Source organism: Podarcis bocagei (assembly GCF_964188305.1).
Source record: "Podarcis bocagei genome assembly, chromosome: 17".
NCBI lineage: Eukaryota > Metazoa > Chordata > Lepidosauria > Squamata > Lacertidae > Podarcis > Podarcis bocagei.
The window spans coordinates 10,173,002-10,228,014 of NC_138143.1; the positions used below are offsets into that span (position 1 = coordinate 10,173,002).

General features: G+C 47.0%; 2 protein-coding genes across 4 annotated transcripts; one reads left to right on the forward strand and one right to left on the reverse strand.

The window, feature by feature from the left end:
• Positions 1–10,720: 10,720 nt before the first annotated feature.
• Positions 10,721–32,593, reverse strand: LOC308576906 (TLC domain-containing protein 4-like). Of its 2 annotated transcripts, none has more exons than XM_081176994.1 (7): positions 32,412–32,593; positions 23,748–23,918; positions 22,834–22,923; positions 20,146–20,204; positions 17,757–17,851; positions 14,819–14,892; positions 10,721–13,198 (listed from the first exon to the last, which is right to left on the reverse strand). In XM_081176994.1, exons 2-7 carry the CDS (start codon positions 23,900–23,902, stop codon positions 12,907–12,909), a joined length of 765 nt encoding a protein of 254 aa, XP_081033120.1. In that variant the 5' UTR covers positions 23,903–23,918; positions 32,412–32,593; the 3' UTR covers positions 10,721–12,906. The 2 variants fall into 2 exon arrangements, with proteins under 2 accessions (XP_081033120.1, XP_081033121.1); XM_081176995.1 differs by lacking the exon at positions 32,412–32,593 and adding an exon at positions 25,556–25,631.
• Positions 32,594–38,019: 5,426 nt separating this feature from the next.
• On the forward strand, positions 38,020–53,743 carry ECSIT (ECSIT signaling integrator). Of its 2 annotated transcripts, none has more exons than XM_081176715.1 (8): positions 38,020–38,088; positions 39,855–40,065; positions 42,093–42,510; positions 45,237–45,460; positions 46,649–46,706; positions 48,477–48,625; positions 49,673–49,775; positions 52,819–53,743. In XM_081176715.1, exons 2-8 carry the CDS (start codon positions 39,946–39,948, stop codon positions 53,040–53,042), a joined length of 1,296 nt encoding a protein of 431 aa, XP_081032841.1. In that variant the 5' UTR covers positions 38,020–38,088; positions 39,855–39,945; the 3' UTR covers positions 53,043–53,743. The 2 variants fall into 2 exon arrangements, with proteins under 2 accessions (XP_081032841.1, XP_081032842.1); XM_081176716.1 differs by having other exon boundaries at positions 38,050–38,079.
• The last annotated feature ends 1,270 nt before the right edge of the window (positions 53,744–55,013 follow it).

Below are 55,013 nucleotides of genomic sequence, written 5' to 3' on the forward strand. Positions count from 1 at the left end.
TTCACTCCTTACAGAACGAAGATAGAGATGATGGATAAATCTGACTGCACACTGTCATCTGGAGGGTAAGGCTTTATCCAAAATGTCCAGTGAATGGAACTAGTGAACCACAAACTTGCATGCCTGTTGGAGAACACATTTTGTGTTCCACTTGCATGCCAAATGGCCTCCTTTATTACATTCGCCATGCAATGCTGTGTAGTACATGTTTATTCAAAAGGAAGTTCCAGTGTGTTCTGCAAAGGATTGCAATCTATGCACAGGGAATTTGCTCCTCATTTATTCAAAGTCTTTGCCTAGATATTCTATAGTGAAAAGTTGGAGAAACAAAAGTGCAACGTGTCTGTCTGAATTTAAGGGCAGCTTCTGGTTCTCTGGGGATTTTAAAGTAAAAAAAAAAAGCTAATATAAGAGGGCCAAATGAAACAAAATGATAAGTACTAAGTAAACTCTTACTATACTAACTCGTCACAGTTAAGTCTGGAAATTGGCATGTTTTGATAAACTCACCAATAAACTTAGAATGGCACAAGGTAGAAAATGAAAGGACTCCTTTATGATAGAATGGCACTGTTTTATTATATATACTGTGAATAATTATTATAAAGGACTTCATACTTCATATAAGCATTTTTGGCTGATTTGACTATTTTTATGTTATCTTTTGCAGACCTCTAGGACCTGGATATGTGAAGTGAACTTGAATCGACTTCAGGTTTGGATGCACACTTTATCTCTCAGAGAGGGTGGCAGGGTAATTTTGTTGGTTTGTTTCCATTTTCAAATTCTATATTCATATGGTTCTGTACTATAGTAACCAAATAAAATATAATTAAAAACAGACAAGCAAGGTAAACAATAATGTTTTTGGGGAAAGTCAGGAGTGATCCAAGTCACATGGTCATTTTAAAGGAGGAAAATTCACCACAAGGTAATAATTTTCAGGCTGTGGGAGCTCACCCCATAGTGAGGCGTTCATAAGATCACTTTACCATGTGAAAAGTGAGGAGAAAAAGTCACAGCAGGGTGACATTTGTGTAATTCTCACACAATGAAATTGATAAGAGCACACAGCTTCCTGTTTAAGACCCAAGATTCTGTCCTAGTCATCTCCAGTTAAAGTTGAGATAGCCAGGATGAAAGAACTGCTACCTGGCCAAGAAGGCATTAATCCATCAGACTAAGAGCTTGATGACGTACAAGACATGCCCTTACGACTTAACTGTGGCCGGATTGTGCCCAACAATCCTTCAAACAAGCCCTTTGCTGAGCTTAATTTCAGGTGGCCTATGTGGCTTGTTTCACAGGTGGTACAAAAAGTTCAAAATGTGCCAATAGCTCAGGATCAGAGCACATATTTTATATATCTGTGGCAACGTCTAGTTCAGAAAGGCTAACAACATCAGCAACAAAAATCTTTGCCAGAGATTTTGGCGAGGCACTGTCAGTAGACTGTAGTGTGGTAAATGTGCCATTGGTCCGTCCTGATGTCTAGGCAAGTTTGCATTGTTCCACAATGCGGCATCCACATAGTTAACGCCAGTAGCCTTCAAAGCTCATTGTGTCACTTGGCAAATGCAGCCTCACCAATTCCTGAGGGAGCTTCTGAGAGTTTAATTTTTCCTGATGATGTGAGGCTAGGATGCGTGGAGGCTGAATCAGAGCTCCCTCCTTTCTCCCCCGCCGAGTGCTGTATCTTAACTAAGAATGAGCATTTCCATTTATAGAACCCTAGTGGCTGGGTTGACGTCACCGCCCCATGAGCTTGGTAAACACAGTGTGTGTGTGTGTGTGTGTGTGTGTGTGTGTGTGTGTGTGTGTCTTGCTTCCTAGACCAGAGAACAAAACTGCTACTGGGTTGCTACTGCAGCATCCCACTTGGCAGGGCTGTGGCTGATGTTTAGTGCTCCAAAAGATGTGGCATCCATGGCTCATGGGTAGAGATGGATGAGGAGTGAGGTCACTGCTTAGAGATCTCCCATGCAAGGGAAGGGAACCCACAGGGCTGCCCTAGAAGCAAGATGTCCCAGCTGGTTCACAGCGCTGCCTGGGTGACTGTTCCATTCCTTAGCACTGTGTGCAAGAGCAGAGCGTGGATGAAAAAGTTAGACAGGTTGCAGAGCTGACCTGAGTAATCCAGGGATGTAGTTGAGAAGCGCCAAATGTGCCATCCAGATTGTAAGGTATGCAAAACACACTACCCACCCTGTGTCCAAGCGTTGTTATTATTATTTTTAACCTCAGGCTTTTCCTGCTCTTTAAAGCTGAATTGGAGCAAACGTCAACTTGCAAGTCCATTGCCACGTTGCTTTTCAAGGGAAGATCCATGATTGGGCAGCACTAAGAATTGCTTGGCTCAGCACCCTGACTGTATTTTTACAACCAGAGATAAACCAGTAAGAAAGGTTAGGTCTCTGATTGGTTCCAGGACAGCATTTCCTTAAGGACAATGAGACTGTGTGAAGCACTCTGAACACTCAAGTACCATATAAATCAGGGGTGCCAATTTGAATAAAATATGGGGGGCATGTAAACCCCACCCCGCATAATCAAACATGGGACACAGCATACATGCACCACCTGAATGGCAATGCCCATCAAGTTTGGGGCGGCGGTCCCCTCAAATATTTTATTGGGGGACCAAAGGGAAGTTGACCCCAAGGAGTTGGCTCCTATGATATAAATGCAGTCGCTGCTATTACTTACGCAGAACTTTTAGTTGAATGACTCCATTGCTCAAAAGCTTTGCCAGCTACTCAGACATAAAGCGTCGTTAGCGAAAGCTACCCCTTTTCTTCCTTTGTATATTATCCACTCTAGGAATCAACTTGGCCAGATACGGTGTCTTGTCTAGCTGTTCATTTTGGTTTAAGAGGTATTCCTTTTGTTCCTAGTTGCTTCGTCCATATCCCCTGCTGCCACCCAGTTCCTAATCCATTTGTAGACACCTCTCTTAATCGAGAGGGACACAGGTGGCGCTGTGGGTTAAACCACAGAGCCTAGGACTTGCTGATCAGAAGGTCGGCAGTTCATATCCCCGCGACGGGGTAAGCTCCTGTTGTTCGGTCCCTGCTCCTGCCAACCTAGCAGTTCGAAAGCACATCAAAGTGCAAGTAGATAAATACTGTAGGCACCGCTCCGGCAGGAAGGTAAACAGTGTTTCCGTGCACTGCTCTGGTTCGCCAGAAGCGGCTTAGTCATGTTGGCCACATGACCCAGAAGCTGTACGCCGGCTCCCTTGGCCAATAAAGTGAGAAAAAAAAAATTTAAGAGCTATCTTAAGGACTACTATAAACTTAATGAATGTTAAAATGTTGTGGTTGCTAGAAGTAACAGGGTACAGGGATATAAGGCTAGATAATAAAGGAGGACTAAGATGACAGAGATTAGAAAGTAACAATTGGAAGTTGCTAGTTCAAATATGGACACTGGGATGCAGAGAGGGGAGGTATGGGGAAGTCCAAGAAAAGAGGTTTATGAAAATATCTTTGAAAGTATTTTGTATGTTTGTTTTGTTTTGTGTTTGTTTGTTTTTCTTAAAAATGCTGTAAAACCAATAAAAATTTATTAAAAAAAAAAAATAAATAAAGTGAGATGAGTGCCACAACCCCAGAGTCGGCCACGACTGGAGCTAATGGTCAGGGGACCCTTTACCTTTACCTCTCAATGGAAGCAGCTGCATACATTTTTAAAGTCTGCAGTCTTCCAGCTGAGCAGGAGGCCAGGCTGGGCCTGTTGTTCTTGGGTCCTGGACACAATTTGTTCTGGGGTCATCTCAGCTTCCCAGTTATTTTTATGTGAATGGTGTCTATCCATGGCTCACTGCATCAGGTGTAGTACTTGAGAAACACAGAGGGGAAAACGTGAAAGGAGGCACAGTGGGAAGAAGGCTTCAGGGTTGAGATATCCATATGTGGTGCAGACTTCTCTGCCAACAACATGCCTAGGGTTGCCATATTTCAAAAAGTGAAAATCCAAACACAAAAGTTGTTGAGGTTTGGGGTGCCATACTTCCTGATTTTCCCAGACATTTAAGTGTTTTCTACCCGGGCACTGTTTCCAATAGCCAAATCCTGGCTATGTCCGGGAAATTTCAGATATATTGCAGCCCTAACACCCACTGTCAGGGGTTCAGAGACAGAGGCACAGGTGAGGGAGGAGACGGAGAGCGACGAGGAAGAATCACAGGACAGTGAGGAAGAGGATGACAATGACTTGAGATCTTCCATGAGTCTCTCAAGTGAATCGGAGGATTCTCAGGAGGGGGCGCCCCTAGTCAGGACAAGGGGGGTCACAGGGGGGAGCTGCCAGGAGCAGGGAAGCAGCAGGGAAACCCCGAGCGGGAGTGGGAGATCGGGACCGGCTTCCCAGCAGGAACGAAGGGAAGAGAGGGGAGTTCCCAGTGTGACACACGGAGCGGAGCAGGAGAGAGACAGGGGAAGGAGATCGGGGGAGGACGTCCTGCCGGAAGAGGCGGAGAGTGGTACAGGGAGTAGTGTAAGTGTCAAAAGGAAGGTCAGGGGTAGCGAACGCGCGCCAAGTTCAAATGTGGAGGCGCGCGGAAATGGAGAAAGCCCGGAGGAGGAGCCTAGCCCCAAAGCACGAAGGAGGGGGGAACAGGCATCTGAGGGATCCGCTTCAGGAGAGAGCAGGAGGGAAGGAACCCAGGGGGGCAGAAAGACCCTGCGGAAAAGGAAAGACAGGAAGAGGTGGTCTAGCACAAGCCTCTTAAGTTGGTGTAGAGGCGGGACCGATTCAGAGGGGACTTCAAATGTCTGACGTTAGAGACTCGGGGCTGCGCGCCTCGGTTGTGGAACCAATAATGAACTGCAATAAACATCCTTGTATATAAGAAGAGCTTGGCGTTGGTCTTTTGTGAGCTGAGACCTGAGGCAGCCCCTGACAGTAAGTCCCCTCCCAAACTACGCAAATTTTTTTTTTGCAAAGCTCACGAAGTTTGGCAGCCATGAGTATGGAGCAGCAGATAGCTGAGCTACGCAACGCAGTCTCCCGGCTTACCACTGAGGTAGTGGTCTCCCAGAAGAAGGGGGAAGAGGCGGAAAAGCGGTGCCAAGATCTGCAAGCCAGGTGGGATCATGCATGCCAAGTGGGGTTCCCGGGGACCAAAGCTGCTGGAGTAGCACTGGGCAGAAGAGGGGGCAACTTGGTAGCCCACTTCGATGGGAACTTGCAGCAATACCCCAGTTTTAAAGCAGACGTAGAATATGCGTTGCATTTGCTTCGCGACGACTTTAAAGATGAGGAGGAGAAAGTGGGTTTCATTGTGTCCCACTTGCATGGGGAAGCGAGGGCTTGGCTGCGCAATCTGTGGCGCGAAGATTGCCCTGCTCGAAGGGACTCTGATGAATTTCTCAAATGCATGGACGCTTGCTTTCAGTCTAGCGTGGATGTGGATGTGGCACGCCAGCAGATCCATGGTTTAAGGCAAGGCTTCAGTACGTCAGTACCATGCTCGCTTTTTCGCCTTGCTGAATGTGCTGCGATGGGAGAAAGATTCTCTGGCTGTCAGAGACTTATTTTGGGAGGGGCTCTCTGGCCCGGTGAAGGACGAACTGGCTAGGGGGGGACAGACCTAAAACCCTGGCAGACGTGGTGCAACGTGCGCTTGCCATTGGAGTGCGCCAGGAGGAACGCCCTTGGCGCAATGAGGGGGGTAGCCGGCTTCACGCACCGTCTAGAGTGCCTCCTTTGTTTCCCAGAGATCCAGGACGTCCGCGTCTCTCCCCTCAGCTGCAGCCAGGGGAGGAGCCTATGGAACTGGGGAGTGCAAAGGCTCAGTCAGTGGCCGGAGCCCCAGCGTCCAGAACAGTCAAAAAGAAGCCTCCTAGAGGGAACAGGAAGTGTTACATCTGTGACAGTGCAACGCACATGGTGAAAGAGTGTCCCCAGAGGCTCCGGCAGCACACTGCAGCCTTGGCAACAGTAACTGCAGCAGCACAGCATGAAGAGCAGTTTCAGGGAAACGACAATGCCTGGCTGGAATCAGCAATGTTGGGGCACAGCCAGGCGAATCAGTAGAGCAGTCCCCAGCGCTTTTGCAGCCTACAGACCCCCTGCCACCCAAACCTGTAGTGCAGCTCACTGCAACCCTCCAGCTACCTAATGGACGCACCCTGGAGGTCCCCATCACAATTGACAGTGGGAGCAACGCAGACTTCGTGGGGGTGCAGTTCGTCAAGCAGCATCGCATAGAGCTTCTGCCAGCCACGCTGCCATTGAACGTCGTCACAGTGGATGGCAGGAAGCTGCTGGGGGGGCAAGTGGTACAACAGACGCCGCCCATGGTGATGCAGATTGGCAATCACCGAGAAGTCATCAGTTTCAACGTCACCCGCCTGTCAGACACGCCTATAGTGTTAGGCATGAGTTGGCTGGATAGGCACAGCCCGACCATGGCGTGGTACCAGCGGCAGCTCACCTTCGGCTCGTCCTATTGCGCGCAGCATTGCATCCAGACCGGTCAGGAGGAGGAGGGCCAAGAGGAGGGGCAGCAGCTACGTCTCAGCATGGCGCAAGCAGTACCCCTCAAGTACAAGGGGTTTTTGGAGGTCTTCTGTGAAAAGGAGGCTGACCAGTTGCCACCTCACCGGCCCTACGATTGCGCTATTGACCTCTTGCCAGGGACAACGCTGCCGCCTGTGAAGCTGTATTCCATGTCCGAGGAGGAGCTGCAGGAGCTCAGGGAATTCATAGATCACAATCTGCAGCGGGGATTCATCCGAGAATCGAAGGCTGTAGGGGGAAGTCCTGTGTTTTTTGTGAAGAAGAAAGACACGCCCCAAAAGAGGCTTATCGTAGACTTCAGATTCATAAACTCAAAGACAAAACCCACGGCCTTTCCCATGCCCAAGATTGACGACCTGCTCGCGACGGTGCGGAAAGGGAAGATCTTCACCAAGTTGGATCTCCGCGGAGCTTACAATCTCATACGCGTGCGAGAGGGTGATGAGTGGAAGACGGCCATGTTCACGCCGTTGGGCACCTACGAATACAGAGTTATGCCGTTTGGTCTCCAAAATGGCTCCCACTTTTTCCAAGCTTTTATGCATCATGTGCTAGCGGGACTCCTCTACAAGAAGTGCGTATGTTTCCTCGACGACATTCTGATCTTCTCAGAATCGCCGGAGGTTCACGAGAGCGACGTGAAGGAGGACCTGCAGAGGCTACGGGAGCACAGGCTCTACGCCAAGCTGGAGAAGTGCCAATTCGACGTGACGGAGGTGGATTTTCTGGGCTATAGGCTGTCCGACAGGGGACTAGCCATGGACAGCGCCAAGGTCCACGCGGTGTTGGACTGGAAGAGCCCGCGAAATCGGAAAGAGGTCCAGAGGTTCGTCGGCTTCGCCAACTTTTACCGCAAGTTCATCAGGGGTTTCGCCAAGGAGACGGCAGCTATCACGGACACTCTCAGCTCCAAGACGAAGAAGTTCACCTGGACGGACCAAGCGGAGCAGTCCTTCAGGAGACTTAAGAGTCTCTTCGCGTCCGAAGAACAGCTGCTACACGTGAATCCTGGCAGGCCCATGAGGGTGGAGACTGACGCATCTGACAGAGCGGTGGGGGCCGTCCTCTTACAGGAAGACCCGCAGGGAAACTGGAGGCCCTGTGCTTTCTACTCCCGGAAGCTCAGCAAGTCAGAGCAGAACTACACCATTTGGGACAGGGAGTTGCTGGCCATCCACGCAGCTTTCAAGGCGTGGAGGCACTTTCTCATCGGAGCCAAGCACACCGTGCAGGTCCGCACGGACCACAAGAACCTAGAGTACTGGCGCACGGCAAAGCTACAGAGCCAGAGGCACATACGCTGGGCGGACTTCTTTGCGGATTTCGATTTCAGGATAGAGTACATCCCAGGCGACAACAATGTCATAGCAGATGCGCTCTCCAGGAAACCGCAGTATCTCGAGGCAGCGGCACCGGTGGCAGCCAAGCACATTTTTGCACCGCAGGCGTGGGCGTGCGCTTCAGCCGCCGTGGACCTGGAGGCGGTGCGTCGCGCGTTGCGGGCGGATCTGTTCGCACAGTCCAAGATGGAAGAGGTGCGGAGGGGCACAGCGAAGGACGACGAGTTCCAGATACACGACGGCCTGCTGACCCGTAAAGGTGCTCTCTACGTGCCGGGAGACGATCTCCGCGCGAAGGTTCTGCAGCAGTTGCACGACGCACCCCGCGCTGGCCACTTCGGCAAGGAAAAGACGACGGAATTAGTGGCCAGAGACTTTTGGTGGCCCCAGATGCGAGGGGAGGTCGCGGAGTACGTCGCCAGGTGTGACACGTGCCAAAGGTCCAAGCCAGTGCACCAGAAGCCAGCGGGACTGCTGGAACCGCTGGAAACGCCACTGCAACCGTGGGAGAGGGTGGCGCTGGACTTTGTCACTGATCTGCCCAGTTCGCGGGGCAAGACGGCGGTGCTTGTGGTTGTAGACCTGTTCACCAAGATGGCGCATTTCATTCCTTGCGCGAAGGTGGCGACAGCGGAGCAGACAGCCAAACTGTTCATCGACAACGTGTTCAGGGTGCATGGGTTGCCACGGTCCATTCTGTCCGACAGGGGGCGCCAGTTTGTGTCCAGCTTCTGGCAGAAGCTCCTTGGGATCCTTCACGTCAAAATCAACCTGTCGTCGGCGAGGCATCCGCAGACCAACAGCCAAGCAGAGAGGGTCAACGTGATCATGCAGCAGTACCTGAGATGTTACGCCAATCAGCGACCCGCGGCTTGGGTGGATTACCTGCCGATGGCTGAGTTTGCCTACAACAACACGAAGCACGCGTCGACGGGGGTGACGCCGTTCTTCGCTAACAATGGAAGGCATCCCAGAACCTTCCCGGGGCTTGTAACGACGGGGGAGGGGGCACCACAGGAAGCCGACCATTTCGCAGCAGAATTGCAAGAGGTCCACGACAAGCTACGGAGACATTTAGAGCTAGCTAAACAAGCCTATAAGGTGCAGGCGGACAAACACAGGAGGGAGGGGGAAGACATCCAGGTGGAAGACTGGGTATGGTTAGCGGCCCAAGCGGTGCCGGCCAAGTCGTTAGCTAAAAAGAAGCTAGGACACAGGCAACTAGGGCCGTACCAAGTTGAGGCCAGGATCAATCCCGTAGCGTTTCGATTGGCCCTCCCAGAGGGTTCCAGAATGCACCCGGTCTTTCATAGGTCGGTGCTCACCCCCTACAAGGCCCCACACAGATTTCAGGAGTCAGGGACGGCACCAGAACCAAGCAGGGAGTCGCCCAAGAGGGGGAGGTCACCTAAGGACGAACCAGTCAACGAGGTCACAGAGATTCTGGACTCGAGATGGGGGGAAGAGGGAGTAGAATATTTTCTCGCCAGGGAGGGCGCCCCGGCCAGCACCAACAGTTGGGTGCCGGACTACGCTTTGGACGAACCCCTCCTCAAGGACGAGTTCCATGCCCTTTTCCCACACAGGCCCATGCCAGCACAGTTTTTTGACGATTGGCTTTTCACGCCCACACTTTCCGCCAGCACCTTCCGAGGGTTCTCCTCCGCAGAGGAGACGACGCCAGAGTCGAGCCCTCCAAGGGGATCGTGTTCGGGGGTGGACACCGACCCTTCTTACTGGTGGGACGACCAACCAGAAGAGGACTGGCGCATGAGGTGGCGGGTGGGTCCTTGGCAAGCAGACCCCTCCCAGGCAACAGGGGGAGGGGAGGACGTGAACATGTTGGGAGAGGACAATGGGTTCGAGTACACAAACAATGAACTGGAAGCAGAGGAGATCGACGTCGACAACCTGTGTCCGGCAGCAACCTCCGCAACGACGGAGCCCCCGGAACCTGCGCCCGAGCAGCGGGAGGGGGAAGGGGGGGCTTCGAGGGGGGGGATGGATGTCAGGGGTTCAGAGACAGAGGCACAGGTGAGGGAGGAGACGGAGAGCGACGAGGAAGAATCACAGGACAGTGAGGAAGAGGATGACAATGACTTGAGATCTTCCATGAGTCTCTCAAGTGAATCGGAGGATTCTCAGGAGGGGGCGCCCCTAGTCAGGACAAGGGGGGTCACAGGGGGGAGCTGCCAGGAGCAGGGAAGCAGCAGGGAAACCCCGAGCGGGAGTGGGAGATCGGGACCGGCTTCCCAGCAGGAACGAAGGGAAGAGAGGGGAGTTCCCAGTGTGACACACGGAGCGGAGCAGGAGAGAGACAGGGGAAGGAGATCGGGGGAGGACGTCCTGCCGGAAGAGGCGGAGAGTAGTACAGGGAGTAGTGTAAGTGTCAAAAGGAAGGTCAGGGGTAGCGAACGCGCGCCAAGTTCAAATGTGGAGGCGCGCGGAAATGGAGAAAGCCCGGAGGAGGAGCCTAGCCCCAAAGCACGAAGGAGGGGGGAACAGGCATCTGAGGGATCCGCTTCAGGAGAGAGCAGGAGGGAAGGAACCCAGGGGGGCAGAAAGACCCTGCGGAAAAGGAAAGACAGGAAGAGGTGGTCTAGCACAAGCCTCTTAAGTTGGTGTAGAGGCGGGACCGATTCAGAGGGGACTTCAAATGTCTGACGTTAGAGACTCGGGGCTGCGCGCCTCGGTTGTGGAACCAATAATGAACTGCAATAAACATCCTTGTATATAAGAAGAGCTTGGCGTTGGTCTTTTGTGAGCTGAGACCTGAGGCAGCCCCTGACACCCACCAAATGCAACACACAAACGCACATACACACAGAGACAAGAACGAGTAGAGGAAACCAAAATTTAATAAATTAATCTTATTTATTATATTAATGCTCACTGATTCCAGTTAATAAATGGAGGTTAGAAAATTAAAAAATGCTGCATAGTTGAGGATTAAACCATCTGAACAGCAGAGAAAATCAACAACAGAATTTCCACTGCTTGAATTTGTGGCATAAATTTGTTCATAGTGAAATGATGTATGCCAGCAGCTGTACCACAAACTGGAGGGTACTTTTCCAGGGCGATGCTGAGTGCTTGGAGAAGCATTTTAAGGCACAGATTTGGGAACAATGCTTTCACAAGCTTCTTAAAAATTAGCTTGCTCTCCTAGCAGCCAGGTAGAGGAATGGTAGAGGTTGACCCAGAGCATATAAATTCTTATCGAAGTCTACCCCAAGACGTTAAGCACCTGGTGTTGGTATATTTGGTCCAGCGCAACCTTAGAAGCAGAGTTCCCAAGAAAAGTCGCCTGTGGAAACCCACAGAAATTAATGGGGGCTCCATTTCAGCTGGTTTAGCACAGGTAAACTTCCTGGGTTCCCCCCTCAGCCTTAGAGATGGAATAACTCTGTTGTGATTAGTGCTGTGGGTGGGGGGGGGCAGGGGAAGATTCAGCATAAGAGAACAAGTAAGGAAGTGATAGCATCAGTGCAATGAACCTTGCAAACAAAATGCTAAACCCCTGACAACTTGTTGTAAGCACTGTATCATCAGAATGTGTGTGCAGAGGGGCGAGAGAGAAGCAACTGTTGGTCCCTAAGGTGAATCAAAGATGCAAACCACACGGAAATCCACCTGGGTCATTCTCACAGTTGCATCTTAATTTCACTATGAGTAACCACAGAGGAATGAATGGGACACATCTATTCCCCACATTCAGCAGCAATGTGACACTCACAACACCAGATCTCCACAGCTGGGGCCTTGCTGTCAGTTTGCCATGCACACAATGCGTGTGTGTGTTTTTTGGGGGGTGGGCATGAGCCTGATCCAGCAAGCTCTTCTTATGTTCACATGTGACACATGACATTATCAGTGACTTTGAGGAAGCCATACTCCACACTGCTGCACTCAATATTACGACTGACGTACAACAGAATATTGCAGTATTGTGCTGGAATGATGCAATTTTCCCCTGAAGAGGGATGCTGCCTCGAGGAAATGCCTGGGTTCAGAATGGCAGCCAACACCTGTTGGAGTAGTTCTTGTGAAAGGTAACTGGGTCGGCCCCGCCTGCCCCCAACAACCTCACAGTTTGCTTTGAACTAGTTCTGCTCAGGCCTTTTTGTGTCAACCTCTTTACTTTCGAGCTCTCAGAACAAAAGAGAGCACAGCCAAGAGTAGTGTCATGGTTATGCCCAAGTGAAGAGAGTTATGAAACCTTGTTCTGCTGAGGACGGCGTTCTGAGGACCCTGGTATGAAGGAATGTCAAGTTCCACCCCAACCTGTTAGAGTGGAAACACCTTTTTCCAAACACTGTCTTCCAGTATTTACTACTGCCGTCCAATCATGGACAATCCTCCATTTTCAGTGCCTCGTTTGACACAGTTTCCTCCTCTATGCATTCAGCCTATTTCATTCTCCCAACATACTTCTATAAAAGAACAAAGAGCCATTGGGCAAAGTGGCAGAACGGTTTCCTTTCGTCCCTTCTCTCTTTCTCTAAAATATCCCTCCAACAGAAAACCAGCCCCCTCTATCCTGGAGGCAAAGGTGCATATTTTTCCTTCCAACTGATAGACATGTAGCTGAAACAAGGCAATGAGCTGTTTAGACACACTGTCACAGTCTAAGCCTGAAGTCACAAAGACCAGACAACTGTTGATCCAGCTATATCTCTCTTTGCTCAACACCCACCCATGTGAGCCAAAGGATATTCCTGTGCTATACACACAGAAAGAGTTTAAACTATACATTTCAAACCATGTTAGATGCCCAGAGAGTCCATCCCCAAAACTGAGATGGATGTTGTTCTCCAGTTGCTCATTCTGTTCAGGGTGGCCAAGATGATGGAAGAAAAAACAAACAAATGCTCCAGTTGTGTGGATCCAGGGTTGTCTGCCTGGGCCAAGGGGATGGTCAGAAGCAGTTCCTATGGCTACTGGCTTCTAAGGGTATTAGAAGGGGGAGTATCCATCGTGGTCCAGAAGTACTTAAGAGTCTCTGTGTTCCTGACCAAGTACTGCCCCGTTCTCAACATCCTCATGCTGCCTTGCGAGACACGGACCGGCAGACGGCTCGGTAGAAGCCCCGGGTGATGCGATACATCCAGACCATATTGAGTACTTCCAAGGCTAGGCTGGGCCCGATCCAGGCCAGCTGTACACCCAGGCCCAGGCGCTCATACTCAGGAGTCCCATACCAGGAGTAGACTTGCATGTAATAGCTGGGGATGACGGCAATCCGAACCACAAAGAAGACCACCATCATGGCCAGGCCATTGGCCAAGACGACCCAGGAAGAGCGTGGCCAGCCAACTGCATCCAGGAACCACCTGAGATAAGGCAAAAGTATTGTGTCAAATGTATATATATATAAAAACCACCCAGGGGGGCTGCCCTGGAAGATGCCACCCCTTCCTTCCACCTCTTTGAAGAAAGCAAAACCACAAGTCATCCACAGGATAATTCCAGACCTCTAGTGAGGTATGGGGAACCAAGAATTCAGCAGCATTAAATCAGCCATGGTTCTCCCAGATAGAATGATGTAGCCATTTTCTCAGCAGTTTCTTGAGAAGTACCGTATTTATCATCCCATAGGACGCTCCGTCCCATAGGACGCACCTAGTTTTTTGGGGGGGAAATAAAGGGGGGGAATTTCCTTTATTTCCCCCCCAAAACCAGGTTGGGGAAACCGAACCAGGTTGAGGAACAGCGGGATGGCGGCGCTGCGCCTCCCTGCTGTCCCCCAAGCTTGTGGGGCTGGCCGATGTCTGCCCGGCGCGTGGGGCGCTCTGCTTCAGGGCGCCCTGCCCGCTGGGCAGCAGGCTGCTATCCGCAGCATGGGGAGTCCTGCGGGGAACTCCTGCAGGGCTCCCCACGCTGCGGATGTCTGCCCTGCACGAGGGGCGCTCTGCTTCAGGGTGCCCCTCGCGCCGGGCGGCAGGCTGCTATCCGCAGCCTAGACAGCCCTGCGGGACCTCCTGCAGGGTTGCCTAGGCTGCGGGTGCGTTCCCGAAGCGCCGGTCGCTCTGCTTTCAGCGCACCCGGCGCTCCGGGAAGCAGGCTGCTATCCACAGCCTAGACAGCCCTGCGGAACCTCCCAAAGGGCTGCCTAGGCTGCGGATGTCTTCCTGAAGCCTGGAGAGCCAGAGGGGTCGGTGCACACCGACCTCTCTCGCTCTCCAAGCTTCAGCGAAAGCCTGCATTCGCCCCATAGGACGCACCCAGATTTCCCCTTCATTTTTGGAGGGGGAAAAGTGTGTCCTATAGGGCGAAAAATACGGTAAGCTTTGAATGGGGTCAGTGCTATGCATCCCCCATTGAGCTTCACAGGTTGGTGGAACACAGGGCCACCTATGGTAATTCCACTAGGATTAAGGGATCAGGGGTGAGCTGAGCTTCCTTAGTAGTGGCCACCCAAAGGACTTAAGATGTTGACTGTGGAATTATTATTATTATTTATTCCCCAGCCACTCTGGGCAGCTCCCATCAGAATATTAAAAACACAATAAAACATCAAGCATTAAAAACTTCTCTAAATAGGGCTGCCTTCAGATGTCTTCTATAAGTCAGGTGGTTGTTTATTTCCTTGACATCTGATGGGAGGGGGTTCCACAGGGCGGGCACCACTACCGAGAAGGTCCTCAGCCTGTAACCTCATTTCTCGCAGGGAGGAAACCGCCAGAAGGCCCTCAGAGCTGGACCTCAGTGTCCGGGCTGAACAATGGGGGTGGAGACGCTCCTTCAGCTATACTGTGCCGAGGTCTTTTAGGAAGTGAGGGGCTTTACTGTGGCTCCTTGTGAGGGGCCTGGAGAACAGCTGCTTTCCACAAGCCTGTTCCCTTTGCTATGAAAAGGATATGCAGACCCACATTGCCGAATGGATGTCACAGGTTTGTGAAGAAGCTCCTGAAACCATAAAAACCCTTGACTTACTCCACCAGAAAACTCACCGCAGGTTCACGAAGGGCGTGGAGAGTTCTGAGAGGAGACGGAAATTGGCAAAGTAGGGCAGCACCCCACGGCTCTGTGGGGACAGAAAGAGAAACCCTGAGATGCTGGCCTCACTGTTCCCCAAGACAGTGCCATAGGCCTCACTTTTTCCAGTGCCAGAAGATTCAGGCAGCTCTCAGGTACCAAGCAGAGAGCCCAACCTCCCTTTCTCTCAACAGCAAGGAAGCCAAGCAGAGAAAGTGTTAGAGAGGAGCAGAGCAGAATACCAGTACAGTCAGACTCCTTGGTGCCACCCATGCCTTGGTCGCTGGGCTTTTCCATCCTGAATGATGCAAAACAATTTTAATGTCCATTCATCCAACAGGACCTTGCCAAACCTGTGCATATCTATACCAATAGAAGCTGGTCCGCAATACCTGCTTCTTTGTTTTGTGAACTATACCAGTTCAGCAACACGACTAGCATGCAATATGCAAGCAACTTTACTGGGCTGGGTTGCGAATCCATCCAAGCAAGTCCCTTAAGGTAAAGGTAAAGGGACCCCTGACCATTAGGTCCAGTCGTGACCGACTCTGGGGTTGCGGTGCTCATCTCGCTTTATTGGCCAAGGGAGCCGGTGTACAGCTTCCGGGTCATGTGGCCAGCAGGACTAAGCGGCTTCTGGCGAACCAGAGCAGCGCACGGAAATGCCGTTTACCTTCCCGCCGGAGTGGTACCTATTTATCTACTAGCACTTTGACGTGCTTTCAATCTGCTAGGTTGGCAGGAGCAGGGACTGAGCAACGGGAGCTCACCCCGTCGCGGGGATTCGAACCGCCGGCCTTCTGATCAGCAAGTCCTAGGCTCAGTGGTTTAACCCACAGCGCCACCTGCGTCCCTAGCAAGTCCCTTACAAATGCCTAATTGCATGTCAGAAGACAGGCACAATCTCATGGGTCCTTTTCCTGCTCAATCCCCCTTGAAATGAATTGAGAATTTTAGGGACATCTGTTGCAGCAGGAGTATTGCTCCAGCTGACTCCATTTGCTATGAAGAAGCAGGCTGGGCTGTGCACAGGAGAATGACCACAGGGGATTCAAGAGTTAATGCTTTCAGGAAAGAGAAAGAGCCAGAAAGGGCAAGGTAGTCAGCAGTGGGGGCAGGAGTCCTCCGATGTGGGCTGAAGTTATATTAATCTGGGGTAAATGGTGTTGGGGCCCAACCACCCTCTAAACCCATTTACTAGTAACACAAACTCTGTTATTGATTGTAAAAAAATCTCCATTTCATTTAGCAGAACTAGCTTCCGAGTATGACAAGATTGCAGCATAGCCTCATCCATGAGATGGTGGACTCTTCTTCCCACTGAATTCCCAGGAGTTGCTTCCATGTTAAGTGTGCAAAGGATTGCTGTTATGTTAACCTCAAGGCTCAATGTGATGCCAACATTTCCTTATCATTTTCTAGCCAGGTAAATATTCCCTTGAATTGAACATGTGATTGGTTTTTTTAAACTGCTTTTAACGGTTTTAATTTTATGCTTTATAATTGTTTGTTCTACTGTATATTTAAATAAGAATGTTTCAATGCTATTGTGCATTTTAATTATGGACTGATTTTATAGTTGCAAAGTGCAAATCAATTTTGGCATATAAGCAGCATGTAAATAAATGCCTATGTAGAAGGCAGCCTACATTATAATGGCTATTCTGCAGATGAGGTAAGGAGTCTTGAGGAAACACTACTTCCTCCAAGGTTGCTAAATCAATCAATGGCTGAGCAGGACAAGCAAAACTTAGAAGCACACATGGATTCCTCTTGAACAGGACTCTCCAACTCCTCATTTGAGATATGACAGGCGCCCGGTGTCTGCAATTTCCGGAAACAGTTGAAGATATTTCTGTTCTGGCTTTATCAGCTGAATTAACAGGTCTTCCCCACGAGTGTTAAGACTTCTAGTCTTGTTTTAAATGTGCTTGTTTTTGATTTTTTCATTATTTCATGTGTAAATCACCTTAAGACTGTGCTTAGGAAGCTGATTAATAAATTAACTGTGGTGGTGGTGGTTATTTCTGACAAGGGGAAAATAATTCCACCATTTCACAAAGAGCTTAGTGATGGAATAAAAAGTTAAACCGAGACAAAAAATCTTTGACATTCCCCCTCCTCTTTAATGTGACATACCAATGCTACTTCTCATTATGCTTCCAAAATGTCTGTCTTTCTCCCTTCCTAGCATATCTTGTTCTTCTCAACCAAGAATGAATAACCTGTAGTCCTCCAGATGTTGATGGACTCCTGTTGCCCTTAGTCCCACCCAGCTTGTCTGAAGGTCAGGAATTATGGGAGTTGTAGTTCAATGACACCTGGAGGGCCACAGGTTTGTCGTTCCTGTTCTAGACTGTGAACCCGGAGGCAGGGACTGTCTTTATACTTTATACTTCATTTCCATACAACACCTTTTTACGCTGCAATCCTAAACACACAAATTAGCGGGTCAATCCCATTTAACTTAACGGGACTTATTTCTGAGTAATCATGCTTATGGTGCCTCCCCATGGCACACACTCTCTGTCTCTTAAAAAAAAACTTTTTAAAGTTCCTGGAGCATGTAAATGAAAAGTAAATCAGGAGTTCTCAGACATATGGAAGTTATATTTCTCAGCCAACCGATCATTGGAAGCGGGGGGGGGGGGATTTCAGTCTGTGCTATGCTAATTCTCTTTATTTTCCTTGGTCCAGATTTCAGACCATGTCCTTTTTTGCCCTGATGACAGCCGGTTTCTGTGGGTTGGGAAGGAACGATGCAGCACTGAAAGCTGTAGAAGAGCAGAGGGAAGCAAAGGGATTGATGAAGAATGGGGTTTTTTTCTTTTAGAAAAAGGAACAAGAATGAAGAATAGGAGGAAACCTCTCCCCCTCCCTCCTCCCCAATAGCTAAAGGACTCTGGAACTAACCAACACGTATCCATAAGCGTATAGCGCTGCCAAGTGGTGGCAAACGAAAAGCGAATCTCCCAATGTCCTCCAGTACCGCACTAGCAGCAACAGATCTAGAATTCAGAACACAACATACGCACAAGGAAGGTTTACTGGGAGATGAGCAGGCGGGATACAAGGTTCAAGCATGGCTAGTAACAGAGCAAGGCCGACATGTTTCCACCCCTGACCCCGTGATTCTTCTTTTAACAGCCAACCTGCAGGCAGAGATTTAAAAGGTGAAGATTTAAATGGGGTAGGGGAAAAGGTTAAAAAGGTAAAGGACCCCTGGACGGTTAAGTCCAGTCAAAGGGGACTATGGGGTTGTGGCACTCATCTCACTTTCAGGCCGAGGGAGCCAGCGTTTGTCCACAGACAGCTTTCTGGGTTCATGTGGGCAGCATGACTAAACTGTTTCCGGTGCAATGGGACACCGTGACGGAAGCCAGAGCGTGTGGAAATGCTGTTTACCTTCCCACCACAGTGGTACCTAATTATCTGCTTGCACTGCTGTGCTTTCAAACTGCTAGGTTGGCAGGACCTGGGACAGAGCAACGGGAGCTCAACCCATCGCAGGGATTCGAAGCCACCAGCTAGTAGCTTTATGTCCATCTGCCAGCAGTGGTACAGGAGAGTGTTGGCAGTCTGGGCCCCAATGTCAGCTACTCAGTAGCATCCAGCAATACAACAATTTTTTTTAAAAAAACAACACTATCTTTATATTGAGACATTTACTTCTCTCCCTCCCCTCTCACATATTACCTACCGTTGAGGAAATCTAGAAACCTTATATAGTCCCCATCACATCATAATAATCCTTTGAAATACAGAGGGTGTTTCAGCCTCCTTCCAAAACTAAGCATGGATCCCAGTATTTGGGATGAGCTTCCTTCATCCAGAACAACTCCAAGAACTTTGCATCCTCCCCACTGTATTCTCCTCTGCCCTACGGGCCTGCTTCACCCTGTACCACAGTTTCCCAGCAGTTTTCGCTTTTCTTTAATGACCTTAAAAACCGGAATGTGAATTTCCGCAAATTAAGCCTCTCAGAACTCCATAAACAACATATTGGTTGTTTGTTTGTTTGTTTGTTTGTTTGTTTTTAATTGGCTAACAAACCCATTCCCACTGCATCCGCCAAATGTCTCTATTATTATTATACCAGATTTGGTTAATTTTGGATATTTATAAAATTATAAATTATTTTATTATTTATACCCCACCCATGTGGCTGGGTTTCCCCAGCTACTCTGGACGGCTTCTAGCAGAATATAAAAACATAATGAAACGTCAGACATCAAAAATCTTCCCGTTAAAATGCTTGAAAATGTTATTGGGTTATCCTAATAGACACATTTTTAATATGCCGTGGCATGTTTCTAGGTAAAGACTGAATTGCAAAACTCAGAGAAGTGCAAAATCAGAAAGATTGTTGCATTCTGATCTGGTCTTGGAAGTGTGGATTGGGTCTGCAATGAAATTCAGAGGAACTCTGTGCTATATTATAATTTTTGTGTGTTATTGGATTGACATAACTTGTGATTTCCAGAGTTTTGTCTGAAGGCACATGAGGCCATCATTCACTTCCTGGATGAGAGATCACCTGGGAGCTGCATGTTTGCCACCTTGGGAAGAAGGATATGGATGCAAGTAAGTAAATAAAAACTTTACCAATGGGTAAGTGAGAAGAGTGAGAGTGAATTGATAGAGGCTGCAAGAGACTCTCTGGCAGAAGAAACAGGGCTTCAAATTCACTTCTCACAGAACTAAATCGCTGGATGAAATTCACCAACTGGCAGCAAAAAAGATACTGTACATCACAAGTGAGTGTGTACTAAAAAAAAATATTTAGACACCTTTTATTCCACTTTTGCACCTAAAAGCTGCTCAAAATGACTTACAGTGAAGCCATAGATAACCACAATAAATAGAAACAATCGATAAACAGCACAATAACAAAATAAGAAACATAAAACAAGCAAACAGGGCAGCAGATAACACACACCAGTACATTTTTTTCCTACACAGCCTCAGCTGCAAAGCTTTTCTTCTTTCTGGGAAGTCCAAACTTCCCCTTCACTATGAGATGGGAAATAGGGAAGCACAAGCTCCTATGTTTTGTTTTAGGGTGATTCTTTGGGGCCCAATCCACTGGGAATGCCTTAGTATAGAAGCACCTTTCCTGTTCACTTTAATGGGTCTTGGGTCAGGGCGAGATATTCCCAGTGGCATCTGATGGCAGCAGGCCAAGGAATAGAAAGGCAAACTGTGGCTGTGGTGAGGGGAACGGCAAGCTTCCCCAGAAAACTTCTGCTACCAGCCTTGGCCTTTCTAGCCTGCCCAATGAAATGGCGGCCATGATACTTACCGTACAGCAAGTATCCACACGTGACAGCTATGTTCAGCTTGACAAGCCACGGGTCTCCCCTGCAAAGGATGAAAGAGTGGGAGAATGATAAGAGGTGAGGGATCAGTAAGAGAGGCTGGGCAAAAATGGACTGTCCGCCACAATGGACTATGGGTGTATCCAAATCAGTCTTTCATACCATCTGCTTGCAGAAAAAAAGACACGAGGCCCTTGCTTTGCTCCATCACCATGAAACATCTTCAGGTCTTTCTTTCTATCTTGCCATGCTTTTGTATTTTACATGTTTGGTTTAAACTAAGTGATGACAAACAGCTAGCTGGGATGGGTAACCTATGTCCCTCTATACTAGGGGTTGCCAACTTGTGCCTGAAAAGGCTTTCACTGGTGCCCCAGACTCTGAGCTTTCATTTTTTAAGAAGAAAGTAAGTCTCTAGTCCTACCCCCCCAACCCCCGTGAAGAAAGTTATGAGGCAAAATGTGCAGGCACCTCCTCAGAAATTTCATTCAAATAAGAATGAATGTTGTGTAACTACCTTCAATATTTTTCCTGGTACTGAGGAATGCTCCCTGTTCCATAAACAGCAACAGCATCTCTCTCTCTCTCTCTCTCTCTCTCTCTCTCTGTGTGTGTGTGTGTGTGTGTGTGTGTGTGTAAAACCAATATTGTGCGAACTGCACAATCAAGACCAGCAGGACATAAGTGACTTCCCATGGAAAGTGTAAGGTTGTTAGGGGAGACTTTATCTTTAACACTGAGGTCCTCCTCTGAGGGCCTTCTGTTGGTTCCTTCACTGAAGCGAAGTTACAGGGAACCAGGAAGAGGATCTTCTCGGTGGTGGCACCTGCCCTGTGGAATGCCCTCCCATCAGATGTCAAGGAAATAAACAACTATCTGACTTTTAGAAAACATCTGAAGGCAGCCCTATTTTGGGAAGTTTTTAAGGCTTTATGTTTGTAGATATGCTGTAAGCCGCCCAGAGTGGCTGGGGAAACCCAGCCAGATGGGCAGGGTATTATTATTATTATTATTATTATTATTATTATTATTATTATTGTGTTATGCTATTACAAGTACAAGCATGAGTTTGACTAAACTGCGGGAGGCAGTGGAAGACAGAAGTGCCTGGCGTGCTCTGGGCCATGGGGTCACAAAGAGTCGGACACGACTAAACAACAACATGCTATGCTGCCCATGGCAGCCATTTTGTATTACGGCAAACCCTCTCTCCACAGCAGCTATTTTCTGTCTGGGACACCCAGAGCTCTCTCAAAATCTGAAATGTACGCATTGTTCCAAAAAGGTTGGTGACCAGTGCTCTATATAGTGTTGAGCTACAGCATTTCCCCTCATCCCTCACCATCTGCCATGCTGGTCAGGACTGGTGGGACTTGCAGTCCATCAACATCTGGAAGGTGATAGGATCCCCATCTCTAGATGAAAAGGAGGCTGTGTCTCTAGCAGTCCCCCCGCCCAATTCCTTGTTGTTGAAACTATATAAAACACACCCATGGGTCTTTAAGATTTTCCCTCACAGATTACAACTGACTGTAAGGATTGATGAAAACTAGACAATAAGAGCTAGCTGCTTCTGTGGGAGAAAGAACAAAAAAAAGAGAGAAGTTGTAACAAGGTGGGAGCAAAACCTGGTCTTTCCCCAATCACTGACAACCCTGATGCACCCGGTGACTGTGGTCACACAACCCTCAGGTTGAGGGCTGGTCTGGATACAGCCTTAAGGTAAAGGTAAAGGGACCCCTGACTGTTAGGTCCAGTCGTGGCCGACTCTGGGGTTGCGGCGCTCATCTCGCTTTACTGGCCGAGGGAGCTGGCGTACAGCTTCTGGGTCATGTGGCCAGCATGACTAAGCCAGTTCTGGCGAACCAGAGCAGTTTACCTTCCCGCCGGAGCGGTACCTATTTATCTACTTGCACTTTGACGTGTGCTTTTGAACTGCTAGGTTGGCAGGAGCAGGGACAGAGCAACGGGAGCTCACCTCGTTGTGGGGATTCGAACTGCCGACCTTCTGATCAGCAAGTCCTAGGCTCTGTGGTTTAACCCACAATGCCACCCACACCCCTTGGATACAGCCTTATATTACCACAAAGACGTACACAGCTAATATCCCACATGTAGCTGGTGAATCTAAGCCGGATTGAACATAAACTGACAGTGGGCTGTGTGCTCCAAGACGGTGAAGTCGACTAGTCGATGTGTTGGTAAGAAAGGAGCAGAAATACCAGGGTGCAGACCAAAATGCCTGCTGAGCTTTAGGGACTCACTTAGACAGCCCAGCTCAGGAGCAATGTGAGGCTAACTGAAAGAAAGGCATGGATATGTGCATTGCAAGCAGAGCGGGAGGGAGGAAGGGAGCAGGGGGGGGTATGGCTTGGGCAACAACATAAACACCTCTTTAGGCCCACTGCCAGCCCTGGCCCAGAAGCTGTGCCCGCCCCCTCCCGCAATCCTAAATCTCAAGAAACACAAGGGGCTATTCTTCCCCAACACAAAACAACCCTTCATGCCTTCCTAGCACAATGTGTCCCATCAAACTCACATGCACCAGCTCTTCCTGCCCTCTCTCTCTCTCTCTGGGGAGGGCAGACTTGACAAATCAGCACATGCAAGCCTGGGCAGCAAAGTGGTCAGAGGAAGCGTGCGAGCAAGCCAGGAGGGCCTTTCCTTCTTACCAGATAGGGTTGGCATTTACAGCATCGTCAAACCAAAGGATGCAGAGGCAGAAGAGGCCGACTATCACAGCATGGAGGGTGGACACACATCTAGGGAGGAGGATAAGACAGGGTTACCCCAGGACTGCAGTGCCTGTGTCATGCAGATATTCTCCCCCCTCCCTGCACATGTGCACTCATGTACACATTCTCATCTCTTTCCTCCAAAGCAAGAGATGCTCCAAGGCTTTTCACATGCTAAGTGGGGAGTGGTTCTTCCACTGAACTAACTAGCTGAGAGTGTGAGAGAGAACTGCAAGACTCTCCACATCCCCCCTCCCCGACCACTTAAAGATACTATACAGTGGTACCTCTGGTTACAAATTTAGCGTATTTTTCGCTCTATTAGACACACTTTTTCCCTCCTAAAAAGTAAGGGGAAATGTGTGTGCGTCTTATGGAGCGAATGCAGGCTGCGCAGCTATCCCAGAAGCCAGAACAGCAAGAGGGATCACTGTGCAGCGCTCCCTCTCACTCTTCTAGCTTCTGGCTTAGCCACGCAAAGCCTGTTCAGGGCAGCGGGCAGCCTTCATCCTGCTGCCCTGAAGAGGCTGCACAGCTATCCCAGAAGCCGGAACAGTGAGAGGGATCGCTGCACAGAGCTCCCTCTCGCTGTTCTGGCTTCTGGGATTCAGAATCCCCCCCCCTTGTTTTCCTCCTCCAAAAACTAGGTGTGTCTTATGGTCTGGTGCAAAAAATACCGTAATTCGTTCTGGTGGTCCGTTCTTAACCTGAGGTACCACTTTAGCTAATGGGGCCTCCCACTGCCGGTGTGCTGCCAGCGCACCATTCCTGTTCTCATCCTGAGGTAAAGTTCTTAACCTGAGGTACTACTTCCAGGTTAGCAGAGTCTGTAATCTGAGCTACCACTGTACCTGGAATTCCATTCGTTCTGCTTGACTGATGGAAGAGTGGAATATCTGGAACTCAGCGACAAAGATAACTGTGGGCTGACAGCGGAGAAGAAGAATTGGAAGGCCACAAAGCTGCCAGCTACAATACAGTAGCCAAGGCGAGTAGAGTCCTCCATTGGCTCTCAGCAACACCTGCAAGAAGACGAATGTGTATGGGGGTGTGTGGAGAGCGGGGGAGAGGCAGAACAGAGGTGCCCCCCGCCCTACAAATTCACCAGAATCATATGTTTGGGGGGAAATAATATCTGCACTTGATTTTTCTGAAGTGACACTAGCTTTGACCACGATCTTGACATTGAATAAAAGTTTATTAAATAGTCATAAAATCATAGAACTGTAAAGAAAAGATAAAGGACCCCTGGACAGTTAAATCCAGTCATAGGTCACTTTGGGGTTGCGGTGCTCATCTCGCTTCAGGGCAAGGGAGCGGGTGTTTGTCCACAGACAGCTTTCCACGTCATGTGGCCAGCATGACTAAACTGCTTCTGGCGCAACAGGACACCGTGACAGAAGCCAGAGCGCACGGAAAGACCATTTACCTTCCCGCCACAGAATTAGAAGGGACCCTAAGTATCATCTCGTCCAACCCCCCTGCAATGCAGGAATATGCAGCTGTCCCATAAGGAGATCAAACCTGCAACCTTGGCATTATCAGCATCACACCAACTGAGCTATCCAGGATTAACTGGCCTATTCAGTAGTCAGAGGAGGCCCAGTAAATTGTCAAGTGGTTTGCCAAAAAAGAAAGAAAGAAAAAAGGTTTGACAACTGCTACACTAGGGGTAGAAGAGGAAGTCATTTTGGTCTCAAAGCCACATAGCAAAGGGCACTGAACTGCTGCCTGGGTTGAGAGCACTATAGGGTCGGATTACACACAGCCCAGTCTCTCCAGTTTACTCTGCCACAGGCAATATTGCAAATGACTCATAGTCTCAAGCTCTGAAGGACTGCAGCTTCTGTCCCACTCATTGATTGATGCAGCCACAGATATGGAGCCAGTTCTAGACAGTCGCATGGATCTGCAATTTTTTGTGAATTGCAAGGCAGGAACATTTGGTTATATGCTTTGCTATGGCACACATATTCCCGTTTTAAGAACAGGGTGGGAGTGCCCACTACTGGGCTGACAATTCACTGCATGGACCAAGTGGAGATGGTGCGGAAGAACTTCAGTTTCTGATATATGGGGCAAAGTTAGACTTGACCAGCGCGTCATAACACCATAAGGATTAAGCAGCTGCACATGGTGTAAAATGCACGATATAGGAGGCACAAGTAGCACAACTATGTGGCAGCTTAGGAAGGATCAGGCGTGTTATCTAAAGGAACTGCAAGTATGCCAAAGGGATAAGCTTCACTAGATCTCCCTCAGGGGCTTATGTACCCAGAACAATCTAAGCAGCAAGTGACAGGCGAAACCTTCAAAGGTGGGAACGTGCACTGATGACCCCCACATAGAGAATATAGGTAAGATAGCTGGTGACGTCCAGTTGGACGACAGGTTCTAAACGCTGGCAGAAAGAACTAAAAGGGGAATCAGGCAAGACAAGAGGGATCCGTAAGACTAATGAGATTAAGAAGACCAGGCAAGAAAAGAGACTCTAAAATGTAAAGGAGGAAGTTCTGGGGCAAAATGGGTGGAGAGAAGGAAAACAGGTTATTTCTTAATATCCAAAACACAGAGTTTGGGTGGGAAGACCTAAAAATGGAAAAGAACAGTAATTTTGGTTAGCAAGAATCAGCTGTGTTAAAATGCGTAGAAAACAAACCTGCAGTGTCGAGAGCAGCTGGCAAGGGTCAGGAGACTTCCTGAGCTGCGCACGAACAGGAGCAGATGAAGTGAAATACTGTATACTGTACTGTAGAAGTGAGCTTGGGCTTAGGATCAGTGGGATGAAGGGAGCTAAGGGAGGGAGGAGCGAAGGAATGAAGCGCAGAGGAGGCTGCAAAACTGAAGGAGGAAGCAAAGGAAAGGAAGGAGAGAGGAAGGAGGGGATAAGAGGCAAAAGGTTCCAGAACTGACTATCTTGGTGACTGAATAAGAGAGATGAGAAGGCTGATGGAGAGGTGGAAGGAAATTGCCTCCAGACTGCTACTGTTTAGCAGGAAAGAGTAGGACGCATACTGGAAATTTAGATTTGCATAATTAAAGCACTGTCACAACAAATCCACTTTTTTGTGTGTGTGTTTTTTGCTTAGGACTATAGTTATTGGATCTCTGTTTCTTTTCTTTTTTTAAGTATTTTATTTAGGATTTTCTTGTTTTACAGAAGTAAGTGTAATGCCTCGGGTTTTTTTTCCCATGTAACATTTTTACAGATCCGTTTCATTTGTTGAGACATTAGGGGGAGAAGAAAAAAGGGGGGGAAGAAAGGGGGTGGAGGGAGGGAAGATGGATGGGGGTGGGGTAGGGTGGCAATGTTTCTATTATGCTTAATGTATGTAGAGTTTGGTGTCAGCGTTGCTTGTGTTGTTCACTTGTGTTCCTTTGGTGGTGAGAGAGGTTGGGGTTGGCCTAGCATGTAATTGATTGATTGATTGATTGATTGATTGTGATTGGCTGTGGTGATCTTTGTTTTCGTGTGTGAGTGGAGTGGGTGGGTGTTTTGGATCAGGTTAGCCATATTGATTACAACAAATCCACTTGTAAAAAAACAACAGCAAACATACAGGCTTCGTGCAGTTAGGAAATTGATGGCAAAATGAACTAAAAAGTGTGAGCTCATGACTGACAAATGGAAAGACCTTTGTGCAAACAGATTTGGGTGAATGTTTGATAAAGAGCTGACATCATACAACACCAGTGTAAGTAAATCGGGTTGAATGCTCAATAAAAAGATTGTCTGGAGCAGCCTTTCTTTCCACATGATCAAGATGGTCACAATGCGGAGAAAATTTGACCAAAGGTAGCTGCTGAAGGAAGTTGTGTGGAAAGAGAATCTGGGGGCACCAGGCTGGGTGGTCAACATGCATGTAGAAACTCCCAAGAATGAAGGGAGACAGGAGTATTATCAGGGACAAAAAAGGTGATTCTCTCAGAACTAGAGAGAAATGAGGAGACAGGACTAAGGGGTCAGCAGACAATAGCTACAAGAGGATGGGAGTAAATAATGAATTTTCACAGAAGGAAAATAATATGAGAAAATATATGTGTGTGTAGGAAGGAGACTAGGGCAATTGGGAGTACAACTACCAAGTGGGGGGGGGGTAGGAGAGCTGAAATTAATGCAAATATATTTCTCATCCGGCAACCAATGTGCCCCTTTGGTAGTAAAGTGGTACCTCAGGTTAAGTACTTAATTCATTCCGGAGGTCCGTTCTTAACCTGAAACTGTTCTTAACCTGAAGCACCACTTTAGCTAATGGGGCCTCCTGCTGCTGCCGTGCTGCCGGAGCATGATTTCTGTTCTCATCCTGAAGCAAAGTTCTTAACCCGAGGTACTATTTCTGGGTTAGTGAGTCTGTAACCTGAAGTGTCTGTAACCTGAAGCGTCTGTAACCCGAGGTACCACTGTACATGAAACCAAAGGGTGCAATGGTTGGCAGGCATGATTTTTTTCCAGCTCTCCTACCCCACTATAGAGCTCTGTGAGTTGGAAGGAAAAGTTGTTGATGAAAGTTTAGCCAGCTAGAGGCAGAGGAGCGGCCTGATGGCTATTAAGTGCCCTCCAGTAGCTGAAAGCAATAACTTGTTTTACCATCTCTGGCCAGGCTGTTAAATTAAGCTTGGTAGCAGAGAGACAAATCTTATCAGATAAGAGCAACGTTTTAGAGAACATGCTGCCCCACACCAGCTCGTCTGTCTCAGATCAGAACCCACATGCGTTCCAAAGGAATCTAAAGCACATGATCAGTCCATGCACAGCACAAACCAGGTACCTGCAATTGCACCGCTATTTCTATCAACTGTGAATGTGGCATGGAATACACCCAATATTCCCCTGCACCTCCACACAGCAGAATTAAATTGGTAGTATGGTAGTCATGTTGTCCTTCCAAAAAGCAGGCCCATCAAATAAGGGCAGGAGTGTTCTTCTCAATGGATTGCCCGGGTCTCCCTCCCTCCCTCTCTCCTATCTGACTCCTACATTGGGCAGTTCTCTATAGCTTGGTGTCAGACCATTAGCTTGCCTAGTCCAGTCCACTACTTTTCTCTCCAAGGTACTGGGGTCTTCCCCAACTCTGCTATTGGAGCTCCTTTAAGTGGAGATGTACAAGGTGCTATGGGACATATAATGCAGAGAGGCATCCCAAATCATATGGAAGCTACAGCCTATAGGAAGAATGTTTTGTTTGAATGAATTATGAGTGTCGGAGTGGGCAGTCCTGAGCTAGTCAGAACTATTGGTCTAAGGCAACTCTCTATGTTCATATGACAAGTGTATTTGAGAACAACAAAATACTTGCCAGGTTTTCAAAAACACATGTTCATGTTGGAAACCAGAGGAACATGAAACTGCCTTGAAACCAACATGTGTGTTGCAGAATGAGGAAATGGACATCTGCTCTTGATTCACAGACTTCCAATGGCTGCAGGATTTCTAAACACTCCCCCCATGTCCACATATGCAGAAGTCACACAACTGCACCTGGTCTCTGCACAGTTCTCAAGGGCATCTTGCACAGAGATCTGGATGCAGAGCAGAAATGTGTTTGGCTGGCTTTATTTCTATGTTTGCTGGTCTGGACTGAATTGTTTGATCAAAGTGCATCCTGTTCAAAGCCCAGATTCCAGGAAGGAGTTGTAAAGGCCTGCCACAGGACAGGGCAGCTGGAGATTAGGCCTGCAACCTTATGCACATTTAAAGAGTGACTACTCCAAAGTCCCATTGATTTCATTGGTCGTTATTCCCATACTAGAGGTTTGCACCCTTACTTGTTAGCAACTCTCATTTAATTCAGTGGGGCTGACTTCTGAATAAACAGACCCAGGATTAGCTCATACAGTTAGGTAAAGGTAAAGGGACCCCTGACCATTAGGTCCAGTCGTGACCGACTCTGGGGTTGCGGCGCTCATCTCGCTTTATTGGCCGAGGGAGCCGGCGTACAGCTTCCGGGTCATGTGGCCAGCATGACTAAGCCACTTCTGGCGAACCAGAACAGCGCACAGAAATGCCGTTTACCTTCCCGCCGGAGTGGTACCTATTTATCTACTTGCACTTTGACATGCTTTCGAACTGCTAGGTTGGCAGGAGCAGGGACCGAGCAATGGGAGCTCACCATGTTGCGGGGATTTGAACCGCCGACCTTCAGATCGGCAAGTCCTAGGCTCTGTGGTTTAACCCACAGTGCCACCTGTGTCACTTTACGACAAATTTGTGAGTGTGATCACAAGAAAAAACAACCTTGAACTGGTTCTAAAACAGTAGAACAAGGTGTGCTGTTAACTACCCAACACATGTCTGTTCAATCTTTCTCTGACTGTCCCCTCCTTGGAAAAAAATCAAGCAAGACCAACAGCTTCTCTAGGATATCTGTTCTGAACTGAACCCAAACCAACCTCCTTGCGGTTCATGGCCATTGCTGCTGCTCACATAGGGAAAGGCTGTTCCCTCTCTTCTTTCTGAAATCCTTTAAAATATTTCTGAACTAAACAGCCTAATCTTGCCCTCCTAATCTTCTTTCTTCCAGGCTAAACATTTCAGAGTGCCTTTGGTCCTTCTTTCACAGCAGGGCAGGTAGCAAGGGTCGGAACTGCTGGACTCCCTCAGAGGCTCATGCCTGGGCCAAGGCTTCACGGCCATTCCCAAGGTATTCCATCCTGCTGCTGTTGCTCCTTCTTGCTGCCCGTTCCCCTGCCCTCATTTGAGTGAATAGGCAGTGATGGATGTGCAAAAGGTCCTTGCTTTAATCCCTGGCATCTGAAAGTACAGCTGAAGTGATGGTATGGCTTCATATAAGGCAGTTTCTTAACTACTGTACTAATTTGTCAGCATCCTGCTCTGAGTTGTGTTGCTAGTGCTGAATTTTGCAATAGATTTGTTCTGCTTCTCAAATGATTGCAATGAGGCTCCTGTTCATACAAGCTGACCACCACCACTTACGCATCTCCCAAAGGGTTTTACAGTTTTCTCTCTTTAACTGACACCTTCTGCGTGCAAAACACGTCTTCTACCACTAAGCCATGTCCCCTTCCAGTAGGAGGTATCTATGAATTTGAGTGGAGGAAATTGGTGTAGTGCTATGGCAATCATTCCATCAACAGAAGCTTTTTCAGCTTGCCATACAAAATTCTCCTCACTATTAGCCCTGTGTGCTGTTGTTTTTTTTTTGGGGGGGTGTCTCCTGGCACACACACCCCCCAAGCCAATTTAGAGGAGCACAGGGGGAGAAGAGGAGAGAGAGCCCCACTGTGCCAGCAGAAGTTCTTGCATGAGCTTCCACTAGTTAACAGAGTTTCTCAATTTTGGGCCTCCAGCTGTTGTTGAACTACAACTCCCATCATGCCTAGCCAGCAGGACCAGTGGTCAGAGATGATGGGAGTTGTAGTCCAACAACCATTTAAGCAAGTGTGACACTAGTCAAGCCCAAGGGATATGACAGGGCCATTCTTATGCATATTACACCACATATGCAGTTCCCTATGTCCTGGGGTGGTTTTGCTGTGATCTATTGAGATGTGGAGCCATGCAGTTCCGAGAGACAGGTGGGATTGCAAGCATGGCTCTATGCCATATCCAAACCCACATGCCTTCCAGCTGCTGTTCAGGTGTGCCATAAACCCCTGCATGAAGATTTTTACAGGTGAGGGCCGGCTCTGCATACCACCTTCCCATGAAATAAAATCTAGTTTTAACTGAAGTACTGGTCTAACTACTTAATTGTGTAAACTGCTGCTGGATATTTTTAATTTTTTTTATCTGTTTTATCTGAATTGCTCAGCTCAGCCATGTACTGTTCCTAGGTTGCCGTTTTGTTTTTTTAATGGTTTGCTTTCAGTTATATTTTATGGTTTTGAATGTTTCTGTAAGCCACTGTGGGAGAGCTATCAAAGGCGGCGTATTATAGCTATTGCAACAGAAATAAATAAATAAAAGCAAACAGCACCTATTTTGGCTATGGCACTTCAACTGAGGAATTTCCTCCTTCAGTACCATGGCACATGCCAAGCCCTCTAGTCAAAGAATCTCAGGAAGCAGGGTTGGGGAAAATGCATGTGCAAGGTTTCAGAGAGCTGCTGCCAATCAAGGTAGAATTCTTAGCATTATAGACAACGGCCTGACTCAGCAGAAGGTAATTTTTTTTATGTACTTGGACACATCACAGTACCTATCACCTAATAACCTTTGGAATTTCTTCCAGTCTTACAGGTCTCAGATGGAAGTTTTAACCTGTGCGACGAGCCTTCATATGTACACTCCAACAAGTCGGCTTAAACTTGCTCAAACGTTGACATACAGTCCAATTTTGTGCATGCCAACCCAGAAGTAAATCCCACTGAATTAAAAGGCTCTTACTCCCAGGAAAGTGTGTCTAGGACCACAGCTTAAAGCGGGCATGTTCAAAGTCTGTTTTGGGGGCCTAATCCAGACCACCGGCCCTAAAAACTTCAATAATAAAAAAGCTCAACAACCTCAATCCTAAAAAAAAGTCAACAACTTTGGTAGGCCCTTTGGATCTGGCCCTCTTTGAAAAAAGTTTGGACACCACTGGCTAAAGCTAAATATGTAGGCTTAAAACCACCTACACATGCTGCTGGCTGTTACAAAGCAAGTGATCTCAGACTTATTTACATTTCCAAAGGATTCCACATACATAGTGGAAAGCATGTTCAACCATACAACTGCAGCAGTTAAGTTATTTTGTCTAGAAAATATACTCCCTGTGCCTCTATAGGACTTTACTTGCAGGATTGCTCTGTTAATGATGCTCTGAAACACACAGGCAGGCAAAACATACTCGTGGCTTCTCCACCCTTTTTGAGGCTGCTGTTTTCTTTGCCACGAGACGCGTCTCCCTCTTGCCACGTATTTGCCATCGTAATTCACCCCAAGGTCCCAGTTTACCAGCAAGGTCGAGAAGCCAGTTCTCTGGCTTCTCTTCATTCAAACGGATGGGGAGGTAGTAGGAGATATTATCGCGGAACCAGGGAAATATGCTCGCGGGACGGTGAAAGATCGTTAACTGGACACCCCTAAGAAGAGTGTGCTGGATCAGGCCAATGGCCCACCTAACCCACCATCCTGTTCTAACCGTGGCCAACCAAATGCCCATTATGGGAAACCAGCGAACAGGATCCGAACCCGAGAGACCCTTCCCGCGGTTTCCAGCAACTGGTGTTCAGACGCACAGCTGCCCGTGCGCCTCCAGCTGTGGAGGAGGCGGAGCGCACAGCTCCCCAACCAGCCACCGTGGCCACCGCTAGCCCTCGACAGCCACGGAAACGCACAGCATGTCGCAGCAACGCTTTGACTTCCTTGCGCAATAACGAGAAAACAAAATGTCCTTCGCTTTGGGGGAAAGGGGACTCCGCTTCAGCCTGGATGCCCCACTAAACGCTGCCCATTCCAAGAGGGACCTTGGAGACGCTTCGTCCCCAAAGCAGGACGGTTGGCGACGGACAGAGCCTCTCCAAAAGCCGGTTCTGCTCGCGCCCCGCCGGGGCGAACAGCTCGCGGGACCCACCTGACACCCAGCCGAGCCCCTCCAGCTCCCGCTTGCCCGACGTCCGAGCTTCAGTCCGGCCGCTTGGAGGTCCCCGCCTGCCCGGGGTCTCGCGCCCCAGCCTCCGGCGCCGCCGCCGCCACGCGCAAAGGCGCACGCACCTCCCTCCGGCCACGCCTGCTGCTTTGCGCAGGGACACCGAGACGCCCGCGACGCGGCGCGGGCCCCAGGCAGGCGACACTCCCCCCCCCGGCTCCTCCTCCTCCTCCTCCAGCCGGACCACAGGAGGCCAACGCCGCCCCGCACCCCCGGCCTCCTCCAACCGGCGGCCTCCGCGCCGCCCTCGCTCCCGCCCAGATCCGCCCCGCAGACGCCGCGAAGGGGCGTGGGAAGCGGGCCGACCAAAGCGAGCGGGGGCGCGAGGTCGTTGCACCCGGCCGGGCGCGCGGTGCCACGAACCCGGAGGGAAAGCAGCTCCGAGGCCAGCCTAGTCAATCAGCTGAGGCTGGCGGTGTTTTATTTTACTTTACCAGCAAATAAGCCTCCCCACGCAGCTTGTTAGTAGTAAATCCACAGCATGAGTACCAATTATTATTATTATTATTATTAAATTTTATTTATACTTTTCAGATTTATACATTTCACTAATTTTACAGTCGTTTGAACATTTCAGAACTTGACTTCCTTCCCCCTCTGCGGTTCCTTAAATTTATTTTTGATATCTTCTACATATCCAAGTTAACTTAATTTGCTTACTTATTCATCTACTTTCAAACTGCCGATAATCCTGCCCATGTTGTTATCTGCTTACAATTTATCTGTAAATATTTAATAAACCATTTCCATTCTTTTATATAAAAAAGCTTGTTATCTTGATTTCTTATTCTTCTGGTAAGTTTCGCCATTTCTGCATATTCTGTAAGTTTTTGTATCCATTCTTCCTTTGCTGGGACTTCTGCTTCTTTCCATTTTGGGGCAAGTAACATTCTTGCCACTGTACATGAATAAGTTTCTATACAGTTTCGGTAGTTCTGTCCCTATAATTCCCAAAAGAAAGGCTTTTGGTTTGTTTTTCAAATGATAAAATGATATACAGTGGTACCTTGGGTTACATACGCTTCAGGTTACATACGCTTCAGGTTACAGACTCTGCTAACCCAGAAATAGTGCTTCAGGTTAAGAACGTTGCTTCAGGATGAGAACAGAAATTGTGTTCCGGCGGCACAGCAGCGGCAGCAGGAGGCCCCATTAGCTAAAGTGATGCTTCAGGTTAAGAACAGTTTCAGGTTAACTACGGACCTCTGGTACGAATTAAGTACTTAACCTGAGGTACCACTGTATAATGAATTGAAATGATAGATAATGAATGGGAAAGGATGTTTAAAATACAGTAGCATAAGTAGCAATTACAAGGAACGGGCTTAAGAAATAAGGTAAACTGCTTAGTTCCCAAGGATTCGTCTCCATTTGCTTTCATTGGCCTCTGATCTCATAGGTAGACAATCTCCCTCAGGCATTTCTCTATTTATTTCGTTACATACTGTACTAAATTGCCTTTCCACCAAGAAACTCAAGGCGGCAGACATAGTCCTTCCCCTGCTCCTCCCCATTTTATCATCACGGCAACCCTGTGAGGTAGTTTGGGCTGGGAAGTGAGTGACAGGCCCAAGGTCACCCAGGAAGCTTCCCTGGGGCTGAGCCAGTGGCATAGCGTGGGTTGTCAGCACCCGGGGCAAGGCAAGTAATTTGCGCCCCCTAGCCCGTGGATTTGCACCCCCTAACCCTAACCCCCAGATGTTGCGGCCAGCCCCCCCTGCACCCCCCACGCTACGCCACTGGGCTGAGCAGATTTGAACCCTGGTCTCTCTCTCCCAGGTCCTAGTCCAACACTACACTGACTTACCACACTGGCTGTTGTGGGGAATTTTATTATATATGCAGAGATTTATCAACTGTCAGAACATGCTGACAAAGTGGGCCCTTCTCCATGGAAGCTTGTGTCATTAAAATGTGCTTCTATTTCAAGGTGAAAGTTTAAGAAGTAGATGAGCATGCCAATTGCGCCCTCAGGCTCTCCCAAGCACCCCTGCTGCCTCAGCCCATGGGGCATAGGTGCTAACTCCCTGGGGACTTGGGTGCCTGAACACCCACAAAATTCCCAATGAAGGGGCTAAAGGTAAAGGGACCCCTGACCATTAGGTCCAGTCATGGCTGAATCTGGGGTTGCGGCGCTCATCTCGCTTTATTGACCGGGTCATGTGGCCAGCATGACTAAGCCGCTTCTGGCGAACCAGAGCAGCGCACGGAAACGCCGTTTACCTTCCCGACGGAGTGGTACCTATTTATCTACTTGCACTTTGACGTGCTTTTGAATTGCTAGGTTGGCAGGAGATGAAGGGGCTAGGCACCCACAAATTTTGATGCAAGGGCCATGCACGTTGCATGACACCCACGGCCCTGGGCACCCACGGTCGCAGGGCCAAGTTGGTACGCTTGCCATGGGGGAATGAAGGCACCGATGCCCGGCCATATAAGCAGCTCAGCTATCGCTGCTCACTTCCTCTAATGGCACCTGACTCACTGGGATGGTGGGGAGGGAGATCACGTGCCCTGCATGACCCCTCCCTGCCTCTCTCCTTGGCATGGGCATAGCCAAGGGGGGGGGAGAGGGGCAGCTGCCCCCCACCAAGTAAAACAACAGAAATACTTAACTGACCAATCACAGTGGTTCTGCCCCTCCCCCAAAGTCCTGACAATCCCCCCAACAAAAATCCTGGCGACACCCCTACTCCCTGGGTGTCCTCACGGTGCCTTTGCAGCCTGGGAGCTGGTGGACACTGTGGAGGGGATCCCATTAACAGTGCACCCCTTTTTGAAGCATGAAATTTAGACCAGGAATACACATGCGAAATAGATTTACACATGCCATGTTTAATCATCATCATCATCATTTTTAATTTGTATACCGTCTTTCTAGCTTACAATACTGAAGGTGGTTTACAAGCTGAAGAAACAAAAAATGTACGTCTTATAGCAATCTAATGCAATACAAAAATGTAATAATAAAACATAACTTTAAAATAGGCAAGCTACATCAAAAAAGTAACATTTAACAATCATTAGAATAGTATAAAATAATATCAACATATAAAAGTTAAACAGAAATCCACTCAACAGTTACAATAAATAATATCTAAACCATAATCAATAAAACAACGGCAAGCCACAGTATATAAAACAATACAATACAATAGCTGGAGGACTAAAGCAGGGGTACTATTCCTAACAAAAACACATTTCAAAAGCTTTCATTCTTCCTAAGAGCTAATGATAGCAAAACACTGGAGACAGGTAAACTGTAATTTAAGGGAAGAGTGGTGCGGACAACTTTGAGTGGTTGCCTTAATTGCAGGGTCAGCAAAGCAAGGCCTTGGGCGGCTGGATCCACAGAGACAACAGATCTGGGCTGTAAGGAATTTATCGCCCACTGCTGGCAGTTACTGCTACAACCATAGAGACATCCACACAGTCTGTGGCACATTCAATGGAGGCTAGATCCACCTCCTCTTTGGAAGCGCCTCCCCCCCCCCCACCATTGCCCTTTTGGCCAAGAGGAGGTCTACTGGTCTTTTCCCACCCTTATTACCAATGTAATAATAATAATAATAATAATAATAATAATAATAATAATAATAATAATTTATTTATACCCCACCCATCTGGGCTGCTTCCAACAAAACACTAAAATACAATAACCTATTAAACATTAAAAGCTTCCCTAAACAGGGCTGCCTTCAGGTGTCTTCTAAAACTTTGGTAGTTATTTTTCTCTTTGACATCTGGTGGAAGGGCGTTCCACAGGGCGGGTGACACTACCGAGAAGGCCCTCTGCCTGGTTCCCTGTAACTTCACTTCTCACAGCAAGGGAACTGCCAGAAGGCCCTCAGAGCTGGACCTCAGTGTCTGGGCAGAACAATGGAGGTGGAGACGCTCCTTCAGGTATACTCGACCGAGGCCGAGTATAACTGTACTGCCCTTTATTCCTGGTGTAGATCTTCAGTCACCCCTTCTTCCCTGGTGGTGGTGGTAGGGCCAATCTCAGGTGCCAAAATGCATTGGGCCAGCCCTGCCTCAATGGCCAAAATAACTTAACAAATGAGATAATGAGCCCAGCTTTGGCTGGGGAGGGTGGGATATAAATAAAAAAAAAATATTATTATTATTATTAGAAAGGAAAGGTCCATTATTTTTTTAAAGACCCTTTTCCGGAGAAGTGTTTTCTATCATACAAAGTTGGATTTTGGGGTGTCAGCTTGTATCCCCAGTTTGAGTTATCCATTTCTCAGTCGGGGGTTATAAAACTTACATACACTCAACAATGTTGTGAAAGAGACCAGCTGGCTTGGAGAACTTGGAACATACCCTGGGAAGGAAGGAACACACCTGAAGGAATTGGTGACAAAATTTGCAAAGGGAAATGCCTGAAATCAGAACTTTTCAGAGACTTTACATTTTAACACTAACATTCGCAAGATTGTTCGAAATGTTTGCGCACGAAAACGTTTTCTTTTGTAGTATTTGAGAAAAGTAGTCAAAGATTGTTGCATTACTTGTGATTGCAATTTAAAGTAAGTGGAGAGCTGTCCAGTTTCGTGATTGTCATCTTTCCCCCCTTAGTTAGCCATTTTTGGGGGGGTGAAGTTTGTGTGCGTGCAAATAGTTAGTCTGGACTAGGGCGCAGTCACGAAATTAAAAGACGCCTGCTTCTTGGGAGAAAAGCAATGACAAACCTAGACAGCATCTTAAAAAGCAGAGACATCACCCTGCTAACAAAGGCCCATATAGTTAAAGCTATGGTTTTCCCAGTAGTGATGTATGTAAGTGAGAGCTGGACCATAAAGAAGGCTGATCGCCGAAGAATTGATGCTTCTGAATTATGGTGCTGGAGGAGACTCTTGAGAGTCCCATGGACTGCAAGAAAATCAAACCTCTCCATTCTGAAGGAAATCAGCCCTGAGTGCTCACTGGAAGGACAGATCCTGAAGCTGAGGCTCCAATACTTTGGCCACCTCATGAGAAGAGAAGACTCCCTGGAAAAGACCCTGATGTTGGGAAAGATGGAGGGCACAAGGAGAAGGGGACGACAGAGGATGAGATGGTTGGACAATGTTCTCAAAGCTACCAGCATGAGTTTGACCAAACTGCGGGAGGCAGTGGAAGACAGGAGTGCCTGACGTGCTCTGGTCCAGGGGGTCACGAAGAGTCAGACACAACTAAACGACTAAACAACAGGGTACCTGATTTTAGCCATTTTGGGGGGGAGAAGTTCGTGTGCGTGCAAATAGTTAGCCTGGACTGGGGCGCAAAATAGCGTGGAACCAGCACTGGGAACGTCCTCCCCCCATCGCTAACCCGGCATCAGCTGCTGGCTTCCCGCCTTGCATGCACCTTGCGGGAAAGGCGCAGCGGTATCTTGCCGCAGCTGAATTGGGACCACTTCGGGGCAGCACCGCCGACCGCGCAGGTCCTAAGGAACCCCAGATTTCGCCGCTCGCTCGCCTCTGATGCGCCGCGAACCAGCCGCTTCGTTCAGGGAGGAGCTTGAGGGCGAGGCCCCGCCCTCTCCCCACTGATTGGGCAGCTTGCGAAGCCTACGTCACGCGGAGAGGTTTCAAGATGGCGCTGCCCGGTAAGGGAGGTCAGTTGTGGGTGAGGGGCTACTGGGTAGGGGGGGTGGCTCCGGGGAAGGAGAAAGCAGGAAGCTCCGAATAATTGACAGCCGTGGCGGTTATCCCCATGGATTATGTCCTACCATGTCATTACCGGGTTGTTGGGGTTCGTTTTTTTTAAAGTAATGTGTGAATGTCAAACACGTGTTTGTGGTCACGTGTGTTGCAGCGGCTTCGAATCCCCCTCGTATGTGGCAGCCCTCCCGCAGAATCTGACCTCAAGTCTCAATAGCCCGGTTTTTAAAATGAGAATAGTGGTCGATTGCCTTGCACAAGTGAAGACCAGCCTTTCTCAATCTTGGGGTCCTCCAAGTGGTTTTGGACTTCCATCTCCCATCACCCCCAGATAGCAGGATAGTCAGGGATGGTGGGAGCTGTCATCCGACGACATGTGGGGAACCCAAAGTTGTGGGGGGCTGAGTTTAGACTGACCTGTAAATGGAAGGGTAATGATAACGGTAGGAGCTATTTAACTGTATTTCAATATGCCTGCGGTTGCTTTCTCATATTATCTAACTTGGCCTGTGAATGCCCTGTGGCTCCTCTCAGGAGCTAAGGGGTGGTAGGAAGGTAAATAAATAAATGTTTGCCCCAGTTAGCTTTGGATGTGAATAGTACACTAATGAATTCCAGCTGTCTTCTAGCAAGAAGAAAAAAAATCTCTCAGATGACCTGTTGATGGCATTTTACCATTGTACTCTGGATAGTGTATTAACTTATGGTCTGTGTGTGTGGTTTGGGAGCTGCACGGCCAGGGGAAAAACAACGCTGTCCAGGGTTGTAAAGACTGCAGAGAGAATAATTGGGTGCACTCTTCCCACCTTGGATCAAATCTGTGCTTCCAGATGCCATAAGAAAGCTGCAGAGATAGTGCGCACCCAGTGATCTCTTTCAGCTTCTGCCTTCTGGAAGAAGGTACAGGGTTATAAAGACTAGGACTAGCCGTCTGAGAAACAGTTTCTACCCAAATGCAATTCTGGCTTTAAACTCAGAATAAGGAGTCTCTATAGGAGCATATTGGGACGCGGGTGGTGCTGTGAGTTAAACCACAGAGACTAGGACTTGCCGATCAGAAGGTTGGCGGTTTGAATCCCCGCGATGGTGTGAGCTCCTGTTGCTCGGTCCCTGCTCCTGCCAACCTAGCAGTTTGAAAGCACGTCAAAGTGCAAGTAGATAAATAGGTACCACTCTGGCAGGAAGGTAAACGGCGTTTCTGTGCGCTGCTCTGGTTCGCCAGAAGCAGCTTAGTCATGCTGGCCACATGACCTGGAAGCTGTACACCGGCTCCCTCGGCCAATAAAGCGAGATGAGCTCCACAACCCCAGAGTTGGCCACGACTGGACCTAATGGTCAGGGGCCCCTTTACCTTATAGGAGAATATTGTATTTTAAAATGGGGTTTCAGAGTTTTTAGGGGTTTTTAAATGTCTTGTGTCGATTTTCAATTTCATTGTTCTGTATGGGACAATGACAATAAAGATATCGTATCATATCGTAAGGTGCCTAATGTATCAAGCTATCTACACCTGTTTACACTTGACATGTTTAAAGGGGTGCATATCAGATGGGAAAGTTTTGTACATGTTGGGGGCTGGCATGTTGTCATAACAGAATGTAGTCTAGCTCTGTAACTGTGGTAAATGAGAGTAAAAGAAAGTTCATATCCTAGTAACTTTCTTATCCTATGATCTCTGACACTGAGCAGATTTCTGTCCTTCCCAAACTCTGTGTTTCAGGTGTAGCTGATGGATGTGAGCTGTAGGCTTTTGCCAGAAGCAGCATTTTGCTGTATTTTGCTGCCCAGTTCGGGAAAGACAGGCTGCCGCCATGAACTGCTTGTGGACGTTACTGCTGGCCCAGAAGCTCTCTGCTGGAAGGGGCACTCTGCTGATGAAGGCTGCTTCTCAGAGAGATCTCCAACGGCTTCTGAGAAGCGACTGTCTCCAGGTAAAAGTGTATCTAAGCAGTTCTCTTTTGCCTTCTTGAAGGTATACTTCAGATTCACTGTGCCTGTTCCTAGGTTCTGGGTTAAATTGTTTGGGGTCTGATGCCTGTCATTCTGTGAAGTTTCCCGACTCTTAATTCTTTGGACTTATCCACACTTCCCTTTTGTCCTCGCTTTCTAGACACAGGTCTGCACTTTTAAGCTCAGTTTCTGAGTGCTCTTTTTTCTGCCCTGGAGGTTTCCCCACTAAAACCCGCTCTTTAAAACTGAAGCACAACAAACAGCAATGCAGGTTTACTTTGGATTGCTGTTTGCTCTGATTCAGTGGTAAAGAGTGGGTTTTCACAGGGAGGAAAAAAAAGAGCAAAACAAAAACAAAAAAAACCCCAAATAAAGCACTCAGACATTGAAACTTTAAAGTGTGAATCGTGCCTGGAAAGCAGGGTGGATAAAAATAAATGATTTTTAAAAATAAATAAATAAATGAGATTTTTTTAAAAAAAATTTATTTAAATTGGATTTTTAAAATAAAATGCTTTTGGAGGGAAAATCTTTCTAAAGATAATTTTCTATTTAAGTTACATTATAGTCCAAAGGCAATTCATCAGGAAATAAGGATTTTTAAAAAGTTTTTCATGGGTGCTAAAACTCTTAAGGTTTTTTTTTTTGTTTTTTTATAGAATATTTATTAAGATTTTACAAATTATATCAGACAAAACAATACACACAAACACAAACAAAAAAGAACAAGTATAATTTTAAAACCTTATTTTCTTAAAACTTACTTCACCGACCTCCTCATACCTCCCTATCTGCATTCCCATTTGAAAAATTTAGTTCAGCAAATCCTCACCCTTAATTTTATCTAATTGTCAACCTTTCTTTTCTTTTAACTTAATCTTTACAGCTGTACTCCATTTAATTTCTCACACCGCATCATTCTAGCACTCATTAATTTTACAATGTTTCTTGAGATAGTTCTTAAATTTCTTCCAATCTTCTCCCGCCATTTCCTTTCCCTGGTCTCGGATTCTGTCAGTCATTTCTGCTAGTCCCATATAGTCTATCACCTTCATCTGCCATTCTTCCAGAGTGCGTAGATCTTGTGTCTTCCAATACTTTGTGATGAGTATTCTTGCTGCTGTTGTAGCATACATAAAGAATATTCTGTCTTTCTTTGGCACCAATTGGCCGACCATGCCCAGGAGAAAGGCCTCTTGTTTCTTAAGGAAGGTTCTTAAATACCTTTTTCATTTCATTATATATCATTTCCCAGAAAGCCTTAATCTTTGGGCACATCCACCAAAGGTGAAAAAAAGTACCTTCAGTTTCTTTACATTTCCAACATTTATTATCAGGCAAGTGGTAAATTTTTGCAAGCTTGACTGGGGTCATGTACCACCTATAAATCATTTTCATAATATTTTCCTTTAAGGCATTACATGCCGTAAATTTCATACCGGTGGTCCACAACTGTTCCCAGTCAGCAAACATAATGTTATGACCAATATCTTGTGCCCACTTTATCATAGCTGATTTCACTGTTTCATCTTGTTAAGGTTTTTTTTAAAAAATCATTTAACCACATCAGTTAACGAACATGGATACATATGCTATAATGTTACTGTTTTAGTTAAATAAATGGTTTAAATTATTATTAAGGAAATGATTATTTTTCTCCTTCCAATAAAATACAGCTGAAAAGTTGTCCAAATATAAACAGTTATTAAACCTCACAATAATTTCATAATTATCTGTCAATGTCTTTCTGATTGTATAACCAAATCAGTAATTTTTGCTATAACTGTAAAAACTACTCTGAAAATTTATTATTCCAAAAATGAAACCTTCATCATATTAAGATTATACCAGCAAGAATGAGTCTTCCTGTTAAAAAAGAAGATTTCAATCAAATCTTACTGACTAGTGATTTAAATCGTGATTTAAAACAATTTGGTTTAAATCAAATCCACCCTGCATGGAGGAAAGGTAAGTGTGGCTAAGCCCTTTGTTTGTTTCTCTTTCTTAGAACTGCAGGTTGGGTACAGTGAGGAGCATCCAGGTAAGCACAGCACTTGGCAGTACCACCCCTTCGAAGGGCGATGGAGACAATGACAAAGAATCTACCCAACGAGCCTTGATGACCGTTGAAGATATCTTTGAGAGCACCACTGAAACTGCAAAGACGAAAGCCACTTTTCAGGAAGCTGTGGACATCTTCTGCAAGCGGGACATTCGCCACAGGGGTCACGTGGAATTCATCTATGCAGCGCTGAAGAAGATGCCAGAGTATGGGGTAGAGAAGGACATCAATGTCTACAACAAAATCTTGGATGTCTTCCCCAAGGAAGTATTTGTGCCTCGCAATTTCATTCAGAGGATGTTCAATCACTACCCTCGACAACAGGAGTGTGGTGTCCAGGTGCTTGAGCAGATGGAGACCTATGGTAGGCATGCAACAGCGTCAGTAGTTTCCAAGGGGTGTGTTAATAATAATGTTGTTGTTGTTTCGACATTTAGTCGTGTCCGACTCTTTGTGACCCCATGGACCAGAGCACGCCAGGCACTCCTGTCTTCCACTGCCTCCTGCAGTTTGGTCAAACTCATGCTGGTAGCTTCGAGAACACTGTCCAGCCATCTCGTCCTCTGTCGTCCCCTTCTCCTTGTGCCCTCCATCTTTCCCAACATCAGGGTCTTTTCCAGGGAGGCCTCACTTCTCGTGAGGTGGCCAAAGTACTGGAGTCTCAGCTTCAGGATCTGTCCTTCCAGTGAGCACTCAGGGTTGATTTCCTTAAAAATGGATAGGTTTGATCTTCTTGCAGTCCATGGGACTCTCAAGAGTCTCCTCCAGCACCATAATTCAAAAGCATCAATTCTTCGGCAATCAGCCTTCTTTATGGACCAGCTCTCACTTCCATACATCACTACTGGGAAAACCATAGCTTTAACTATACGGACTTCTTCTTCTTCTTCTTCTTCTTCTTCTTCTTCTTCTTCTTCTTCATACCCCACCCATCTGGCTGAGTTTCCCGAGCCACTCTGGGCGGCTCCCAATCGAGTGCTAAAAACAATACAGCATTAAATATTAAAAACTTCCCTAAGCAGGCCTGCCTTCAGATGTCTTTTCAAGATAGAATAGCTGTTTGTTCTGTGATCAGCGTTTGAGACTCCTAGGAGTTAGCTGAAGAACTCAGCAATAGTTTTGTGTTGCAGGAATCTCAAATATTGTCAACACATTGAGGGAAGGGAGCTATTAGTGAAGGGATATACATTTTAAGTTATGTATACATTCTGTATTTATGATGAATAATTATGCACATCTCAAAGCTACCTTTTACTAGTCCTATAAAAGAAACAGTTATCTCATCTAGTTTCTTCTTGTTACTCCTGACAATTATCTGGTTAGCAAATCAGTATTATTTTTGGTAGTACTTGGATTTTATTTATTTCTGTTTGATACTCTGAATGACCTTGAGGGCTAAATAGTGGGGAAATGGGATACAAAGGGTGGAAAAGTCAGGGATGTAGATTAACAGTGGCAATTAGAGATCACACTAGACAAGAGTTTCAAAAAGCATGGGGGAAATGCATAGACTACTTCACAAAACAGTTCCCTAAAATACATACCTGGACTTGTTTCAATTAATGTCTGCAGGAGACTTTGTGGATATTTAAGTTATAATTAGAAAAATCTTAATAATTATTCATAAAGGAAAGTTTATAAGAAGTAAATAAGGAGGCCAGATACAGGATAAAGGAAGTCTTTTATTTGGTTGTTTGTATTGTTGTATGTTATGCTCACTGTATGTTATGTTCACGTTTAATGAGGGTGGATTTGTGTATTTGGGTGGGTGGGGGGTTTGTGTTATGTTGTAAATAAAATTCCAATAAAATTAAAAAAATTAAAAAGAAAAAAGTCAGGGATGATGAGGACATATAAATCCCTTAAATGATGAAAGCATGGACCTTTCCATCAGCCTAGAGAGCCAGTGTGGTGTAGTGGTTAAGAGCGGTAGTCTCATAATCTGGGGAACCGGGTTCGCTTCCCCGCTCCTCCACATGCAGCTGCTGGGTAACCTTGGGCTAGTCACACTTCTTTGAAGTCTCTCAGCCCCACTCACCTCACAGAGTGTTTGTTGTGGGGGAGGAAGGGAAAGGAGAATGTTAGCTGCTTTGAGACTCCTTAAAGGGAGTGAAAGGTGGGATATCAAATCCAAACTCTTCTTCTTCTTCTAGAGTGATCATAAATATTTTCAAAATGCCGCGTAGGTTTTCTAAATAATCAGCAGAGCCTGCTGAACTAGTGTCAAACACTGCCACCCGAACAAACATAGCTGGAGAACTTAGCAGAGAGATTTTCCTTCACTTGAAGGAGTCCCATCTTTTTACTTTGGAGGGATTGTGGACAACATAGTGTGATGGTATGGGAACCACACATGACCCAGTGAGTCTACTCTCAGTAGATGCTCACATAACATAACACAATAAAAACAGCGCTCATAAAGATAAAATATACAATTGGAGCAGATTGCAGCAATAGTTCATGAGTTAAAACTGAGATATATACATACATACAGATTTGGGCTACCATAAAAAAATTGACCCTGAGGCACCCCAAAGGGCGACTTCAGCATTTTCCTAGCAAGCTATTTTATTCCAGAGGATTATCTGTGCCTACAAATCTGGGCGCAGAATCTGGCTACCAGCCAGGTCGTCTTACGATCTTTGCGTAAGAGGAGAGAATTAAGTTTAGACTTGTCTGAAAGATCGGCGAGCCTCTTCAGCAAAGGATCAATGGTGTCTCTAAGAATCTCAACATAAAAAGGACATCTAAAAAAACATATGTTCGAGGCTTTCTATTTCCCCTAATGGGCAGGCGCAAAGTCTCCATAGCCCAGTGTAATTCTTTATACTGTTAATGTGTGGAACTGGAACATTATGGGGCGAGAGTGGTGGGGAAGTGGCGCTTGTGTCTCATAGTGAGCTCTGAAGGACCAAGCAGTATAGAGCATGTGCCCTTAAGTTGCAGCTTCACCAATTAAAATGGTCCCCCGCTGAATCGCTAAGTACAGCCTCCAGTCCAGGGTCCAGACACTTGGAGTCATATTTAGTGGGTGGGGAAAGGAGATCCTGCCACACTCACCACAGTCTTGTCATTCCTCTTGCTCTGAAGGTATCATGCCGAACAAGGAGACAAAGCTTCTGCTCCTCCGGATCTTTGGGGACAAGAGCCACCCGGTGAGGAAATACCAGAGGATCATGTACTGGTTTCCTAAATTCAAGCACATCAACCCTCACCCAGTTCCAGATCCTCTGCCAAAGGACCCTGTAGACCTGGCAAGGCTGGGCCTGCAGAGAATTGCAGCTGACTTGGATGGCAAGGTTACTGTATATCAGGTAGGTTGAGGCACTCTGAGATCCTGGCAGTGCAAGACACCCAAGGTCTGAAATGATGATAGCGTTGCGAGGGACGAACGGAAAGCTGTATCAGCTCATCTCATTCCAGCCCTGGTGCCTTTGGATCAGGTGTCGCTAAAATTGTGTGCCAGTGCTTCCGAATTCTGTAATAGGAAAACAAAGAATCTTCCGAGTAGGGATCTTGGCGTTTTGTAATAACTACATCCCCGTCTCTTTCTGTATAGCTGGATTCCTTAATCTTGGGCAGACCTTTGGCATTTGTGGTCTACCAGGCTAATAGTGCAGGTCCAGCCCTTTGGGCACTAAATTTGAAAAAAAAATATTGAGGAAGCATTTGCAAAAAGTATCTTGGCGAAGAAGTCTATGTCTTGTTTCTCCCTCCCGGAAAAAAAAAAATGCTGTGTGTTTGCATCACATTGAAACCAGTGAGACTTGAACACGTTATTTCAAAAGGGTTGGTTAGGCTTTCTCTAGTTGACACCTTTTATTTGAAGCACGTTCCTCTTAATGTTTTGCACAGATTCCCAAAGGAGTTGTGTGAGAATGTGGTTTTGTTTTTTTAAAAAAAGTTTCTTGTCAGTCTGCTTACAAAGGGGTAAGGAAAGCCATGCAGCCAGTATTCCTCTTCCCCTGGTTTCTTAGTAAGAAATAAACCTGCTCCATTCAATGAGTGTCAAGAAACTGAAGTCTTAGGCACTGATTTTTTTTTTTAAATGTTAAATTTAATTATATATATCTGTATTTTATTCTGTGAACCACCCTGGGATCTCTTGATGTATATAAATTAAATTAATATTTTATTTTATTTTTAAACACATTGGATGACTTGTGTTTTTAGGTTTTCCTGTTTCGTACTGACTTTGAAGCCTCACTATAGTGTATGCTTAACCCACTCTTCTGATATTTCCACATCCCTAACCACAAAATACCTGGCTGTATTTCTGCTGGATAGGCGGTGGAATTCCCACCCTCCTCTTCACTGCAGAATTAGAAGTTTTAAAAATGTCTCTGTTAATTTAGAGCTCGTAAACTTGGGGTTTGGCTGTTAAACACTTAATTTGTTAGAGCAGTGAGGGCAGACTGTTTGTATAATTCCTGGTTTGGGGAGGGTTCTTGGCTGGGGGAGGAAATGGCCAATTAATAATAAAGCTATCTTGATGTTTTCAGCTGCCTCATTCGGAGATTTTGGACTCTGGAAAAACAATTGACCACCCGCATATTGTAGGTACTTTAACCCCTTTGCATTATTCCTTTATGTTGAGTGGATAATCGCTGTGTTCTGGAGCTGAAGGGAGCAGGCAAGCTATAAAGGAGGCAGAAATGGATGCCCTCATAGGGCTATGGTATGCTTCAGTTGAACAGGGCTGTGAAGAGCAGGTGTTTCTGGTGTGAATTATGCTACCTTAATATTTAACTCAGAATTGAACAAAGGGTGGACCAGCCAAAGTGTTGCCCGTTGTCTTCATACAGACCCTCACTTGACTCCTTGGGGCTGTGTGATATCCTTTTATGCACTGAGTGACTTCTGTATCTTGAAGGGCATGAAATTCCAAAGCTTGGGAGGGTAATAAATCAACTTTAGAATCATCATCGTTTATTTCATTTCTATATCACTTTATAGTTTTTTTTTTAAATCTCAGCAGTTTGCAACCTACATTAAAACATCAAATAAAAAAATCCAGAATAAAACATTACTGAAGAAAGTCAAGTGCACATTCAAAGCAACATAATTTAACAGGAGACTAAAATATTATCTTAAAGATTTCAAAATAAAACATTACAAAAGAGGTCAACTACATAATGCACATTTAATGCTGCAAAGTTAACAATAAATTTTATCTTAAACATTTCAAAAGAAAATATTATCAAAAGAAATCAGATATAAAATGCACATTTAAAACAGCATAATTAGCAAGAGAATAAAGTAATATAAGCATAGAACATAGCTGCTGCTGCTGCTGCTGTTGCTGCCATTCCTGCCAGTGGAGGTTGATGGGGTCTGTGGAAGCTGAGGCTCAATGATCTGAGAGACAGTCAAAAGGGTCTCTGGCCTCTTCAGCAATCTCAGCTTTTGTAGTTGGAGTCAGAGCCACATCCTCCCAGACCAGGTGGGAAAAGGCCAGCAAGGCAGGGAGCAGGCATTCCAAGTCTCACAGCCAAGATGATCATCATAGAATATTATCGTCATTTACATGCATCCCATGTCTCCACTTCTTACTGCTATGACATTAGACAACTTAACGCTTGGGGAAATCCTTCTAAGTTTTCTAGCTATCTCAGCGACTTCTCTTCTCCCACTGAACTAGGAACAAAAACCCAAGTGAATACAACATTTTGTGTGATGGCAAAAGTGCTGTCTGTTTTTTAAATTAGTTTTTATTGGGGGTTTTTGTGTTACAAAGCAAACAGATAAACAGGGACCAGTGCCTCTGTTGTCTCCACTTTCAATTCATAGCATTTTTTGCAGTTCGTTTACGTTTGGTGTGAGACATTTTTGTCATAGACAGTTGTGGGGGGAGAGAGATGGGGGTATTGTTCTTTCACTCTATTGCAAAAGTGCTGTGTTAAGGAGGGAAAAAAGTAAGTTTACAAAATTTCTTCAAACTACAATACTTGGCCTACCAGAATACTTTAGTAACAGTAAGCATGGTAAAGAACCCCAAAGGGAGGGATGGGCCCAGCGTTTGGTTAATGGTGGAAATAGTTTTAAGAGTCCTGGGTCTATAAATCCCACCCTTTGACCTGTAGGAGTCCTGCCTAAGTTCCTTGGCTTCTGCTTCCATCTCCCTGCTTTCCATTCTTAATCAGAAACAAAACCACAAAAAAGCCATTCGGTGACTCTCTGCTATTGTTTAGTTAATAACAGATGTGCATATCATATCCACCTTTCCCTCCAGTGAAACCATGTCCTTTTCAAGCATTATTTTTGATATGACTGTGATACCTAACCATTAGTTTATAACCTTTTCCTTTATCTATACTTTCCCCCTTTTAGGAATCCAGAGCCCTGACCAGCAGTCGCTCCTGGCTCACCACAATACAGACAGGCCTGTTTTTGTTGAAGGCCCCTTCCGCTTGTGGCTGAAGGAGACATGTGTTTATTACTATGTGCTCAGGGCAGAGCTGTTGCCTCGAGAAGAAAGGGTAAATGGCCTGTTCTTTCTCCCAACTCCACTTTGAAGGCCTGTTGGAGGACCTGTAAGATCACTATGCTGAAGTGCTTCAGCAGAAAAGGAACTTGCCTTGGGAAAACTGAGAATTGGGATAGTATTGTTTGTATTTTATTTCTCAGGGAGAGATGGTGATATGTCTGTGGGTTGGGGAGGTTGGTGATTCAGAGCATTTAAAATAGATAATATATTCCCAGTGCTTTAGACTTTCTGCAGCTTAGAAAGGATTTAAGAAATGGTTGTAATCTCACATGAGGCATCTTTAAAGGAAATTGGGTATTGGGTGCTTTTTGCTGAATTTAAGGAACCAGACAAGATAGTCAGTGGGACTTTTCAGAAATTGAACACATTAAACAAATACTGTATTATTAAGTCTAGTCCTGTTTAATCAGCCATCTCTACATTTGTGTTCACTGCATGGTAGAATGTGCATTGAATATGCACTGGAGCAAGCTCAGCCAAAGTGTTAGTGCATATGGCAGCAGGAAGGAACAGAAAGCTGGACGTTCAGATAAATCTTGGCTGTGTGGGGAAAGGAGGGTTTCCACTTGCAGGAGCAGAAGAGGAACAAGGAGCCTGACTTTGCAAACTTAGTTTAACAAGGGAAAGTCTTGTGATCTAGAGAAAGCAAATGGGGAGTTGCTGTTTGCTTAATGCAGGAAGATTCCCTCCCCTCCTAATACAGAATACTGAGAGAGCATATTTGAGGAGTTAGACAAGTTTCAGCAAGGACAGTTCAAGCACTGCCAGTCAGTAAGGTTTGGGCTGGGCAAGTTGACCATTGGAAGTGAATGACAAAGAAACACATCACTCTTCACTGTGCTGTAGTATCCTCAGAAGCATCTGCTGTGCATGGATATGGTATACACAAGTAGGCCTGATCCTGCTCTTCTAGGGAATATGTCTTGTTGGGGTGTGGGTGCTAATTCGAAATGCCAGGATGAGTGTTCTTTGCAGCTAGGTCATTTTGTTGGCTGTGAAAGTAATACAATCTCTCCCCACCTGCTTCTTTTCACAAAAGGAAGAAGTAATTGACCCAGAAAGGAATTTCTACTACCCTATGCACCTGGATATTGATCTGGAACGGGATCTTTGGGATGATTACGAATTTGACATAGATGAAGGTAGTTGCCGTTCATGTCGTTTTTGTGGGTATTATTTTTTTAATCATTAATGTGGTAGAAGCGCTTCAGGGTAACAGGAGACAATATGGGCCATTCCATAAGAATTTTCCCTGCTGGATCAGACCAGAAGTGACTTAATGAGATGCTTACTGGAAGCCTGCAAGCGGGGCTCCTACTTGTGAGTCCTTGCAACTGGTATTCAGTGTCATACTACCTGCAACACCATCACAGCTAGCCGTGCTTTGCACAAATTTGTCTAATGGGCACCTTTAGCTTATGTTGCTGACATTTTCTTTTTTCTTTTTTTCCCAAATGTTTAAATTGATTTTCAAAATTTCAAAACAGACAAACAGACATACATACATCCTGTTTAAATCTTGGTAACATTATTAAGTGACTTCCTCAAATCCCCCTGGTTGAATTTCATTTTATATCATTATAACAGTTTTCCAAAATCTATTTTCTCAAAAAATTAACTTGGATCACTTAACATCTTTGATTCTTTCTAATTTAAATTTAAACATATTAAATCTTATCCTTACATATTTGAATCCTAAGCCTATCTATTATTTGCAAGCTTTTCCAATTAAGTTATCTTAACATATTTAGCTAAATAGTCTTTAAATTTCATCCATTCTTCCTGATACTCCTCCTCCTTCTGGCCGCGGACTCTTCCAGTCAGGTCGGCCAGCTCTGAAAAGTCCATCATCTTCATCTGCCAATCTTCCACATGCTGCCAACATTTTCTGAGATTACAGTGGTACCCCGCAAGACGAATGCCTCGCAAGACGGAAAACCCGCAAGACGAAAGGGTTTTCTGTTTTGGAGGCGCTTCGCAAGACGAATTTCCCTATGGGCTTGCATCGCAAGACGAAAGCCCATAGGGAAATGCTGGCGGTCGGGAGCAAAGACTTTCGCCCACAGCCGGCCTTCAGAAGAGGACCTCTTCTGAAGGCCGGCGGGGGGCAAAAGTCTTTGCTCCCCCCGCCTGCCTCCCCCCCCCCCGCCTGCCCCGGGCGATCTTAAAATGCTGGCGGGCGGGAGCGAAGCGTTAGCTGCCGACCCCCAGCATTTTAAAATCTCCCCCTGTCCGGGGAGATTTTAAAATGCTGGCGGGCGGGAGCGAAGCGCTGCCGAACCCCAGCATTTTAAAATCTCCCCGTGTCCCGGGAAGGTTTTAAAATGCTGGGGGTCGGGAGCGAAGCGCTGCCGAACCCCAGCATTTTAAAATCTCCCCATGTCCCGGGAAGGTTTTAAAATGCTGGGGGTCGGCAGCGCTTCGCTCCCGACCCCCAGCATTTTAAAACGCTGTTCCGAGGGGGGGCGGGGACACCTGCCCCAGCCGCCCCACTTCGGAAAGCTGTTCCGAAGTGGGGCGGGGGGGGCGGGGACACCTGCCCCAGCCGCCCCACTTCGGAAAGCTGTTCCGAAGTGGGGAGGGGGGGCGGGGACACCTGGCCCAGCCGCCCCACTTCGGAAAGCTGTTCCGAAGTGGGGAGGGGGGAAGTGGACACCTGGCCCAGCCGCCCCACTTCGGAAAGCTGTTCCGAAGTGGGGAGGGGGGAAGGGGACACCTGGCCCAGCCGCCCCACTTCGGAAAGCTGTTCCGAAGTGGGGAGGGGGGGCGGGGACACCTGGCCCAGCCGCCCCACTTCGGAAAGCTGTTCCGAAGTGGGGAGGGGGGGCGGGGACACCTGGCCCAGCCGCCCCACTTCGGAAAGCTGTTCCGAAGTGGGGCGGGGGGCGGGGACACCTGCCCCAGCCGCCCCACTTCGGAAAGCTGTTCCGAAGTGGGGCGGGGGGGCGGGAACACCTTCTGAAGGCGGGCAGGGGGCGAAAGTCTTTGTCCCCCCTGCCTGCCTTCCCAGGGGCTTTTAAATCGCCCCGGACAGCGGAGAAGTCCTCCGCTGTCCCAGGGTTTTTTAAAATGCTGGGGGTGGGAAGAAAAGCCCTTCCCCCCCCCCCAGCCTTCAGAAGAGGTCCGGGGACAGACTGTCCCCGGACCTGGTCTGAAGGCGGTTTCCCTAGGAACGCATTAATTGATTTTCAATGCATTCCTATGGGAAACCGTGCATCGCAAGACGAAAAAACCGCAAGACGAAGAGACTTGCGGAACGAATTAATTTCGTCTTGCGAGGCACCACTGTATCTTGGAACATGGTGTGGATTGGGAGGTGGTGGACTTGAAAACAGGAGCTATTGCTAGCCGTGCAAATTCCTCCCTTTTGTATTCTGTTGAAGTTGCTCAACTGCTCATCTTATGTTGACTCTGATGAAAACATGGGGTCAAGTTCTGCACAGACTCCCATGCATGTGGCACTGCAGGAGGCTACAGTCTTGTTACAGTCTTTGATTGGGCAGGGCTATAATTAATTTGGCAGTCAGCGACCAGCAAGGAGTCTATACAGTGGTACAGTACAGTGGTGAAGTACTTAATTCGTTCCGGAGGTCCGTTCTTAACTTGAAACTGTTCTTAACCTGAAGCACCACTTTAGCTAATGGGGCCCCCTGCTGCTGCTGCGCCGCCAGAGCAAGATTTCTGTTCTTATCCTGAAGCAAAGTTCTTAACCTGAAGCACTGTTTCTGGGTTAGTGGAGTCTGTAACCTGAAGCGTACGTAACCTGAAGCGTATGTAACCCGAGGTACCACTGTATAAGGAATAAGAAAACTGCCAAAGAAATGTGGAACAGTCTTGCAGCAGTATATATTAGAAAAGAGTCGGCGTCTGCATTGACGTTTTTCAAGCAGCTGGACCAGACGAAGTTGCAGTCTGGTGGTGACCTGGCAGCACACTTGAGACATCTGGAGGCGATACGTAGCGAATTAATTCGAAGGGTAGCTGCTCAGATAGGAAAGTAACTAAGCCATTTGGGCTGGATAAAGAGCAGAGCTAGGGATGTTTGGAGTCTCACGTCTGGTTGTTGAGCAGGGCTTCTCATTCTACACAATGTATGCAAGATCACTGCTCAGATTCTTTTCTTTCACTTCTTTTTTCTTTTCCTGTTTTAAAATAATGACGCTCTTCTTTGTGCTTTCCCCGCAGTTGAAGAGGGCCCTGTATTTGCCATGTGTATGGCAGGGGCAGGAGACCAGGCCACCTTGGCCAAGTGGATTGTGGGTCTTCAGAAAACAAACCCAGTTTTGCGTCAGACGCCGGTTGTGTTCCGTCTCACCCCTGGGCCCCGGGAGCTACAGTCAGGCACCAACTTGGATGACGATAGTGAAGAGGAGATGGCGGAAGCTCAACGCCTCAACAGAGATCTTTGAGCACATGTTTTTGTTTTCAACAGAGGTCTTTAATTTATAACTTCATGCTTGTGCTTTAAATCCCAGGTTGCTAGTGCAATCATTCCTACAAATGATCGGAGGAATTTTGGGTTCAGTCTTGATTGCTTGGTGGATTGAGGGCACCTGTTCTTCAACAAAGCACCTCTCCTCTCAGCTACAACACTTAACATTGAACACCTGTGGACAGAGTCGACACCTTTGCTATAACAGCAGCAGAGGAATGTTGCATCTCCTTTTGGAAACGTTTTCCCCCAGATAAACTTTCAGATCAAGAGTTGATACCTTTAAAAATCACTGTTGTTCTTTCAATTGTCTGAGAGGCTGCAGTGAACTTCCCTGTGTTCCCTTCTGTGGCGTTCTCTTTTTAGAAATCCACTTTCCTTGAGTTCTTCCTGATGGTTTCATAACAGCGTTTCAGTGACAGAGCCTCCATTCTTTGACTACAATTCTTCACTTCCTTATCACTGCAGCCCTGGCAGTTAGATGAGCTGAGCTTTTCTTCCTCTCATTGACCTGAAACTGGAATTGGAAGGTTTGGTACTCTATGAGTATTGGTCAGTGGTAAGGATTAAAAGTCTGTGGGTTGTTTTTCCTGATGTGATGCTGCTTTTGTACCTCCCTCCCAGCACCACTGTCTTTGTGTAATATATGCTAGCATTAAAAAAGAAAGTCAAATGTCATGTGTTTGTAGAATTTAATTTAAAGCTTTAATAGAGGCTGGTTATGTTTATTTTATTTTATTATTTCCTAGCACCTCGTGTACACGCAGTCGTGCGTGAGTGGAATGTGTGTAAATGCTTGTACAGTTGTACCTTGGAAGTTGAACAGAATCCGTTCCGGAAGTCCGTTTGACTTCCAAAACGTTTGGAAACCAAAGCACAGCTTCTGATTGGCTGCAGGAAGCTTCTGCAGCCAATCGGAAGCCACGCCGGACATCCAGCTTCTGAAAATCGTTCGAAACCCGAAACACTCACTTCTAGGTTTCAATCGTTCGGGAGCCAATTTGTTCGGGAGCCAAGGCATTCGAGAGCCAAGGTACGACTGTAGTTGTTGGTTGAGCAAGGCTTTTGACCACAAGCAAGTGACCCTAATACAGAGTCACTTCCATTTCAGTTTCAGTTTTCAGAAAACTCCACAATATGGAGTAAGAATAGTGGAAGAGACCCTAGGCATCAATGAACAAGAAACCACACAAGTAAAAACCCTGTTGTAAAGCAACAACTCCAGCCCCAGGAGAGGAAAGGACATTAATTTAATATTCAACTGGATAAAAGTCAGGTGTAGACACTAAGTCATGGCTTTTATATGAGGGACATATACATGGGGACGCAGGTGGCGTTGTGGGTTAAACCACAGAGCCTAGGTCGGCGGTTTGAATCCCCATGACGAGGTGAGCTCCCGTTGCTCGGTCCCAGCTCCTGCCAACCTAGCAGTTCAAAAGCACGTCAAAGTGCAAGTAGATAAATAGGTACCACTCCGGCGGGAAGGTAAACAGCATTTCCGTGCGCTGCTTTGGTTCGCCAGAAGTGGCTTAGTCATGCTGGCCACATGACCCGGAAGCTGTACGCCGGCTCCCTCGGCCAATAAAGCGAGATGAGTGCTGCAACCCCAGAGTCGGCTACGACTGGATCTAACGGTCAGGGGTCCCTTTACCTTTACCTTTATACATCGCTTGATTGTAGAAAAACCTCCAAGATGTTTACAAAAAGAATAAAACAAGAATATTTTCAGTAAAAGCAGTTTAAAACAGCTATTTAAAACATTCATAAATGGATAATTTGTGGATCCTGTGGACTGAGGCAGCCGTCTCACTTTACCCTATGGGTAGGCATCTCCTCGGCAGCCCCATCCCCCTCATGCCCCCTCTACAGCAACCTCCTGGCAAATAGGAGGCACTGCTGGTCTCCCCCAACCCTTGTTCCCAATGGAGCTCTTCATTCACTCCTTCCC

Bases quoted from the DNA above. Each gene is read 5' to 3' on its own strand.
- LOC308576906 (XM_081176994.1), bottom strand. From the start codon at position 23,902: ATGGAGGACTCTACTCGCCTTGGCTACTGTATTGTAGCTGGCAGCTTT. The intron at 22,924-23,747 runs GTACAGTGGTAG...CCTCCTCCCTAG, and splicing joins CAGAACGAATGGAATTCCAG to ATGTGTGTCCACCCTCCATG. The intron at 17,852-20,145 runs GTAAGTATCATG...TCTGAATTCTAG, and splicing joins GTGTGGATACTTGCTGTACG to ATCTGTTGCTGCTAGTGCGG.
- ECSIT (XM_081176715.1), top strand. From the start codon at position 39,946: ATGAACTGCTTGTGGACGTTACTGCTGGCCCAGAAGCTCTCTGCTGGA. The intron at 40,066-42,092 runs GTAAAAGTGTAT...TCTCTTTCTTAG, and splicing joins TGAGAAGCGACTGTCTCCAG to AACTGCAGGTTGGGTACAGT. The intron at 49,776-52,818 runs GTAGTTGCCGTT...CTTTCCCCGCAG, and splicing joins CGAATTTGACATAGATGAAG to TTGAAGAGGGCCCTGTATTT.